The sequence below is a fragment of the Lepisma saccharinum genome, chromosome 2, assembly GCF_977018435.1.
Source record: "Lepisma saccharinum chromosome 2, izLepSacc3.1, whole genome shotgun sequence".
NCBI classification, from domain to species: domain Eukaryota; kingdom Metazoa; phylum Arthropoda; class Insecta; order Zygentoma; family Lepismatidae; genus Lepisma; species Lepisma saccharinum.
In genome coordinates this window covers 134839218-134911306 of record NC_139230.1, presented here as the reverse complement: position 1 = coordinate 134911306, position 72089 = coordinate 134839218, and the positions used below count along the sequence as shown (strand labels likewise).

Here is a 72089-nt window from a genome sequence, read left to right as displayed (position 1 = left end):
TCCCTTACAAAGCGAGAAGCTGGACAGGCGACAAGCGATATGGAGAATTCACACAGAAGCTGTAAGCGACAAGCGACACCATGGACGGTATTGAGAAAACGGGCCAGTTTGAGCGACACACAAGCTTCAAGCGGCAAGTGCGGTTTGTTCTGTCGCTTCTGTTGGAAAGGTTCACTTGATTACTGGGGGTTCGTTTCCAAGCGACTCGTGTCGCTTGTCGTCTGTCGTTTGTCACAAGGTGTGAAATCTCTCTAAAACTAAACATTCACTGCGAACTACGGACTAAGACAACAGGATTATAAAAGCCCAATTCGAGCAATATGCGAACGACAAGCGACACAGGCAGCTTCTCTTATCGCGTGTTTCTTTCCTCTCGAAGCTACATTAAGCTATTATTGTATTGTCTTCACCTAAGGAAAGGAAGAAAATGCTTACGCAAAGGCAGTATCCGCAGAACTTTTGCAAAGCCACTCACTACATATTTTCTGTGCACACTCAGTGTGCACTATAATCTACTGAAGCGACCCTAAAAAAAATTTGCTGAAACTAAGTTTTCACCTTTTTCAACGTTCTGAAATGTCAGTCACAATACAGCTGTTAAGATCCTTGCGCCCTGGGCGTGATCAGATTTAGGATACCCTTCAGTCAACTACAATAGATTGATTGATTGATTTGCTTTATTTTACTTCGCTTTTTGTACCACTTTTGGCTACTTTGCGAAGATGGAGATGAGTGATGACATGGTGAAATTAATGAATGGACATTCACAAACATCATGCCCAGGACGGGATTAGAACCCAAGACCCCCGGCGTCGTAGCGCGATGTGATTGATTGATTGATTTAGTTTATTTTACTACGCGTTTTGTGCCTCTTGGCTAATTTGCAAAGATGGAGATGAGTGACGATATGATGAAATTGATGAATGGACATTCACAAACAACCAAGCCCGAGTGGGATTCCAACCCTGGACCCTTGGCATCGCAGCGCGATGTGATAACCACTTCCCCACTTAACTAAAATTTTACCTCTGTTGGAATTATTTGATTGGGGGAGGAGGAGGTCGCATCACGTGGCTTTTGCGAATATACTATATTTCAACAAAGAGAGCGAAGGAAAAAGTCACTTATTTCATTCCTTTTTAAAATGACGATATTGTTAATTTTAGAAGGCCGCGGTGGCTCAGTCGGTAACGCGTCTGACTACCATGCTCAAGATCCCGGGTTCGATCCCCGGCCGGTTCAAATCCGGGAACTTTTCTAACGTTGGAAGCGGCCCTGGCGCACACCCAGCGTCGAATGACAGGGGACAGGGGCATGATGCTGATCACATCACCCGCACTCACGACCGGATCAAGAAAGTGTGGGGCGTTACTCCCACACCCCCTATACGCCTTCATGGCGTGGTGCTAAGCACAGGGGAGCACTTTACCTTTTGATAGTGTTAATTTCTCAGAGATCCAGTACAGTAAATTTACAAGAATAAAATCGTGTCTCTTAATGGAAATTTCAATAGAATCTTTCATCTCAAACAAATTCAATATTAATTGAATAGTGCATAATTGAATAAATATCTAATGAAAGTAGAGAGTATAAACTTGATGTGAAGTTTACAGAAATGTTTGTTTCGCGAGTGGAGCGAAGATGAAAACGTTTTCTAAATCTCATCCTTTGTAACCACCCAATCACGATAACTGTTGGTCACCTGACCTCTACTTCCACGTCATCCAAGAAATCTGCTGGTGCTTCTTTGCGTCCAAGTTCATAGACAATTAGCCTTTCGTTTTTGCGCCTTTTTTTTTACCGGACTCCGCTCCTTTCTTATTTCGGGATTTGTCCCTGCAGTGAAGCACGAGAAATACGAGTTCCACCTGCGCCAAAAGCAAGCATACAGTCACGTTTAAATATCGTGTGTGGATGTCGATACCCTGTCTCAAACGCGGGATACAATAAAGAACCCTTTTTACCACCTTGTTGCCTCGAAACACTTCATCCTTGCGATAGGCAACCGCAGGGAGCAGGCAAGGTTGAATGAATGAATGATTTGATTTATTTTACTTCGCTTCTTGTGCCACTTCTGGCTAATTTGCGAAGATGGGGATGAGTGATGATATGATGAAATTGATGAATGAACACTCACAAATATCCATGCCCAGGCCAGGATTCGAACCCGGGAACCCTGGCGTTGTAGCGCGATGTGCTAACCACTCCGCCACGGGGCCGGCGCAGGCAAGGTTGAGACCAACCTCTTCTCAGCCTTTCATATACAAGATTATGAAACTTCGAGTGACGTTATGAGGTAGTGACATTGCACCAATGTTGTTTCTGTGTCCTCTGCGTCTCTGTGTTGATTCAGTGACATTTTTCTTTGGAATCTCTGCCCGTCAGCATCTCATTGTAAAATACGAGTGTATTTGTTCTGACAGACAGTTGTTACTCGTGTACAGTAAAATATATCACATATTCCTTTATTCTTCCTAGCTTACTAGAAACATACTTTGTACATTTTTCAAACTTTACAAAATATTTCCTCTTTAATGTGCTGTTGCAACTTACATTTGAAACTTCTTTCGTGTAATATTCATTTTGTTGCAGCCCACCTCCCCCGTGGCGGAGTGGTTAGAACATCGCGCTACGACGGCAGGGGACCCGGGCTTGAATCCCGGCCTGGGTATGGATATTTGTGAATGTCCGTTCAATCCTCCGTACTTTCACGTGTCGCCAAAATAGAAAAACGCAAGTACAATCTATACTTGGACTCCCTTTTCGGTTGCCGTGTTCTTGTGGATCCCTCGCTGTTCTTTTGTTTTCAATCCAGCGCGTCGTTAGGTAGTAATATACAGGTGGGTCCATTATACTTGTTTCGGCGATTTGAAGTGTGACGTCAGCAGGAGTAGGTTATTACGTACTTTTGAATATCAAATTCAATTAACGGTTTCACCTTATTAATGTTGTGTTATATATTTAATATTATTTTCTAATTAATTATTTTTATTTTCTACCTATTAAAAAGAAATTGTATCGATAATGATGCATGATTTTTATATGAAGTTCACTCACAAATGAACCAACATGTCCTGATCAAGACTCGAACCTTAAAACTACAATTTTGCCCGACCCTGTGGCCGAGTGGTTAGCACATCGCGCTGCGACGCCAAGGGTCCCGGGTTCGAATCCCGGTCGGGCTTGGTTGTTTGTGAATGTCCATCATCAATTTCATCATTTCATCACTCATCCCCATCTTCGCAAATTAGCCAAGAGGCACAAAACGCGAAGTAAAATAAACTAAATCAATCAATCAATTTAAATTACAATTTCGAAATCGCGAGTCGACCACTCAACCAACCGAATCGACTGCCAGAGGCAGTGGCGGCGATTGGGTTCCAAAATTTGGGGACAAGGTGTAAAAAGTGGGGGTGGGGGCAAGGACAATTTACTTTCCATAAGATTTAGCATAGTGCGGGGACAAAAGTTGGAAAAAGTGGGTGGGGGCAACTACACCCCTCGACCCCCTAATCGATGCCACTGGTCAGAGGCTTTTTCGAGTCCCTTACCTCTACCTCATAGCGCTGATGGAACCAGTCGGCTGTTGCCTCAAACATGGCCTAAAGGAATACGTAGAAAGGTAAACTGAAGTGACATCCATCCCAATCACTAATGATTCCGTCCATGATATCTGAAATCGTATCCAAGTTAAACGATTTATGCTGAGCCCTGAATGTCTATGGTACAGTGATTCGGACCCCATTTTCAACTCTATATCCAGTCCCAATTAACCCCGATTAGTGGCTCTAATCGGTTTGGCGTCTGACTGCCACACGGGATACAAGAGTTCTATTCCCGGTGTGGTGATCTAAATTAGGATTTTTTCCGGCCTTGTCACCGAATTAAGCGGCTCTGGGGGCTATCCAGCTTCAAATCAGTGTGTACCTGGAGGCAAACCTACAGGTTAAAGGCGGCGCTGGTGCCGATCACAACACCTCCAAAATGGCCGAGATCGAGAATGTGTGGAACCCTAACCTAGTTCCCCTGAATGTGGCACGGTGCAGTATGCACGGGGAAGTTACCTTTACGTTACCAAATCCTTTCAACTAGACAGAGATACGAACAGAAGGTCTGTTAAAAAGGTTGTTATGTATTATTACAATATAACTTAATTCCAGTCGGGAAGGACGCGGACGCCTTGTAAAAAATGAGTACCAGGTACGATTCCTGGCGAGACACATTGAACCGTGATTTGAATAAGACATTTGAGAATAAAGTGAATTTGAAACCAATTTGGCTAATCAGAAAGACTAATCCCAGAATCACGTAAAGATTTCTCAAAATTGTAAGGGCAATTACGCTGTAAATGTATGGGAATTACAAATCTATTTATTAATTCTATAATATAACACATGGGGGAAAAATATAAGGACAGATAGAATAGGGAGAAAGAAGGGTGGAGCAGAGAACACTGGAAGCTACGCATCGTGATTCCGTGGCGCCGTCTTGTCCGAATCGAATAACAGTTGCAAGAGGCTTAACGATTTGAGAGGTGGTTTGATAAGGTAACATCTGCTGCAGTCTGACTAAGCTTTTCTGTAGTCACTTCAGGCCACTGGTGTACGCACAAGGGGGGGGGGCTAAATGGGCTACAGCCCCCTATATTTTTATAAAATAAACAAATGAAAACAGAAAAGTCGGGAACCCCCCATTAAAGTAATCCCCGATAACCATTGTTGTCTTTCAATAACTTTTAAAACGAAGGTTTAAAATCGTATTTGGAGCTCATATCTGATAAAAAAAAGGGACATTATAGAAATTGACTTACAGCGATGTAGCTTATTCTATGATCCAAGAAAAGATATCATCTCTGAACCAGCGTTCACATTCAGCTGTAGATATTGGAACAATTTTGATATAATTCACATAAACTTTGAGTGACGTGGCAATGTGTTGTGGAGTTTCTTTGTAGGTGCGAAGATTTTTAACTACTGACGCACACATCCTTTCGCTTACAAAGTTTGCCTAACATCTCACACACCTTCACAATTATCTAAATACCATGTATGTGCATTTTATGGGACTGTATGCGAAAATATACCTGAGTCTTCAAACCGGCTATTCATATTATTCACCAAAGAAGAAAATGCTTTGGAACATGGTTATCCTTAACTCTGAAACTATCGTCCTTCAAGGTGAATCAATTGTTTTCGATGCTTAAAGTGTAGCCATGTCTAAATATCTAAGAAACTGAACTGACGAGACGGAACTGAACGCTTCCAGATAATCACGAACCGGAAGCCGTTCCGGTCGGCTACGGTCCATTTCGAGCCCTGACCTCACCTTATGCTTCGTCTGTGTTTGTAAAATAACAATCTACGTGTAAATATTTTGTGCCAAACTTCCTTTGTTTTCGTTTTTGTAATCGGTGTAAAATGGGCGCACAGTACTGTAGGTACTAGGTAAATAAACAAATAATGTGGTGTCCTGAACTGCTTTATTTGGGTTAAAGGTATTTTACCAGTATTGTATGAAAGACGGAATTGTCCATTTCCATCATGAAACTGTGCGCGAGGGCAGGAAACAATAAACTGAGAAAAGAAGAGCGCGTCCAACAGCAAGGCGCCTTGAATTCCAGAGGTTAGGTTACGATGAACAGAAATGTATAGCTTACACTACGTACAACACGGGTTAAAATATTGAAATAATATATATTAGTATTTTAAACGATAGTTTTGTAAGACAGTAAATAAATTCTCAAGTCCGACTTCGCCACCCACCAAACACCCCCTCGGATCCCAGCTGTGAGTCGCGCCCCATAGGTTGAGAAACGATGCGATCCAATGCCTTATTCCCCTTAGCATTTGAGTCGGACAGAAACAAGTTTGGGAAGAATGCTTCTGCAAGCTGTGTCAGTGTATGGCTGTTGGAAGTCTGGAGAAGGGTCGGCGAAGAGTAGGAATCAAGGAAGGAGAAAGATAACGTTTGCTTCCACAAATTAAACTTGCAGTCAGTGGCGTGCCCAAGGAGGTGGGGGATTAGTGGCGGTTATAACCCCCCGTTTGGCCCAGCATTCCTAAAAGAAAAATGTCAAAGGTAGGAAAATATGACAAAATGAGGGCAGACTGCGAAGACAAAGTATACGTAACCCCTCATTTTGTAAACTCCTGGGCACGCCACTGCTTGTAGTAGCATACTTTTATTTGCATTCTCTTATTTTAAGTTTGCAGGCAAGTTGTCCTTCACTATGTTTATAACTATGCCATATGCAATACAAAATTTAAGGATTGAAAGAAAATCGCTAAGGAGACCTAGGACAACGGCAGAATATAAAATTGCACGGCGTACTTCGGCGATAACATAAAGGGGATAAGTTCTATACAACCTCTCACCTCACTGAAAGCAATAAACGATCTTTCAAACCCATATATTTTATCTTCATATGTTTTTATGGGTATCACTGTAGTTGAGCCTGTGACATTTTATAAGCTAAGCCTAATGGCGGAAAGCGACTAAAAAGTTGGGAGTTGTGTTAATCACGGAGGAAAAAAAAAGTTTCTCGTACATTTTTAAAGCGCACACATCGCGCTTTTTTACTAGCAGATATCTGCATTTCTTATCGCTTTTATTTTCTATTTAAACTCATGTAGTTGTGGAAGAAGGGTTTCCTTTAAATAACAGTGCGTGATGACTAATTCGACTAAAATATCGGGATAAAACTAGAGTTCAACTTCATCTTCGCGATTTGCCAAAAGTGGAAGAAAAGTGAAGTAAAATCAAATCAATTAGTAGTGTGTCATTACCGGTCGAGCATCCTTTTCTCCGTCGTTATTTAGATAACGATACGATACGCAGTCTCATTCATGCATCATGATGCCGGGGAATACATATTCAGCTTCTGGAAATGTCACTTATACATTTGGTTAATGAATTTTTCAAATATACGCTCTCCTTTCTCTCTCCTCCCCTACACACGCGCACGTGCAGACTAATTCATATGGGAGTGCCTAAAGGAGTGTTTCAGTTGACTATCTGGACAATGTTAGCCTATTTGTCACAAGTTAATTTTCCCCTTTCACAGAAACCATAAGGTGTGTGAAGATGAAATTTTAACTTATGGTTTATGAGTATGCGTTTTCACGTGAGCACACGTTTTCTTATTTTTGTGAAGATATTTACGTTATTTACACATAAATAAATCTAATTAGAATTCAGTAACGCAACTGATATGCAAGAAAAACTGTATGCCATGTCTAGTAAATGGAATAATAATAAAGAGAATATTGATCTATTTTACGTACTTTGTGATGAATACTATAAATGTTGTGAGGTTGAAAAGTTTGTACTTCGCTAAAACACGGGACGTTAGAGATTTTATTGCCACAGCCAATTCCTGACGCGCACTTCTTCTCTGTGGAGGCAATGGAAACTGTTTGAGGAAATCTAATAAAACAGGGGAAAGTCAAAATTCTACAAATAACTAAGTTGGTACTTTCTTCAGCATTCCTTGGCACTTTCTATTTCTTTTCAACCGATAGCTGCACTGAGTTCACTATTCGAAGAGAAATGTACAAGAACCAGATAATTATTTATTATTACCCACACAGATTGATTTGATGGCACCCAACAAATGTCAATCATTTCGCTAATTTCCATCATTGTTGTTTCTACTGCTTGACCACTCTAGAACAGATCCTATTATTTTTTTCTGAAAATAAAATAAAGTGCATCCATAAAATATTTAGGGTACAATGACTATCTTTCTTAAAAAACATCTTGAAGAGCAAGCTCGAAATTATGACTCAAACAGTGTCAGTCCATTCAAAGTACACGTTCAGAGGGGGACATTTTCTTCCCATGGTTGGGAATGAAAATATAAATGTAGAGCAGAGCATGGGAAAAATAGAGGGGGGAAATTCCCCGGTTCACCCCTTCATTCGAATACTGCTTCATCCATCCGATCCTATTATCATTCACCTTCATCTTCGTGATTAGCCAAAAGTAGAAGAAATGCGACGTCAAAAAAATCAAATCAATCGGACTCTACTTCAAACCCTGTTTTCTCTAACGTAGGCTGTTGCACCACTACAAACATCGCACTGATTACGTAGATCATTTTGCAAACTATTGTGGGTATTGTTAGCATTGTATTATTATTGTTTTGTCAAAATAGTTTGCTTGACACTCGTTAAGCAATCAAGGATTTCCTCTTATCACTGGTGAATCCCGAACGAAGGGTCATCTTTCTAGGCGGATTCCAGCTTTGGCTGCAAGTCGTTTCACTCTTCTGGCTTTAACTTTAGAAAGATCCGACCATTAAAATTCAAATCTCGAGACAGCAGAGGAGACATTATTTTCATTGTTATAATGGTACTTTCTACATTCTTAATTTTTTGAGGACGCATTTTGAGGTGTTCATGCACCACTGGCAACCACCGTGCGCACTCCTATGCCCTCACATATCAATTTTAATTTGCTTCATATGTACAAGACGTTGTTTGAAAGTGTGTTAATATCGGGTGTTTCATAGACGAAAAAGTATATATATATATATATATATATATATATATATATATATATATATATATATTGGTTACTGGGACTCCCTGTTGGCGTAGTAGTAAATGTCGTCGCCTTGTAATCAAGGAGTCCCGTGTTCGATAACCAGTTGAGACATAAAATGGTTCGTATCCCAGTTTAAACTGTACGTCTAGTCCCGATTAACCATACTGTATGTAAAATGGACTTAAAACACGAACTCGATCAATCTATCAATTTGTTTACTGAAAGGTGCTATTCGGAAATGAGCAAAGCGTTTTCGTTACTTAAAAAAAAAATATCCAACTTTAACCAACAAAATTATAATCGAAACGTTGCTTTATATATCTCGGCTATGACTGCCTGGAAAAGTTAAAGGACGCCACGATTGTTAAATGTCCGTCAACTCATTATATTAGCACAATAAATTCTGGGTTCGAATTCCTATGTCAGTTTCATCTGTCTATGTGGCAAATAAATAATCAATTAGAACCAGAGATATACGTATATAAAGAGACAGTAAACATATCATTTTGGGGGGAGGGGTACTGACTGCATTTACGCACAGCATCGGCAGTATTAAAAACAAGGTCGGTAATTGCTTTGATAATATATCAAAAGGTAAATAAAGCAAACGTTGTTATTCACTTTGTTGATTTCTGGTTAAATATTTTTTTTACTATTTCATTATCGGAAGACAAAATTCTTACACTCTACAGAAGAGAAATCATGTATTAATTTCCGAATAATAGTAACCATTTTATATCATATGCATATCATTAACATTATTCTGTTAAGGCTTGCATGTATCCTGCAGCGAAATAGGACACCTGCCAAAATACTTCATCGCAACCAAAGCAGTGACTCAAAGGCCAAGACAGTAGAAATGCATGTTCCAACGAACGTCAGTGGCTTAACCGTTATCTGTTTCACGGCGCCTAGAGTTGTCTCGCTGAGAGCTCGAGTTTCGGTTTCGCTTGTAAGTGAGTGAACACTTATATACACAAGCAACAGTGGCGTGTGCATGGGGGCAATTAGTTGGGAATACAGTAATCCCAATATGATTCAAGTTCGCTGTATTATTAACTTCAACTGCAAATAAAGATGGCGAAAAAGTGTGAATGTTTTCTGCTATCGCAATTGTCCCCAATGGCGTAGTGGTAACGGTATCACATTTAATGGTGCGGTTAGGCGTTTGATCACCATTAGAACCTCAGCGGCTGTTTCCATTGGATGATATTCAGCCAACAACTTCCCCGAAAATTGTTTGCGCGAAATCACACCCATTGCAATGATTATGGCAAACCTTTCGGAGCGTGTTCCAAACACTTTATAGACATTGCACCTTCAGTGATTGTGGCAGTGATTGAAGGTGCAAATATAACGATTATATTCTAAATGTAGTCCTGCATTTTGTTTAGTCTCTCAACAATGACAAGACTATCTATTAGACTAGATAAAACGATGTGTAGGGCCTCCCACATTCCTCAATCGCGGCTAATTTGGAGGTGCTGTGATGTGAACAAGAAAAAGCATTGATTCAATATTAACATATTATTTTGAGGTTTAGAGAATGATAAAATATGACGTGTGTAACACTCGTGAAATAATTCGTTCCCTATTTATTAATGATGATAATTTTGCAATTATTTGCAACAAAAGAGGAAATTATTCATTAAAAAATTGCTTCTTGAATTTTAATGTTAAAAAGTATCAATATCTATTCATGTTACTGATTGGGAATGATCTACCAAAAGCGCGGATTTTCATAAATGACTAGCATGTGAGTCAATATGGGAAAACAACCGTCTCCTCGAATTAATAGCACGGAGTTAGTGTAGAAACTAGAGCCCCTGGTAGCAGCAGATTTTTCATTTATCCTTTATTAAAGTTCAAGTTGCTGCTTCTCATATAGTACATGCATGCGAAATATTGAGGACAGAGTGCTGAAAACAATTCTCCCTCTTTCTTTGTTGCTACTAGCATTTCTAGTTTTAGATGAGAGTATTTACGTTTTGAACGAGTTTCCCCTCTTCCCTTGAAGCAACAATGCGGCGAATTCAGCAGTCTTTCAACAACCACCCCTTCGCCCTCTGTGATGTCCCCAACTTAAAATATATATTAGCTTCAAGTACATTAACTTGACATTTGTGTGAAAATGTAAAACAATTTACCAATTGATTTTAGGCGAGTTTAACCACAAATATTTAATTTTCGATAGTTATAACTGCGAAAGTCAGTTAACAAAGCAACACCTTAAATCCACAATCATGCAATTATAATTTATTTTATTTTAACGGTTATCCCATTTTTCATATGTCCCTGGTCATTAACACTGTGTTACACATACATATCTGTAAGTTGGACGGCAGAAATACAACAACTTGAAGTATGGGGGCATACATACTATTCACCTTGAAACCACATCAAGTTGAGGTATTGATACCGATATGGTTGAATGCTCGGCGGAGACCTGAAGGCGCCAATGCAAGTCTTATTCATCTTGCCACTTTTATCGTGTGCGTCTCGAGAATCACTCCTGCAAGCACAAAGTATTTCAGGTCGGCTCTGTGGCTGAATGGTTAGCGTAGCGTGCAACAAAACTCGGTGTCCTAGGTTCGCATCCTGGAAAACCTGGACATGAAATTATTTTTGTTCCAACAATCTGTTTCATCATTCATCCTAACCTTCATGTTATATGGGATATCTGCGAGAGGAATCCTCAATTTGAGGAAGACACAGCCATTTGCTGGTGTTATATAGAGATTAATTCGACTAATATTACTTCTCGCTTTTGTCTCTTTTGGTCAATCGCTAAGATTAGGATGGAATTGATGCGAGGGCAATAACAAGAATGTATGGGCAGTACGCAACAGACTGAATCTGAGTCTAGACGCGAAAGCACCGATTGTCTGCAAAATGTAGCCCATCCAGAGCGGGATATATAGAATTTGGACTATCCTTTATTTTGGGCACTGTAGACATTTTTATTAATAATTTGTTCTCATGGTACTTAATTTTCACTAACTGCATCATGCTCTGTACTAATAACACTTGTAAAGTTCAAAACATTGATACATCTGATTAAAAATTACTCATTAAACTTCGTTTTCCTTTGAAACAGCCACTTTCAATATATATTTCGCCAGACAACACTAATACCGCACACGCACTAAAGGAAAACGAATCAACACTACCTTATGGTAGCCACACTGCACGCGAACCGGTAAATCGGTAAACAATGATGTTGATTTTGGTCGCCAATATCCCCCCAATTGACTTTTATTTGTTGGCATTCAAAATGTTTACATTAGTTTTTTTCGAGGAACAATTACTTATATTCGAACAATAGAGTTGTACATACTCTTTGTATGATCTAGGTGACGTTTGAAAATAGGCCATGGTGAAAGAACTTATTTAATTGCTAGATAGTCCTTCGTTAACGAAATAAGCAAGTAAAAGGATTTGGCATGTTTCAATTTGCCATGGTTTTCACTTCTGCCCCTTCAGCATCTCATTTTTGTCTGGCCCTAGGTTATAGCCTAGGATAGCCTAATGGCAACCCCCCTTCCTCCTTGAGTCCAGGACGTGGAAGAGAGGTTGACATTTAGGCTCTTGCAGGAAAGCCATGCATTACACCCCGCTTCTGTTATCGTTATTTAAGGAACCCTCTCCATTTTATTTGCGGGCAGTATTCCCCACGCTTTCAGTGCCGTACTCACAAATGCAGTAAAGGGATGTGAACATAAGGTGGTTATAAAGGAGTCCCGGGTTCGAATCCCGGTGCAAGCACATGTGGTTCGGATTCCACTTTAAACTGTAGGTCCAGTCCCGATTAGCCTTACTGTGCATAAAGTGGACTTCAAACAACAAATCAAATCAAATCAAATCATAAGGGGTTATCAGATATTTCTTACCACTCCTAGATCATGCCATATTTTCCTAAATTTTATTTTTATTTTATTTTAAGGAAAGTTGAGCAAAAATAAGACTACCTAGTTCTAAAACTCCTTCTAAATACGCCACTGTTCTTAACTTTACAGCTGACATATCATAACACCCATCTATCACCCAGTAACAGAATTCACCTCCGATTAGCGTGAAACACAATAATAGCATGTTTTGTTAATATTTTCTCGCCAATCTTATATAAAATTAATCATCTCCATAACAGCTACGATGAAAAAACTCCGTGGCGAAACTGCCATGAATAACAAAGGCCTCTTAAGTGGTTTCCTTATAAGTTGACACGTGGTCAGCACATCGAATCCCTTTGCCTCTGTTATCTTTATCCTCTATTTCACGTAGCTCCCAAATTGCCTTCAAGAAACCGAAATGTTCGGTAATGGAATTGAGTTCTAAGTCTACTTTATGCAAAGATGGGCTAATCGGTGCTGACCTATAATTAAAAGTGGTATGCGAACCACAACGTGTCCAACAGTAAGGGAGCGGTCGGAGCGTGGGTGACGCAAGCAGCTCTTTACAATGTCATGCTACCCCTGGTTGTCAAAATGTTAAGCATTCTTGAACAGATGGTCGTCGCCTTTATTCAGTGCTAAGCATTTGTATCATCATGAACCTTAGACATCGAAATAAGAGATGTAATATTTTTATTTTTTGAAGCTTTTGACAACGTAGCTATGAAGGAAACTGGCAACAAGGCGGTACTCGGCTAAAAGCGATGTGGAGAGGAGAAAACAAATGACTGTCAGTGACGAATCTACATATTTTTGGCCCATTATTCAAGTTGCCTTGAATGTAAAACAAACACACTTGTGAAAGGAAATGGTAAAACATTTCCTCCTGTTCAGTTTCTTCTATTTATGTATGTTGTTTGCGTGTGTCTGCAAAGATTTGATTTTGTTATTTAGCATCGCTTTTATACCACTTTGGCTAATCGCGACGATGAGGATGAGTGATGATAGGATGAAATTAGGAAATTGATGCAGAAACACTTACAAAGTACACCCACGTCCAGGGGGAGATGCGAACCGTAACCATTGGCTTCATAAACACTGTGCTAAGCAGTCCGTGCGGAGATCGGAGTTTTTTAAATGTATAGTTTTACACTTTTTTGCACAGATCGGTTAAATGGGACAGGACCTATAGTTTTAAAATGATATCTAACATGGTATACCTCTGTAGAGGGAGGTAGAATTGGAGAGGTACTGTTTGGCAAAATCATGTGCAGATGAAACTTTCGATAAGTCACTTGTGACAGATGTTTAAGGATACAATTCAGCTGGGAATGATGGACCAATATCTATTGCATAATATTTCTACATTTGCTCGCTTTTACTTTTAATTTGTCGAGATTTGGGTTGGGTATGCAGCGGTTGTTAGGTAACTAAATCACGTTTGATGATTCCCAATGTAAATAGTACTTTCGTTCTATCCACGGGATTTTCGTCCCTGTCGCAATTATTAATCATTCATTGAACAAACCATTCGTTAACTTAATATTACGCACGTTCTCTCCAAGAACCAAGTACTAAAGTTAACTGTTGCATTTCGAAGTCCCTCCCGCCTTTCGTTTCACGCTACGGGGTTAAGAATTTCAAATAAGACGTCCTTATGTTTCTTTGTTTGATTTTCCTTGTAGATACAAGATTTAAAGAAGAATAATATAATATATAATAACGAAATATTGGATCACAGGTCTGTTTCCTAACTAAATCGTCAAAGAAAAGTAAACGCTGTTATTAATTTCGTTGATTCATAGTTCATTCTTTGCTATCTTCTTTATGTTAATTTTAGCGAAAGAGAAAACTATTTCACTAATTAATCTTTAATAATAATAATAATAATAATAATAATAATCGCCATGTTATAACACATGAGGTATAATTTTGTTACACATTGCTTGCAGCCAGCAGCGAAAATTACATACCAGTCAAAATAATTGAAAGCACTACTACTCTCGCAGCCTGGCAGGTGGAACACGGGAGTGTAGATTACTGAAGCAGATAACATCCACTCCTGCAAGCAGCAGAAGAGCTCTGAAGTTGAATTATATCGAGCTGAGACATTTGTACATCTTATCATGATGCAAGAAAGGACAAGTGCAAAAACATGCTTTTCTGGGTTTCAAACACTAAAACTTTAACCTTTCGCGCTACACGTAAACAAAGACGGACTGCAAATAGAGAAACGCTCGTTCATTTTTTTTTAATTTTTAGTTGATCTTTGTTATGAGGGAAAGGGTATGTGCAGCAGATCTTTGGAAACACTCATATAGTTTGCAGGTAATGATAATTCCGTGTTAAAGTATTATATTCTGTGAAGTAAGGTATTTTTTGGGGGATCAGTGTAGTATTTTTTTTGTCACCAAGTAACTTGAAGTTCTAAATTATAATTTGACTGGTACAGTCCGGCCAAGGGAAACGAAACTAGCTGGAAAGTACGATTCCAAACGCGAGAAGGGAAGCAGGTAGAACACCACCCTGTGGCTCTTGCTTGCTATAGTAAAACCACAAGCAAAAAAACCTGCTCAGACCAGCAAAGCCTGTGCACCGTACTCCTGCGAGGAGAGGAGGGGGAGAGTGGACCAGGCTTCCTTATGGCACGAGCTGAACGCTGGGACATTTCGTCCATGGTTTTTTCCCTTGTGGTCGCTCTGTATGGTCCGCTTGCTGTGTTTATTACTGCTTTCTGTGTTGTGTTTGTGATGTCTCTTACAATTCGTAACAAACCGTGGAACAAAGAAAACAAAGACGTATTGGTCCCTGTTGCACATTCTACAAAACACCCTTGATATAATACACAATGCCACAAACCAATCAGTTACTACATGTTCTTTACTGTATTTATAATAGTTTGCATAATAATACTGTTGATACTATTCTGATTACTGCTGTGTACATTTGTGCTAATTATACGATTTAATAAGGATACCAATTTAATTGAATGACCGAAAATGAAGTTCCATGTTTACAAACAAGTTTATCTACTAATGTGACGTAATGAATACTTTCCTGATATGTTCCGTTTGCTTATATAGTATATGGATGGTTATTTCTTTCATTCTGTACCCTTACATAATTCGTAAACATCTATACGTATTTTGGCGGCGATGTTACTACGTTTGAAACTTCATTGTTTTTTCAACAGCTGACGATTTTCACGAAACCGGCTTCCTGAACAAAGTGCCCCTATTTTGCCAATGCGCACTTTCGTCCATGGTCTCAGCTAAGGTAGCCAGACAGTATGTCTGTAGGGCCACCCCGATGGTGGCAATCTCTGTGCCTTGTAAGCAAGGGGTCCTGTGTTCGATGGAGACACGTAGTGTTATAATTCAACATTAAACTCTAGGTCCACCATGACTAACCTATTTGTACATAAAGTGGATTTATAATAAAACCTCAAATCAATTTAACTGATTCTTCTAAGCTTTTAGGCCCAAAACATTAACAAAATATAGGATATATATTATTCGTAACTCCTTTTCGCTCTTAAATTTTACAGTGATTTTATACTTCTTTTTTTAAAATCCTGCAATATTGTATATTTCCCACTATTGAAATTTTTCTATACATATATTAATGCTGGACTAAGAACGCCTCAATTTCCAATCAAGCTTTGTAATCAAGGGGTCCCGGATTCGATGTCTAGTAGACACACATATTGGTTCGGATCCCATTCAGTCCCGATTAGTCTATCTGTTCACAAATCAGACTTGCAACAATCCATTATCTCTTTACCTTAATATCCAGGAACGGTAACTTGTCGATCTGAATTCTAATTTGCTAATTCTTCACATGTTTACCAACACGAGTCTGCGAGGAGTAGCGATCGACAAGCGAAAATAACAATTATACCAATACAAAATTAGATTATAGCAGTATACATTGACTTGCATTTTGTTACTTCCAGTTTGCAAATGCAGCAGTAGTCACGTTGTCATTGTGCACATATTTTGATTGAAAGAAAAGCTATAAGAAAACCGAGGACAATGTCAGAATGTCAAAGAACACGGCACACAGTAGTGGCAAGAGAGAGGGGTGAAGGTACACGTCGCGAAAATTGGTTGCTATTGCTAAGACCCTTCATTCATTTCTGACATTCACTTGCAATCTCGCAATTAGCCAGAAGTGGTAGAAATGCGACGTCAAATAAACTAAGTAAACTAACAATAAGTATAAAACAATTGCAAAAAACATGCATGACGCTTCGAAATATGGATTTTTGAATTTAGTAATCCTCTCTCAACAGTGGCGTAGCAACATATAGCGAAGCCCTGGATGAGATTAGAATGCGAGGCCCCCATCCAATGGTGGAAATTAAATGGAAGTGGGGGTGAGCAGTCGCTCCCCTCTTTTTTCAGAACTGTGCTGAACCTTATCTGCCAAGGGAAACTAAACTGACCTTGTAATTTTTGTTTTCTAATCATTGATGCGTGTTTACAAGACATTCCAATTTAGTCGGAACAGTCTATTCTTTCAAATCCCTGTCCCAATTTCTTTCAAACTCAAGTCGTAATTTTACTAAATGTTTCGAGGTTTTATTTTGGAGGCGTTAACCCCCATTTAAACATGTTCTTCATTTTAATAATGATTGCTAATTATTAATAATAATTAATTAATAATTATTTCTTCCCGATACTTTGGACCTTAACATTGCAACTCTACAATTCTACAATTAGGAAAGATAATAGTAGGCAAATTGTTCACCACCATTTTAATTCTCTCATTACTCTTTAGTGTTGCCCATGGGACGAGACGGGACAGGCTTTTAAAAATTCGAGACGAGACGAGCTTGACCATGTGTCATAAGACAAACGAATATTTTCGAGACGAGACAGCATTTCCACGAGACTCCACGAGACGAGATAGGCCAAAGTCTCGTCTCGTGGGCAACACTACTCTACATCCTGTGTTCTTCTAAGGGGTCATTGATTCTTTTGATGCGAAGCTTATGTTGACTGCGTTTCTATTTCAACCCATTATCATGACACTGTGGAAAACCGACTGAATGAAAATACAGTGGAGATGGACATATTGCTTTTACCGTTGGGTGTACACTTAGCACTATTCGAGCTACGAGCTAGCACTAGCTCGTACAATAATACTACCGAAACATTGGTGGTCACATCCAGTACTCCCAACAGCATTTCACCGACCAGGGTCGACCACCTGGTTAGCACAACGCGCTACGACGCTGTGGGTTCCGGGTTCGAATCCAGGGTTGGGCATGGACGTTCTTTGTGAGTGTTCCGTGATCAATTTTCATCATATCATCACTCATCCTCATCATCGCGATCAGCCAAAAGTGTCAGAAAATCGACGTAAAATAACCTAACTCAACAAATCCAATAGAATTTCGGATCTTCTCTTTTGTTCCACATTTTCGGATCTGTCTCCAACCTCCTCAAAAAAATTCTGGGTACGGGCCTGTTCTAGGAAGGAAGGAAACAACGCAAGCGTTGAAATGTCTCGCGCTTGCTTCGTGCCAGTTAGAGGTGTTTGTTGTTAACTTATTAAAATCGGGAGTGCAGGGTCAAGAGATTGAAGAGAATACAAGACAAAGGACGTTCTATTCAATGAAAGAATAAATGTGTAAAAATGTCTAAGCAAGTTTTCGTAAATTTTTCCTAACTGTTTCACATGAGAAATACGACGATCATTTTTTACTTCTTTCGTGCCCCTTAGACCTGCCTGCCTGTATGTTATGCCTCTGATTGGACGTATTCTTTCAAATTATAACGTTTAACTAGAATTTAAAACCAGATAAATACAGAATGTTTTAATATTACTGCTCACAAAAAAATAGCATTTTCCATGACCCCCCCCCCCCACTTCTATTTATAACATTTTTCATATCAAGCTCCTTTAAGCGCGAAGTCCCGTGCGGTCGCGCACTTCTTCCACCCCTTGCTACACCCCTGCCTCTCAATGCCTTGGATTGTCTCGAAAGTGAATATTCTTTACGTTGCTAAACTAACATTTTCCCCCTAGGATAGTGAAATGATCCACATTAATGAAGCGACTGAAGAATGCGACGTATGTTTACGTTAATTTTAAGCGTTTTTCTACGTCGTAGGTTAATCGTTAATGAGCATTAATGGTGGAATCCGAATGAACACGATGATATATTCATTCCTCACCCAGGATTCAAAAGTAGGGCTTCTGGCTTCGTAGCCACTTCTTCATGGAGGCTGGAAGGTAAGTAATGAATACATTTGATTAGATGATTTTTAGCGTCGCTTTTTTCATTTTTGGCTAATCCAAACGACGAGGATGAGTAATAATATGATGAAATTGATGAAGGGCACCGTCAAGGGAACACCATGCCATGTTCCTCCACCGCGTGTCGAACACGCGACCCCTAGATACATCAGAGCGTGGTGTGTATCATTCATGTATCCTTCACTACGGCAGAGATCGAGAATGTGTGGAGCCATATCATTTGCTCGAATGGTGTCACGGCAGACTGCCATACACAGGGGAGAACTTTACCTTTTGTAGCAGTCGCCACAGATATTTTGATGGCATAAAATCTTCGCTGTCCCTTCAAGTACAGTTGCTTCTGTAACTTTGTAAATATTGTTATATAAAGACCACACTGAGGGAAGGAATACGCTATCTTTCACTAAACCTGAATACTGTGTGACCATTTACTTCATTGCATTATTAATTATAAAATTCAATCAAATACACGGCTATAAATTATCAGGTTTAGAAACGGGAAGAGTATTTATGTCGTTTACATTTTATTTTGCCATCTAGAAAGTAATGTTTACTACAGTGGATTTAATATTTTCGTTAAGGTCATAGAAGGCAAATATGTTGTTTTCAGGCATTATATAAAAAATTAAATCGATGTCTTCAACTCGAGCTTTTTCCCTCAAAGTTTTCTGGTGGGGAACATTATCAAATGTACATGTCATTGTTCTCTCGGTTGTTTTATGCATAAGATGGCGCAGTGGTAGCGTCGTTGCCTTGTAATCAAGGGATCCTGGGTTCGATAACCGGTGGAAGCTCATAGTGGTTCGGATCCCACTTTAAACTGTAGGTCCAGTCCCGATTAGCCTTATTGTGCATAAAGTGGACTTAAAACACCAAATCAATTAATCAATTATGTATAAGCGAATATCTCTGCGTAAGCATTTGTATGTTATCTTTTTACATTTGAACTATGAAGAAACACACGCAAACCGAAGTGACGAGCAGGACACAGTTCCTACTTTGTGAAAATAACGCAATGGAGAGATCAAGCGTAAGATACCGTGACAACAGACACAGGGGGAAAATGCGCGGTGAAGTTACTACAAGCAGGGAAGCAATTGTTTTGCCCCTGCGACGTTGTCGGGTGAAGACTTTCCCCTCTCGTTTAGTCGCACGTTAAACAGAGAGAGCGAGTACAGAAGACGTCAAATACGTGTAGCATGCAACGTCGCAAAAAGACATCGCAGCTCTCTGTCCACGGTTTCGGCACGGCTGCAGAGGCGAGAGTGAAAACTTCGCTTCACTTATCAGTGTTGCCAAACACGACTGTTAAAAAAGAACTGCATTGAAATTAAATGTAGTTAAGGATTGCAATCAAGCCGTTAACTTTGAGAAGTATAAACGTTTGTCTTCGTGTTCTACGAATAGTGATCCTATGTTCGAATACCGTACGAGTCTTGGGATGCTTTCAGACCGAAGCGAGAAGCGACACGTGTCACTTGGAAACAAACACTCAATAATATATGCTATGCTGCACGGGTAGTGTTACTTCAGTGACAAACCCCTCGTTGCTCGTCGCTTCGTCCCAATGGAACTTTCGTACCGAAGCGATAAATGGCTTTGGAAACAAAAATTCTTAAATAAATAAAACTTTCTAACAAATGTGATATGACAAACTACACGTGCCACTTGCATGTTTCACGCACTGGGGACGTTATGGTGTTACTTCGGTCTGGTGGTCATGCCTACGCATTGAATGCTTTCTTGCAGAGAGATTTTAAACCGAAACGACAGGCAACAAGTAGCAAACGACGGCTGCAAATGACACTGAAGTTCATACCGAAGTGACAAGCGAAAAGAAAGACAAGCCACTTCAGTCTTCAAGTAAGCATTCACCGTTAAAGCCCGAACACCAGACCTAGGCGACCCAATTCAGGATATTGACAAACGGAAGTAACAGGCGAGACTTCCTTCTTCGTTTCGAAACGTGTCGCTTCTCGGCTTCCGCTTCTGAAAGTCATGGATGTCATGCAGCGTGTCGCCTTGGTCTGTTAGAGCATTTGAGAAAAACGCTTGCTTGTAGACAGAGGTATCGTGTCACTTGTCACTTCGGTATGAACACCCCCTCCCTTTGCCGGATCGCTTGTCGCCTTGGTCAGAAATCTCCATTCTTATCCTCATCATGGCCGAAAGGAGACAAGTAACGAGTTTCTACTGATAGCATCGTTTCCTGGTAATGGAAGAAAATGAGCTTTACAAATGGATTTCTGTTTACCAGTATTATAGTAAAACCCAACTAATAATTTGTTATAGGCACATATAGAAGGGTCACATTTGGAGGAATAAATTCTATTGTAGCATTTTGTTTGATTGCAGGATTAAAGCCGACCCCCGTGGTGGAGTGGTTAACACATCGCGCTACGACACCAGGGTTCCCGAGTTCGAATCCCGGTCTGGGCATGGATGTTGTGGGAGTCGATTCATCAATTTCATGATATCATCCCCATCTTCGCAAATTAGCCATCAGTGGTACAAAAAGCGAAGTAAAACAAAACAAATCAATTACAATTACACTTGGAGGGTTAGAAGATAATAGAAAAACAGATCTGGTTCCAAAGTTTTAAGTTGGCAACATTGACAGCTCGGAAGCAACAAGACGGCCAGGCGAGAGGGGAACCCCGTCGGCATTTGCACGTACCTTTCCTCGCCTCTCAACCCCCTGGGATGTTCGGTACCAATACATGCGAAATAGATCCAAGATTTTACACACCCACACTTCACGGTACCAAGGGATGCGATTAAACACCACAGTTTTACACAGCCTTGAAGGTACCAGGTTTCACCAGCAGGTGGCAGAGTGTAACACAGCGACATAAACACTAATCCAACAAATATGAACTTTTTGGTACCTTCGAAATACTTCGCGTACAGGTCGCAAGGGCTCTCAGGAGTCTCGAAATGCCTTTTCCTTATTGGGACCGGCAAAAAGTCCCAACATTTTTTTTGGTCCCATTAAGAAAGGTGTTTAAAGATACGCCGGTCCTAAGAAGAATATATCTGCGTACCCACACACACACACACACACACACACATATATATATATATATATATATATATATATATACGGGGTGATTGGTAATTCGACCTATTCCTGGAAAGGGGTAATACTAGAGCACATTTGCAACAAATTTGACCATATGCACCGGGGGTCGGAAATCAATGGGTTTCGAGTTATTGCAGTTTGTAGATTTTCGTGAAATATTCCGACTTGCGACCAAAAAACTAATAATTGTGAAAAAACTACTACACCCTGGGCACATAATTGACACGTTGCTAACAGCTGACGAATGAGTGACTTCTGGGGAAAAAATTCATGCCCAAAATTCCCATACCCACAGAAAGAAACAGTCATTGGAGCACACGTCATGAAGAAATTTGGAAATTATCGTTTAAATCGAAGAGGATTACTCAAAAAATTGGTAACACACTTAGCGTAAAAATTACGCAAAAAAAGTCCTCGTTTCATAAGCACCAAAAATATAAAAATGTTGTCAACTGGCACGCGGGTTGGGGGAAAATCTGAATAAAAAGCGGAGAAGGTGCGTTGTAGACCTCTTTGTAAAGTGAAAAGAAGTTGACGGTTGTGAGAAATAAAGGGACGAAAATGAGTGAAATAATAATGTTATTTACCATTCTCATGATTCCAGGTTGTCAGAATTAACTGTTAGAAAAACTACAAATCCTGTTAAAATTGCCTCCCCCGGTTACGCATGCAAGCACGCAACCTGTGGCGAACTTCAGACAGTCACTCGCGTTGACACTCTGTCTCTTGTGTCTCAATTCTATCTCTCAACTCTTCTTGGGAATCCATTGGTGTACTGTAGACTAACTCTTACACGTGACCCCAAATGTAAAAGTCGCATGGCGTAAAATTCGGACTCCTCGCCGGCCAGGGTTTCGGGCCGCCTCGACCAATCCATTGCATAGGATAATTGTCGTCCAGCCACTGTCGCACACCCCAGAAATAGTGGGCTGGGCAGCCATCATGTTGGTAAATCATACCCCATCTTGTGGCGAGCGGCACATCCTCCAGCAGCGTCATCAATTCTTCCCTTAGGAAGTTTTCGTAGGTAATGCTGTTTAGGTTTTGTGGCAGAATGAATGGCCCGATCACATGATTGTGGATGATTCCCATCCACGCATTTAGTGAGAATTTTCTCTGGTGAGCCTTTTCTTTAGATTTTCTTGGGTTATGGCCCTTAGGGACCCAAAAATGCGCATTATCAAAATTCGTAATACCATCGCGGTCGAATTTGGATTCGTCCGTCCACAGAATTCTTGTCAGGTGATGGGGTCTTCAGTGTCGGTATGTAGTAAAATTCGACAAAAATCCATCCTTCTGACAGGACATCCCTCCTCAATAGCATGCGACTTTTACATTTGGTGTCACATGTAAAGAGTTAGTCTACAGTACACCAGTGGATTCCCAAGAAGAGTTGAAAGAGAGAATTGAGACACAAGAGACAGAGTGTCAACGCGAGTGACTGTGTCTGAAGTACGCCGCAGGCTGCGTGCTTGCATACGTATCCGGGGGAGGCAATTTAACTAGGATTTGTAGTTTTTGTAACAGTTAATTCTGACAACCTGCAATCATGAGAATGTAAAATAACATTATTATTTCACTCATTTTCGTCCCTTTATTTCTCACAACCGACAACTTCTTTTCACTTTACAAAGAGGTCTACAACGCGCCTTTTCCGCTTTTTATTCAGATTTTCCCCCAACCCGTGTGCCAGTTGACAACATTTTTATATTTTTGGAGAGCTTATGAAACGAGGACGTTTCTTCCGTAATTTTTACGCTAAGTGTGTTACCAATTGTTTGAGTAATCCTCTTCGATTTAAACGATAATGTCCAAATGTCTTCATGACGTGTGCACCAATGACTGTTTCCTTCTGTGGGTATGGGAATTTTGGGCATGAATTTTTTCCCCAGTAGTCACTCATTCGTCAGCTGTTAGCAACGTGTCGATTATGTGCCCCGGGTGTAGTAGCTTTTTCGCAATTATTAGTTTTTTGGTCGCAAGTCGGAATATTTCACGAAAATCTACAAACTGCAATAACTCGAAACCCATTGATTTCCGACCCCCAGTGCATATGGTCAAATTTCAAAGGAGAGGCAATTCAATAACAGCTTGGCTAACAGCAGGGTGTGGAGCATATCCGTTGTATTATCGTGCTCTTCGTTGATTCGTGTCCCTGGTGAACTCCATTAAGCAAGAGCAGTGTCGGCGATTAGGGTACGAGGGGGGCAGTTGCCCTCGACATTTTGCCAGTTTTTGGGCCTGAAATGTAGCATCTAAATGTTAAGCCTTGTCTACCAAGAAAACGTAAACTGTCCTTGCCCCTCCAACTTTCAGTTTTGGCATCAAATCGCCGCTACTGCGCAAATGTATACCCCTTTCTAATAAGTTGAAGACATAGTAGTGAGCGTTGGAACTTCAAGCAGCACACCATCTCTTGCATTTCCTGTTTTCTTCAATTTTTCACTTTTAGTGTTTTTCTGTTGATCTTTCTTCTTTACATCGATTAACCCAATAGTAAAATTTCAACTCAGTCGTACAATAAATCTAATCTTTGGTCTAGGCCCTCGGCCAAGGGTAGTCTAAGGGGCTGAAGCTTAGGGCGCCAAGGACAGAGGGTGCGATTCAAAGCTTTTTTTCTTTTAAAAGACCACAAAGTCGGAATATGTGAAGGAGAAATTTACACTTGGCAGAAGTATTTTGTAGTAACACAAAGCTGGAATTTTGTTTCCAATGTTGTTCAGACACTAAGACATGACTGAAATATTCTTAAAAATGCTCAAATGTTTTGAAAATCAGAAATTCAAACTACGAATCTCTAAATATAATCTCGTGTGTGTATATATATACATTTAAATGAGCTTCTCTTGTTTCCTCATTTCAAAAATTTGTAAATATCACAAACCATGGCATTTTCTAGCTGTTCATGATTTATGTGTCTTTATTGGGATATTATGATGTTCATGGTGTTAAAATTTCCATAAGACATTTTGAGATAATGATATTTCAGAATCCCTTTATTTTTATGTAGTTGTAGCCTGGTTTGAAAGAAATATTTTCTTGAAATATAGTAATTAGGAATGTTATAAAACGAAATATCATGCAAGAATCAATTTTTCCGTAGCAGTTATCGACATATTGTTAACTACAATAAGCACGTAGATTTTAAAGCTATCAATTTATTGGTCATTGCAAATAAAAATAACATTATCCGGACACAACGACAATATCAAAAATTATGTTACAGTGTGGTTCACAAAGTGCAATCCGATTTCCCAGGATGTAATTTTTAATATTTTGAAGAAGTAGACGTAGATCTTAAATGACCTAATAAAATATAAAATCTGCCTGTACCGCTTATTCAATTGATACGAACGATGTGATTGTCTTGGTCTGTGAATAAGTTAGAGATATACACTGAGACTAAGTTAAGGAAAGTGTAACCTGTAGCAACGGCTATTACATTGTGTACGAATTTTTTTAAAATATATTTTCCTTCTCTTTGCTACCTCTCCAAGTTGAATGTGACAACGAGAATGAATTGATAAAAGTAAATCCCAGAGCAAGCACAAGGTGAAAGTATTGATATTTACAGTGTGTGTTCAAATATTGTATGAAAATCCGTATGTCCTTCAACGTTTTGTGTATCAATAAATTTATTTCTAATTTTTTCAATGCTAATTGAATAAAAAATTCAAAGAAATGTACGAATATAAATGTAAATCACTGCATTTTGAAGAAGGAATTAGATGCTTATCCTAATCTAATTTATTGCAAGGTACATAAATATTACCATATATTTTAGTATATTAAATGAATCCACTTTCAACAGATTTAACAGTTTACACATTCTAGAAGTAATACCGTAAACTGATCTACGAGCGAACAGCACTCGTTGCTTTTGGAAAGCTCGGTTAATATGACGTCACACGAAAGCGGAACGACCTTCTAACTCCAGGGGGTGATCTCCTGGGTGTGAGGAACGTATGCCTCCAATCGACTCTCTCCTCCATCCCACGCTCGTACCGGAACAATAGAATATGAAGGAGCTAACTTTTCCCCCCACATATTTCCTACTTGAGAAGGAACGAGAATGGACATAACTTATTCTTGCAGAAACACTTATCTTTGTTGTGTACCAAAGAATGACAATACGTTGTCAGTGGTACCACACTTTGAGATATACTATTCGAAAAAAAAAACATTCTTTTTCGAAAGTAGAGAAACGCCGTTAATGATTCCATTCTCGTATTTTCCTTGTTTCTTTAAATGTTATAAAAACTAGAACATCACTGATTTTAATTATTTTAAGACCATAAGCAATTTTTAAAATAAAGTGACAAAATAATTTTTAAAATGTCAGTTTGAACAAGCTATATATCATCATTGGATGTAATATATGACTGATTTATTTAGCAAATTTCACATTGGGTTTCTGTCACTCTTGGCTAATAGCGAAATTAGGATGAGTGATGATATGATGAAATTGATGAAGGAATACTCACAAAGAACGTCCACGCCCAGACCAATGTTCGAACCTGGGACCCCTGCCACCGTAGGCCACTGTGGTAACCACTCCGTCGCGCAGGTCGGCAACACATTATATGAAAAAATACATTTTTTACAAAAATACATTCATTTATTAAGATTCATGGGTACGAATCCAAGAATGAGTTTTTTGGGGGGACTGGATCGTTGCACTTTACTAGTTTATTAACATACAATACTCAATTTATCGATATTTATATTTTAATCACAGTGATAGTTGTTGGCTGTAATCAAGACTGAAGGCGGATTAGACAAGTTATAATTTGTGAAAGATGACTTAAATTTTTCTCTCTTATATTTACAACAATAATAAGAGCGAGTACATTATAGCTACAGATCGAGTGACTTACAAAACTAGTAAATGTGCCTGAAATGAACATAATGAGCATCGAGTTCTACATTTTAAATTAACTTTACAAGAAGTTTCAGTTTCATTTCTACAATAAACACTCCTCACTTCGATATAAATAAATGTTCTTCCTTCTGATGAAAATTTTGTAAAAATTATAATTCTTAATGAGACGTTTCATTTGCATCACATTTTCTAAATGCACTTTACAATTAAATTGTAAATTATCCTTTAGTTTTAAAGAGCACAAATTATAATAAGTAAAACGTAATGACTAAAATAATATAACGACACTCATTGTACAGTCACAGGCAATAAAAATGGGACACTTAGATCCTGAAACACTCGCTTTCTCCTACGGCGAAAATATGATTTTAATAGCAAGTTTTCAATGGGAACTTCTAGCAACGCCGAAGAGTTAGAAAACACACATAACGCCTTGCAGGGAAGCGAATGTTTCAGGATCTTAGGTGTCCAACTTTCATTGCCGTTGACTACACCTTTCTTAACTTCAGTCTTAGAATGACCCATAACTTCTCTTAATTTGATGTTCACACACACATATTTCCCAAAGGATATTAATAGGTAAATATCCTCAACAAATCTATCAATGAAGTATGGCTATCTGCTAATACGCAATCAGCTTAAAGGTTGTAAAGAACGAAATATGTCCCTAAAAACTATTCACAAGGGGTGTTCACAGTCTTTTTTTTTTATTTGAAACTCTGCATCTCTTTTAGTAATCTGTTCTAGTTAACAAATTCCACTTGTTAACTTGTAGCATAGGAGATCCCTGACACTACACTATGATATTTGCGCTTGTTTTCACATTCGATTCCAATGATTCATGTGCTGAAAAACTACTTTTGTCCATCACCTTATTATTATTAAGGACACTGGAATTAGTTGTGTATTGGTGTTTTCATTTCTGGGTAAAGGGCTGAAACTTATTTATCTGTGGAAATTCGTCCACAGTCTCTAAATCTCATGTTTGCATTGCAGTTGTGCCTTTCAACATCCATAATACGTGTTTAGTCCTTTAAAATATGAAATTTTGAGCTAACACTTTACGCTGACCGTATTATTTGGGGGCAAGAATATTTCTTGGGTGCTCATGTGTGATAATTAAACTAAAACGTTTCCGCTACTAGAACTACTAGATACAACTTGTTTAATACTATTGACTCTCTTCTTGCATATCTATGTATTTTAGTAATCGTGCATTTCTTAACACGAATTGAAACATTTAACCATTAAGTCGAAAACAACATGTTCCTACAGTTGATATACAATTATAGTAATAGCATAGACTGGCCATTGTAACTAAAAAAGATGCATATTTATACTCTCCGTGTTAATAGGCATATTCTATTGCAATACCATATTTAGAGATATACAAAAATATCATAACATCATGATCAGCCAGATCATATGTTGTCTAATATGGTGTCAAACATTATTAGAACTGATGAAGAACGTTATTATTATAGTACTGGTTGTAGCCGTAGTTCTAATACATTGTTGCTCATTGTGAATTAGCTTATATCGAATTGATATTAGTTTAAACATTATCCTTTCATGTGATATTTCCTCGTCATTTTAATTATTCCAGTCCGTTCCATTACAATCCCTTTCACATAGCAGTAACATCATAGCTCCTTCTGTTGCAAGGCTGCAAATGAATTAAGGAAATTAGCATCAACATTCAACAATTCAACTATGAACACTTACGAAAGAGAATTCAACTTTTACTTCAAAGATCTTAAATTATCAGGAAAATTAGATTGAGATAGGATATAAAATAAACAATCGTATTATAATAATAACATTATATATTAATATGCCAAAATAGCCGTGGTGGTCTAGTCGGTAGGGGGTATGACTGCCACGCGGGAGACCCTGCTTTGATTCTCGGGGTGGGTGACCTGAGGTCGGAATTTTCCCGACCTTGTCCCCCTCCCTACAGTTGCTCTGGAGCTCACTGAACCTCAAATCAATCGGTACCTGGGAGCAACCTTGGTGGGTATAGGTGTTCGGAGCGTGGTGCTTATCACCACCTCCAAAATGGCCGAAATCGAGAATGTGTGGGGCCCTACCCCCACATCCCCTAAATGTATCTTCATGTCAAGGTGCTACATCCAATGGGAACTTTACCTTACTATGACAAATTTTCAGAGATATGTCGAAATTATAGTAGTTACATATTATATTGAAGCAATATAAATATAACGTTTCTAATTCAGAAATTGAATGGGTCGGTGCGAGGAAATGTCAGGCCAAATGTACTTGTGAGAAACACAGACTTTTTAAAAAATCCTCGAGTCTGTGTTTTCATTCGGAATTTCTTCTGCCACTCGTACGTAACTTGCAGTCCTCATTCATGTATTCTCTGCTCATGAGCGAGATTTTCACTTCAACTCCAGCTTTTCTGTCCTTAGCCGTCATGTCATGGTAGAGTTGAGTACATTGATATATTCGTCTCCACCTGACATTTAGCCATTAACCTTTGTTTCTCGTGCGTAGTTTAGCATTTACTTCTTAGCCAGAGTCTCAGACAATCTCTATTTTTTTTATTTATTTCTCTTTATTCTCCAAGTCTTTCCAGCACAGATCCATTAATTTTTGTGCATTCTATTCTTCGCGATAGCTACATCTGTAAAGCTTTTAACCACTTTCTCTTACTTCTTCATAGCGTCCAGGTTTCAGTGCCATGTAGCGTTACACTCCACACAAAATAATGCATTAATCTTTTCCTTGGCTAGTTGTTCCAATTACGCAAAATATGCTTATTTTATTAAAGTCTTCCTTTGCCATTGTTCACTTTAACTTCTTGACTGCAGCCCATTCCGCTGCTTCTGTTATATTCCAGGTATCTGAAGCCATCAACTTCTTCAATTCTTTCGACTCGAATTCTTATGTTGAGATCACTTGATTTTATGTTGTTTCTTTTATTTTAACCAAGAACGTAATGGGTTAATTGTTCACCTTGCTCATAGTGGGTACTTAACTTTTAGTATGCAATGTTAATCCGACTCTTTCCTTTGTCTAGTACCCATCTCCCCAAGGCCAATGGAGCATCACTCCAAAATAATGTCATGCGTCCACCCCAAATCATATTATGCACCCCCCAATTATATAATTTGCACCCTCAAACCATACCTTAATCCCCACGAGAGCGTGTCTACCGATGTAAATTTTTCTTTGCTTTACTGAACACTATACTTGATCTGCCCCTCCTCCATAAACAGGGGTGCCCATCACTCAAAACCGCCCCTAAAATCGTTCATCATAACCCCAAAAATAGTTTGGATGAGTATGTAATAATAATTGAAGTCTATTTGAATGAAATATCATGTTAAAACATATTATTAATTGTTCGATTTTCGAAAAGAAAAAAAAACAAACTTAAAGCTAGCCCCTGTGGGCACCCCTGGTCTAGTGCTTCTACTAACTAACACTTTGTTTCGAGAGAGCACCTCTTCTCTCGTCTTCAGGTGCACAATTATTTTTGCGTGTGGTTGGGATCGAACGATCCTGTAATTTTACTGCAAACCTGGTGCTATTACTCTACGGCGCTTTCTCCGGAATTTTATGCAACTTTATATTTCATTTGAGTAACTATTTCTATTTTCTGAGGAGGAAGGGAATAGTTTATATGATTTTTTCAGTTATAAATCTGATTCTTTCTTTGATACTGGTATGATTGTTCATTGAATTCTACGAGATTCATTCCATGCATGTATCGCTGACTTCCATGTCGGACTGGTTATCACAGCACGCTACAAAGCAAGGGGTTGAGGGTTCGAATCCTGACCTGCGCATTATTGTGCTTTATGAGTGCTCCTTCATCAATTTCATCATACCATCACTAATCCTGATGTTCGCAATTAGCCAAAAGTGGCAGAAAATCGAAGTGAAATAAACAAAATTAATGAATCAAATCCATTTATGTATCCACCAACCATAACAAAGAGAGCCATCCACAGTCAAGCAGATAATCAACGAGATGCAATGAAGACTGACTTAAGAGACACGATTTGTGTATCATACTACTCTGGGTTATCAGAAAAAAATAAAAAATATTTTGTCACTATTCCAACTTAGGACAACATTCAACAGTAAGAAAACAATGAGAAGTATACTATACAACACTAAGCAAGAAAACCTCAAATGATCCAGTATGAACTGGATATACAATATTCCATATAAATTCGGACGAGTATACATAGGTGAATCTGGCCAACCTCTAGAGATGGAAAGTTAGACAATAGCCGAGTATGCATGCAATGAATCTCAAAATCAAACAGCAGTATTCTTAGCAACATAGCTAAGTTCTCTCGAAACGTAGTGTTAGAATAAGTAGAAGAAGTACCAGGCATTGGATGTAGTCCAATTAACATTGATGTTAATAAAGAACAAGTGTCACTAACATTCACAGAATTATTATTATTAGTATTTTCAAATAACAATAGAGTAATACTAATATAATTATTAGTACATGCTAATTAGGTTGAGAAAATCAAAATCTATTGGGATAATTTAAAAAACAGAACCTCCGTGATACTTAACTTATTAGAATTAGTACATTTTATACGATTCCTAACTATTGGCTACATAAGTACCTATCTATTCAATCGCGATTATACATCCTATTTTCTCTTTGTCTTATTTACTGAATATCAATTCTATACAAATATTCAAAGTATTTAAGATATACTAATTCCGTTCTAATTTTTAATGAAGCACTGTGATTATCTACAAACAAAAAATATTGAATATATTCTACAGCATGAATCGAAATTTTAAAACAGGAACATTTTCTCAATCTGAATTAGTATATCATTCAAAATGCATGCAGACACATTATAAACGAACTTGTTATTTATATTTGTAGAAAATTACATCAGTGGGAGCTATAGTCGAAGAAAATTAATATTAATTTTCTTCTAAGAAACGAAATGATAGTCATGAACATGCAACTATTAAATTAAACTGTATTTTCTAGAGTTAATACAGAACTACAACCTGGGTATCTCAAAAGTATTTCTACGGATTTCTGCATGCAAACAGATTAACTTCATGATGAATCTTTATAAATTGTTGAATTGATCTGAATAGCGGTAGATTCCACTACGTTAATTTATTTCGAAGAACATATTAGATAAATTATAAACTTACATTACATTTCCTAGCACATGTTCTCCAGATCATATTAAAAGCACCCAGCTTCGCAAGTAAAACCACCACTACCATGAAAATGGTGAGAAGGATCGTGGATATGAAGGCAGCCGCCTGACCAGTAGTCCACCTGTAATATGATGTTCCATTGGAGGGTGTAGTGAAATTCTCTGGATTTTCCCCTAAAAGTACAAGAAGAAATTAAATAATTGAAATATGTTTTGACAGTTATATACCTAGGTAATAACAATTAAAGAAAACGTTAATGGTAAAACATCTTGGGTGTGAAAATAAGCTGAAACGCTGATGAGAAATATTCGCCATAGCTTGCAATGCCTGTGCCTTTATTATTTCCTTTGTAGCAGGTATTTCGTAGCATTTTATTTCAAATTAGCCGATTTGAAATTTTAGGGTATCACTACCGACGTTTGTTGATTCAATTTTCAACCAATAGTACTCGAAGAGTGAGGGTGAGCATGCTATCCCCCCCCTTAGAAAAATTTTCATAAAGCACGCCCCCTTTCAGTTACTGCATTGTCTTCATGTTGAACCATACAAACATTCTTCCATCTATTCCTAAACTCAATTAGCAATTAAACAAAAGAAAAATAAACCGCAAAACCCTGGAGCGCAAGGAAGCTCGAGGATAATTGATTGAAATAACACTTTTGGATGCGTCAACACAGGTTATTTTTCATTTTCACCCTTACATTATACGGGTTCCAGCCCCTAACTGTTACTAAAATTCACACTTGTCTCTGAGGACTTACCTTCCTTACATGTAAAAAGCTGAGGCTGTAAAGAAGCGCTCAGCACACACAAGTAGAAACACAGGACAACACAACTCCACAGAGGACTATCCTGATCGTAGATCCAGGCGCCAAAGCCTCGTTGGCGCCCGTGGATGTGCAAGCAGTTGATATATACAGTGTTCGTATTAAATATTGTAGAACAATAAACATAGTAATTATGAATACTTGTTACTCAGGCGTGCAGAGACGAATGTAAGATATACAGGAAAAATGCAATTTTTATACATTAAGGTAGCAACATTTTTATGCATTCTTTAAAATGCATGTATATGTTCTTGATTATAGTGTAAATAGTTGATATATTTTCTCTTCATTCACTTCCGATTCCCAGTTAACTGAAAAACGTAATCCCAAGATACCAATACAAACTTGCTCTCAGGCTAATATATGAAGATAGGTATAATGAAATGTCTCAGAAAAAATAGTATTTGTAGTTCTTAAAGTAATATAATAATTGAATCAAATCGTTCTTCAAAGATAATGGAGTGCGTCACTAGCGTATGCAGATCATTATTTTTCGGATGAGGCTGCGTTCTAGGGGGAGCGGGATTCACAATCAAATATTTTGTAATTACCATTTTTAACTTAGTTTTGTAAGTTGTTGAAATACATAAATCGTAATCCTGAGTCATTTTAAGGAGGGATTGCATTCACCACTTTCATTTTCCCCGAGTTCTTTACAGCTTTCATTTGAAATTTACTTTCCCAAGATTTCGGGGCTGTAGCGCCATCACTCCTCACCCCTGCAAACGCTAAGAGCTTGGAGGTCTCTTTTCTTACAATGCCTCTCTCAAACATTTTCTGAGAGGTAAATGTGTCATATCATCTTCTACAATGGAAAGATGCTATCTAGAAAATGCTTTATGGACATTGACATTAAGCAAAGAATGCTTGGAAGAGGTTAGGAACCAATACGATCAGCTACAGTGTTGTTGATAAATGGAACATTAATCCCGATTTTAAACAAAATAATCTTTTGAAAGGTAAGAATCACTTTGATGAGCTCAAAGAAGACTATATTTTCTCTGATAGTGAGCATTTTTAGATCAGTATTGGATTTGCTAACACTAAACTTCACGAGAGATTCATGTTACTTCATCATGTTGTTCAAATGTTCTCAGTTTTTATCCAAACGGTCCTATGTAATAGGGGTAACACATATGAAATGATACCAAAGGCAGAGCAAGTTTAGAAATATTATGAAACAGGTCTATCAGTCCCAGCTGAACTGTTATCTCTTCAAATAGCTCTCGAAAGTGACTTATCCGTGTGTGAATTTGTAAAACTACTGTATGAAAAGTGCACTACAATTCTACCCTTCATTCCACTGCTATAATCCTGTTATTTTACTCTACACGTCTCTGCAGCATCAGCAGAAAGGTAATTTTGAAAGCTAAAGAGAGAAAGCGATATTCCGTGTGAAAGTTTGATTGATTGAGTTGGTGTTTTAAGTACACTTTACGCACAGTAAGGCTAATCGGGACTGGACCTGCAGTTTAAAGTGGGATCCGACCCACTATGCGCCTCCAACGGGTATCGAACCCGGGACCCCTTGATTACAAGACGACGAGGCTACCACTGCGTCATCGGGGAGGCCCTCCATGTGGAGGAAGCTACTGAATGATACTGGAAGTAAATCACAAAGAAGCTATTGCTTCGAATAAAAAATAAGCAAGATATTTGTAACTTTGTCAACATGAGATCAAAAAATGATGTATTTATAAAATATATTGCAAGAAGTTAGTTAATTGCTGTTTTGTTAGTGCTGAGAAAATCTGTATTAAGGCTCGGCTGTACCTTTGACCTACTCCCAGCGAAGCCGTGTTCGAAATTTCATCTTCTTTCGAAAAGCCGATCCCAAATTCTGAAAAAAATACATTTGATTACAATTCCTTCTAGAGCAATCCCATGAATCTTCTTGCAGTTTGCTTTAGCTGTTGTCTAGATATTAGCAATAGTTTCGTGGCTTCTGAAGAAACTGGATAACAACAAAAGATTTGAAATTTCCTCTCCCGAGTAAGTGTATCTTTTAGTCGAATACACACGTGTTTTGTACCTACATAGTAGGTACAAGAGTTACGTACGTTCAAAGTCTCAGTTACATGACATTTTGGACACCCTGGTTGGAGAAATCAGAGAGCTGGCGTGTCAAATATGGCAAAGTCGCCAATAATTTGACTACACCAAGTGCCTTTAAATTATATATTTTGTTCTGAAATTTTTCGGTAGCTAGGTACCCGATATTGAATTTGAACGAAGTCAATCAAGTGGTTTCAAAATTATTTACGTAACAAAACATTGGAAAATATATTTTACATGCTAGAGAGGTTTATCTTCCAAGTACGTACGTAACCCTAGGGAATTAGAGGTTCCACGAAATTTGTTGTGAATCATTTGTGCCCATTGCCATAAAAGAAAGCGAACGACGAATGCAAATATTGCGCGTGGTACTATTGGCTACACGGGATAATTTTCTGTCACTTTTGGCTAATCGCGAAGATGAGGATGAGGAAACTGATGAACGGACGATCACAAAGAACACCCATGACCAGGCCTGGATTCGAACCCGGGACCTCTGTCGTCGTAGCGCTCTGTGCTAACCACTCTTTTTTTTTTAAAAAAAAAGGAAATACCCCCTACCCGGAGGTATCCCCCACCATTCATACTTTTCTCACTTTTACACTTTTCAATTGTTACAGTTTCTCAGTTTCTTATCATCTGGACAAACACAAATACCCATGCCTTACCCGGGACTCGAACCCGGAACCCCTGGCGTTGTAGCGCGCTCTGCTAACCACTCCGCCACGGAGGCCGGTGCAATACCAGTTGAAGACAGAAATGAAGGGATTTAAAGTTAAGTAATCCTCTGCCCCCCCTTTCCCCACGGAGTACACTGGAACATTGCTACATGCTACTGCGCTTATGCAAAACATTGTAAGTCTCCAAAGGAAAACTGCAAACAGGAGCAGGGAATTCATACGTGAAAATTTCCACTAACTTGATTTGCAGAGACCTGACTTCGATTTCTACCTGGCGACCTTCGTGGGGGAGTGGTTATCAAAGCGCGCCACTACGCCACGAGTTCTTTGGTTCGAATCCCTGCCTGTTCTTTCTTAGTGTCCCTTCATACTTTTTAATGGCCGCGGTGGCTCAGTCGGTAACGCGTCTGACTACCATGCTAGAGGTTCCGGGTTCGATCCCCGCCGGCTCAAATCCGGGAACTTTTCTAACGTTGGAAGCGGCCCCGGCCCCGGCACCCACCCAGCGTCGAATAACATGGGTGCATAACCGGGGAGTAAAGGCGGTCAGGGGCGTGATGCTTATCACATCACCCCCAATCACGACCGGATCAAGAAAGTGTGGGGCGTTACCCCCCCCCCACACACACCCCGTATACGCCTTCATGGCGTGGTGCTAAGCACAGGGGAACACTTTACCTTCATACTTTTTATTGTATCATCACTCATTCTCATCTTCGCGATTAGCCAAAAGTGCAAGGAAAGCGACTTAAAATAATATAATTCAATTTAAATCAATCAATTCCTATAACTGCATTGGGACCTATGTCATGCACTGCTTGTTGTTAGCGGAAACTTGCGTCCACGTTCATTTAAGTAACGCAGCAATATGTTTCCAAAATTTCTTCAAAACCAAAAGATAGTGGTAATATATGTACTCTCATTGTTCAGAAATCACGGAGGAGGGGGGGGGGGTACTATCTTGCCCCATTGATGATGAGCGTTTGCGACCTCCTCAACGTCCCACCTGTTCCTGAGTCCCTGCATTCATTTGCTACGTATCGCAATTGCTGTGTGGTTTTAACGCACACAGCTGGAAAATGTAAATATATATTCTAAAGTTTGATATTTCAAATGCTCTTGCCTAGGTTGCTTTTTGCCCAGTAGCTGGGGAAGCCAACGGTTGTGTTCCCTCAACGGATTCCCTGTTTGAAAGGTAACAATAGGGCCGTTCCCCGGTAGTTTGGGGCGGGCAGTTTGTCGGAGGTATAAATACCGGGTTCCGACTTTTTTCGGGCTCTCGGCAGTGTTGCCACATGGAGATAAATTTTCCCTTTTTGAATGGAAATTTGGAGGAAAAGGGAAATTCGATTAAAAATAACTAATTTTCAGGGAAATTTTAAGACAGACTCAACATTAATTATATTAAACATTATAAGGGATTTCAGTTTTGAAAGTGAGAAAAAGGTAAAGGTAAAGTGTTCCCCTGTGTTTAGCACCACGCCATGAAGGCGTATAGGGGTTGTGGGGGTAAAGTCCCACACTTTCTTGATCCGGTCGTGAGTGGGAGTGATGTGATCAGCACCACGCTACTGACCGCCTTTACCCACCAGGTACCAATGTTATTCGACGCTGGGTGGGCGCCGGGGCTGCTTCCAACGTTAGAAAAGTTCCCGAATTTGAACCGGACGGGGATCGAACCCGGGACCTTTAGCATGGTAGTCAGACGCGTTACCGACTGAGCCACCGCGGCCTTTGAAAGTGAGAACTTCTTTTTTTTTATTATTATTATTTTGTCGTATAAGTTGTTCTGAGAGGAAGGGTGGAATTTGGGTTGGTTCATATCTGGCTTCCGTTTGGAGCCGAAAGTCATTGACCATTCACCAGGGACGTCGTTAGGGGGGGGCCTGGGGGGGCTTTGGCCCCGGAAGTTGTAACTCTGGCCCCCGCAAACAAAATTTTGATCGATTAAAAATTATCCTAAATTAATACTACATATTATTTTCTGGTAAATTTGTAGCAGAGTTGGAAACACTGTTCCGAAGAAAATCTTCGGAAGCAAATGTAGGACAGCAAAATTCCACCCTTTCCTTGCTTACCAGATTATAACCAAGGTCGTAAAATCTGCCTGCTTAGAGGTTATTACCCTTGCCCTAAGTTCCTGGAAACCAGAGATCCGACCCTTTTGTTGCAAATGACCCTTCCAATACAGATGGAATCAAAGACTCCGCCGTGGCCGAGCGGTCAACAGTAGGTGGTCGAGCGACATAGGCTATGGAGAGAGTTCTCCAGTACTGACATTGTTCTGAGATTTAAAATTGCTCTATGCTTCAGCTTCAGAGCCACAGATTAGCTTTGTGTTCTTGCTTGCGAGGAAGGTCTGCTATCGGGTTCCTACGGTCACTGTGTATTTGTTCGTGTGTGGGAAGAGTTCTAGCGTTGTTGTGCATTTCCATCTTGAATGGATAAATTTATCAAAACCGGATATTTTAAAACTATTTCAAAACATGTGGAAGATGACGGCAATGAAGTTGGTCCAAGTTCTGACGTTCCAAAGTTAGACAAAACAAGTGAATGTACTAATGTGAAAACAATTACTGATCTTGGGGTAGATAATCCTAGGCAACCACTTTTGCAAAACTATCCAAATACTACGTTCGGAAAGCGAAAGCGGTCATTTCAAAAACACTGGTTTGCATCTGCGCCGTGGCTAGAATATAGTGTGGAACTTGACGCATGCTTTTGTTTTCCATGCCGTAAATTTGGCACAGATTCAGGATATGCAGAATCAAGTTTCAGGAAAATAGGGATTCGCAACTGGAAGAAACCATGTGAAAAATTACGGAAAACGAGGAACGTCCTAACATCTAAAATGCATGGAACTGTGGGTGAATTACAAAGTGAGTACCAATCAGTTTTGTAAAACAATTATATGTGTGTGTGTGTGTGTGTGTGTGTTCGTAGTTTAACTTAAATAATGAAATATGTAGTATATGTCTATATATCGAGTGTTCAAATTGAAAAAAATGCTGAGGAGAAAAGTCATATCAGCTTCCCTTATCAAATTTTGAGATTTGTACCTAAAACATACGGACTGATGGTTCAAAGTAAATAACACAAATTTTCCAATTAATGTACAAGAGTTCAGTAATCACAGATCTCGTCTCAGTGGACTTTTATTTCATATCAGAATTATTTTTCTTAGAGGAAGGCAAATTAATCAGGAAATATTTTCTCATCAAATACATATTGTAATTTGCAAACCAACAACAGTATTAATTTTAATGTAAAATTCAGTACAGAAACTGACAATTTATATGCTGATATTAATGTAATATTTACTTGAAGTTGAAAGAAATGATTACGTCAAATTCTTAGCAATACCAAAATATGATCAAGAATATTTAAGAGGAAAATTCTTTACCTGGTCAGGAGTTAAATTAAAAATTTCAATTTGAACACTGGATGTACTTTGATTTTCGTTTCCTGATTTTACATTACTTTACTGACACTTCTGGCTAATGTCAAAGATATGCAACGGTGATACAAGAAATTAATGCATGGACAGTAACAAAAAAAAGCGCCTGCCTCTCCAGGCGAGGACATCGCGTAGCGGTAATGTCGTCACCATATAATTAAGAGGTCCAGGCCTGGGTTCGATATCTAGTGGACGCACATAGTGGTTTGGATCCAACTTTAAACTGTACGTCCAGTCCCGATTGGCCTATGTGTGCATGAAGAGGACATAATACAAAAACTCACGGACTCGAACTTAGATCAATTTGGGACAAAATCGTAATTCGGTAGCTAACGTGCTCAGCCACTGAGGCGGCTAGAATTCAATAGGTTTTCATTTTGGCTATTTTACATTTTTTCCTACCTCGTAGGTTAATTTTTACAAGTCGATGTGGATGGATGAATGATGGACGGATGGAAAGGTGATGGGAGCATAGACAAACAGAATGAGTCACCAATGGCTGGTGGAGGTTTAAACATGGGATCTCTGATTCCGTAGCCCTTTACGCCCACTACTCCGCCACGAACACTGGAATAAATGAAATAAGTAATGCCATTGTTTAGAATGGATGTCGGGGAGAGTGGAAGCCTAGCTAATAACAATGTACACTAATGCATTGTTGGCATTGCTAGCAGATGTTAACGGTCTACCGATACCTCACACAACGGAGAAATAATCTTTACCTATATTTGCATTGTTTTAAAAAATATATATAGCACTGACGAACGAAGGAACAAAGCTAATCTCTATGGTCTAGAGCAGGAATTTCCAAACTTTTTCGTTTCGCCGCGCCGTTAGTGTTTCAAGATTTTTTCACGGCGTCCAAATCAGAATGTAGGCCTATCTAATACTTGCTTTGATTGATTGATTGATTGATTGAATTGATGTTTTAAGTCTATTTCATGCACAATAAGGCTAATCGGAACTGGACCTACAGTTTAAAGTGGGATCCGAACCACTATGTGCCTGCACCGGGTAACGAACCCGTGACCCCTTTATTACAAGGTGGCAACTCTAACACTACGCCACCGGGGAGGCCCTATCTAACACTTGTAACGCTCTGTTAGTGTGCATAGGTTGCTTTCCTTAAGTTAAAAAATAAACATATATTTCAAATTCAGAAACATTTTTTATGTAAAATGTTCTAAATAAGAACATGTATTTGGAACAATCATATCAATGACTGAATTTCAGTGAAAATATTGGAACATCTTGCGGCGGCCCCGTACGCCTACCAGGGCACTCCAGGGCCCACTTTGGGAACCACTGGTCTAGAGATTACAATTTCTGTAAAACTGAGTCCGAGGTTTGAATCCTGAAGGAGATATTATTTTCTTTCACTATTACAATAACTGATCCCATTGTCGTCGTAATCAAAAATAGTTTAAAGTCCATTTTATGCTCAAATAGATTAATTGGAACTGGATTTATAATTTAAATTTGACTCCGACCCATTGTGCAATGCGTCTCCATCGGGACTTGAACCTGGCACTCTTTGGTTACAAGGCAACTTGGTAAACCACACCGAGGAGGTCCGCCGTGGTAAACATGACGTTATAATAAATATGCAATATAAAGCAAAAACATGAATTTATTCTTAAGAATGTTAAAAAACAACAAGAAACAGAACATTTGAGTCGCCAATAATATTCTGCATATTACATATCATAATTGTGATGGCGATTTGTGAGTTTTCCTTCATTAATTGCCATTCATGATCGTCAACATTGCGATTAACTAAAAGTAACAGAAAATCGGCACAACATTAAAAAAAATAATATACGTAGAATAAAAAAAATAGGTGTGAAACTGAAAAAGAAAGGTAATAACAAGTTGATATTTACTACCTATTTTTTGTGCTTTTTGAAGTTGTCAAATTTTGTCATTTTTGGCGCCAATTTACCTGTCTATTTAGCATGCTTTGTGGCTATTATAAACCCGCTGCCTACTGATAACACGAACTCAAGAAAGAAATAAACAAGTGTGAAAACACCTACTTCAGTGTCTTTGTGCATGATACTTGCACAAACCATCAACGTTGTTTTGGGAGAATGCAGGGTGCAAGTTAAGAGGTGCGCAATTTTCGAAATTGCCGCAAAAAAAGTGCCACGCATCTATTTTTCCTACTACATCTCGAGGCACTGGTGTACACATGGGGGAACTGATGCGACTATAACTCTCCCGAAATTTCTGTCTTTGAACAACTTTCAAAAGGAAGCTTAAAAGTGGTTAATTATGAAATATGTTATCACTCGCATAATTTAAAGTGCTGTTTGCGCTGGAATACTACTAAATGTGCTAGAATTTAAATTTGACAATAATTTCAATGTTAAGAGCGTCATTATTATTATTATTATTAATGTTTTTATAACGTCCTATTATTGTTATAATTACGTCCCTGCCTAAATTCACAGCCAGAAATAAGATTGATTGATTGATTAAGTTGTTTTAAGTCCACTTTGTGCACGGTAAGGTTAATCGGGACTGGACCTACAGTTTCAAGTGGGATCCGAACCACTATGTGCCTCCACCTGGTATCGAACCCGGGACCCCTTAATTACAAGGGAACGACGGTACCACTGCGCCATCGGGAAGGCCCAGAAATTAGAATAAAACGCGATGTTCTTTCTTCAGGAAAGCAACATCTTGACAGGCGGCCCTAAGACCAGCACAAAGCTTGAATGGAGACAATACAACAAGCTTGTTCAACAAATGTTGGCGAGATGGTTGCGGACAACCAAAGGCGGCACTGCGTCCCAAATACTCTGAACTGCCCGTCATAAAATGTTCCTGCGAGACCTATTTCTCATCTGTGGTCGTCACTGTATGACTAGACCCCTTTGTGTCGAACCTGACAAGGCAGGGAGCGGTCTTTTTTGCTTTAAGGAATTAAGGGAAGGAAATGGCATTCAAATGGCAGGGAAGACTTATCCCTGGGTTGAGTTATTGACAACCCAGGGATAAGTCTTCCCTCTGTTTCAGTGCACCGTTTCTGTAAGGCAATACGCAAATACGGTTAAATTTTCCCTTCCCCAGTAAACCTTTGTTTTCGATTCATTTTGTTCATTCTGCTAGATTTTGCTTCTATCCAGGGTGCCAAGTACCAGAACGGTCCAATGACCTCGCTGCCTTCCAGCAAGCAATAACTTTAGTGAGGAGGTAGGAGGGCTTGGGAGGGAGGAGGGGCAGATGCAAGAGGACGAAGAAAATGTAGCAGTTTACTTACATGATGACTCGTGAAAGTATTTGTTATTGCCTGTTTGAAAGAATGAAAGGTATGAAATTAGTAATATTTTTCTTGTTCGCTTCGCTTTAATATAAGCGTTTCTAATAAGTAACAAGTTATAATTGTTACCCCAAAAAACTGTGTATATGTGTGCGTGTGCGTGTATGTAATATGATTTGTTAATGATTACGTACTGGATACCAAATAATGAAAAAAGTAAAGTAATGTGCTCCCCAGTGCTTTTCGCTATGCCATGAAAGCGTATAGGGGTGTGTAGTTAGGGCTCCACACTTTCTTGATCACGGCCAAAGGTGGAGGTGATGTGATCAATCAGCACCACGTCCCTGGCCTCGTTTACCTGCCAGAGTTTCCTCCATGTACCCACTTTATACGTACGACGCTGGGTGAGCACCGGAGCCGCTCGAACAGGTGAAAAAAAATCCCGGTATCCTCCAGAATGAATAGGAAAGATCCTACACAGAATAATTTATCAGTTTAGCACTTCCACAGGGGATATAGTTTCGATAAAAAAGAAGAGGTTGTCATTGAGACAAGCAGAAAGTAAAATACATTAAGGAAAACTGTAAAGTAATAGTTTAATAGTAATTACATAAATTGATTTGCTTACTGAAAATTGTTGAACTCTAATTTTTATTTGACCTCCAGTATTCATATATACGTATATTATATACACTTCTTAGTAGTTTAATATACCAATGCACTATATATGTAGCAATATTATAATGTAATATACTATTATATATATATATATATATATATATATATATATATCTGTGGTGTGTGTATGTGTGTGTGTGTACATTACACACACAGAGTTATTTACCTTTACTGTCTGGAAATATTTACATAGGAACAAATTTCAGATTTGGCCCCCCCGAACTGATCAACCTAGCTACGTCCCTGCCATTCACCCTTATGTGCCGGCTTTGGGAGTGGGGGTCTGAGGGTATTGTTTATATAAGGCTTTCCGCTTTCCGCTGTTCTCTGAATTTTGCCTCAAACACTGCACGTGCAAACCATAATGTTCACGTCGTCGCAAACTATCTTTACTTCAGTCTTCATTGGACACTGGGTTAATCGTGTGCGAGTGTTTGGTGGAAGGTTTTGCCCGTCTTGGACGATGGAAGATCAAGGGAAGCAAAGGAAACGATCTGCAACTCCAGAATATGTTAGAAAAATTCATGGGGAATTATCTGAAGGTGAAAAAACACCGCGGAAACAAGTTAAAAAATTCCGTGCGGAGTGGCAAGAAGATCCGCAATTCAAAGGTTGGCTTCAACCAGTGAAAGACGATGACTGCAAGTGTAAGTGCGTAGCATGTAATGTTGTGCTAAATTGTGAGAAAAATGAATTAGAAAAGCATGCTAAAGGACAGAAACATAGCAACAACGTGAAAAGCTTCCGAAGTACACACTCCATGAAATCCTTTGTAAAAGAAATCCAAGACTAGTGACCACGATAACACAGTAAAGGAGGCGGAAATACAAATTGCCACTTTTTTTGCCGAACATAACGTAGCGTTTCATGTTGTCGATCACTTAGTTCCGGTGTTGAAAGACGTGTTTCGCGACTCCAAAATTGCAGAAGATTTGACTCTGAAATGGACGAAGAAACGGCTCTAGTAAAATATGTAGTGGCTCGCGTGGAAACGGAGAGACTTAAGGAAGTGTTAAAATATGTTCCGTCTTCAGTTTTAGTAGATGAGAGCACGGACATTTCGTCTCGGAAGACAATGTGTGTCATGGCCCAATATGTGTCTCCTATCAATGGCAGAGTTAGGACACCGTTGTTAGAACTAGTACAACTAGACGTCAAGAATTGTTCCGCTGAACAAATATACACTGCGTTCAGGAACTGCCTGGAGCAAAATTATATTTCTGTAAAGAATGTCATTGGCCTAGCGTGTGATGGAGCGAGTGTCATGGTCGGATCGAAAAAATCATTTTCGACTCTGCTTGAAAAGGACAGCAATAACTTAATTCTCATGTGCTGCATTTGCTTTCTTCGGCGATTGTCTCAAGCAAAGCATGTGAAAAGCTTCCGCGAACTCCAGAAAATCTTCTTCGTGCCATAGCGCCATACTTTTTTCATAGTGCGAAACGTTGCGCAGAACTTGTTGCATTTCAAGAATATATGGACTCTGAAAAGAAAAAGTCTTGAAATTGTCTGGAACGCGGTGGCTTTCCTTGCAACAATGTGTTACTAGAATCTTAGAAAACTGGACTGTTCTGCAAAGCTACTTTCGTGTTGGAGTTTTCGAAGATAAGTTTAAATCGGCTGAATTTATTTCAGCAGAACTAAACAATCAATACACTAAAGCGTATTTGTTGTTCCTAAAACATGTCTTAAACTATTTCAACACGTTCAATGCCCATTTCCAATCTAGAAAAGTCCTCATTCCACTCCTTGCTGAAAATTCGAGACAACTTTTCTGCACGCTTACTCAGAACTTTTTGCAGTCGAAATTCAGTAGTGATTATGATGGCCATGTTTAGGATCCAAGACATTTTCTGCCGCTGAATGAAGTTTTTCTGGGCCAAGAATGCGAAGACTTTTTACTACATCTTCCTGGTGAGGGAACAAAGCAAATTCGGGTGCGTTGCTTGGATTTCTACATCGTGGCAGCTACAGAAATTCAGACCCGTCTTCCAATAACATATCCTCTCTTCCAAGAAATGCAGTTTCTCCATCCAAGTGTCGCTCTCGGTGCTAAAAGCAGTGCACAAAATTTGAACCAGCTACGTAATCACTTTCGTGATTACATTGACACATGCGAAGTGATCTCTGAATGGAGAAATCTTCCTCATTCCCTCAGCGAACAAGAAAAAAGTAAGATAAGTGCAATGGAAGTTGATGAAATGTGGCATTATATATCCGAGCTGAAGACGTTTGAAGATAAAGTGCACTTTTCAAACCTTGCAAAATTATCATCTCCGGTACTCAGCCTGCCTCATTCTAATGCTGAGGCCGAGAGGATTTTCAGCATAGTGACAAACGTGAAAAACAAGATGAGAAACTGCATTGGAACCGAGGCTTTGTATGTAATGGCAATTGTTTCGATCATCTTTTCAGGCTAAAGGTGTGAATTGCACAAACTTTAAAGTTACGCCAGAACATTTGAACATAAACATGTACAGTGTCTCTCAAAAGTCTTAGGACAACGAAATTTTAAACTAAGCAACCCAATTTACGCAAGGCGTTGGTGGGTTGCGTGTTGAGTTATGCTCAATTTTAGGGTTGCCACATGCACAATAGATATTCATGAAATACACAAAAAAAAAACAAGTATTATTGTATAGTATATCGCAAATGACAAAATTCTTTATGAAAGAAAAAATCGGTTTTCTAGTATTTCATCGCTAATGAGTCTACAGAAAGGAAAAGAGGAGATGGGAAACAAAAGGTGACAAAGGAGAGGAGAAACAGAAACCGAAAAGAGAACAGGAAAAGTAGAGGTGAGAAGGAAGAGATGATAGACGAGGAGAGGAGAAGTAGTGAGACGAAAGGAAAAGACTCGAGGAGAGGTGGGGAAAATGGAGCAAAGATGAGAAGAGAGGAAAGGAGGAAAACGAGAGGAGAGGAGGGGATGAGACGAGAAGAGGGGAGTGGAGAGTAGAGTAAAAGAGAGAAAAGATAAGAACGAAAAGAAGAGGAGAAGAGTGCAGTGGAGTCGGAAATCGAAGACAGGAGAGGAGTGGAGAAGGGCGGGTTGGAGACAAGATGCGAGAAAAGTATAGAAGGCGATATGAGATAAAAGCAAAGGAGAAGGAAAAGAGAATAACAGAAGGGACTGGAGACGAGAGGAGAGAAGAGGTAGTTGCAGAAAATATCGTCTTGGCGTCAAAAATTGATGCATTGATCAAATTATCGACATGAAACATTCGATAACATTTTAAAATGTATTAAAGAATGTATTATATCGGTGCGAAATGCCTTTCGGCTGAGTACAGAGCAAGATCTTTGATTATTACCTGCGATTATATCACTAAAACAGGGACGTCGTTAGGGGGGGGCCTGGGGGGGCTTTGGCCCCGGAAGTTGTAACTCTGGCCCCCGCAAACAAAATTTTGATCGATTAAAAATTATCCTAAATTAATACTACATATTATTTTCTGGTAAATTTGTAGCAGAGTTGGAAACACTGTTCCGAAGAAAATCTTCGGAAGCAAATGTAGGACAGCAAAATTCCACCCTTTCCTTGCTTACCAGATTATAACCAAGGTCATAAAATCTGCCTGCTTCGATGTTATTACCCTTGCCCTAAGTTCCTGGAAACCAGAGATCCGACCCTTTTGTTGCAAATGACCCTTCCAATACAGATGGAATCAAAGACTCCGCCGTGGCCGAGCGGTCAACAGTAGGTGGTCGAGCGACATAGGCTATGGAGAGAGTTCTCCAGTACTGACATTGTTCTGAGATTTAAAATTGCTGTATGCTTCAGCTTCAGAGCCACAGATTAGCTTTGTGTTCTTGCTTGCGAGGAAGGTCTGCTATCGGGTTCCTACGGTCACTGTGTATTTGTTCGTGTGTGGGAAGAGTTCTAGCGTTGTTGTGTATTTCCATCTTGAATGGATAAATTTATCAAAACCGGATATTTTAAAACTATCTCAAAACATGTGGAAGATGACGGCAACGAAGAGGGTGTTGGTCCAAGTTCTGACGTTCCAAAGTTAGACAAAACAAGTGAATGTACTAATGTGAAAACAATTACTGATCTTGGAGTAGATAATCCTAGGCAACCACTTTTGCAAAACTATCCAAATACTACGTTCGGAAAGCGAAAGCGGTCATTTCAAAAATACTGGTTTGCATCTGCGCCGTGGCTAGAATATAGTGTGGAACTTGACGCATGCTTTTGTTTTCCATGCCGTAAATTTGGCACAGATTCAGGATATGCAGAATCAAGTTTCAGGAAAATAGGGATTCGCAACTGGAAGAAACCATGTGAAAAAATTAAGGAAAACGAGGAACGTCCTATCATCTAAAGTGCATGGAACTGTGGGCGAATTACAAAGTGAGTACCAATCAGTTTTATAAAACAATTATGTGTGTGTGTGTGTGTGTGTGTGTGTTCGTAGTTTAACTTAAATAATGAAATATGTATATGTCTGTATATCGAGTGTTCAAATTGAAAAAATGCCGAGGAGAAAAGTCATATCAGCTTCCCTTTTCAAATGTTGAGATTTGTACCTAAAACATACGGACTGGTGGTTCAAAGTAAATAACACAAATTTTCCAATTAGTGTACAAGAGTTCAGTAATCACAGATGTCGTCTCAGTGGACTTTTATTTCATATCAGAATTATTTTTCTTAGAGGAAGGCAAATTAATCAGGAAATATTTTCTCATCAAATACATATTGTAATTTGCAAACCAACAACAGTATTAATTTTAATGTAAAATTCAGTACAGAAACTGACAATTTATATGCTGATATTAATGTAATATTTACTTGAAGTTGAAAGAAATGATTACGTCAAATTCTTAGCAATAGCAAAATATGATCGAGAATATTTAAAAGGAAAATTCTTTACCTGGTCAGGAGTTAAGTTAAAAATTTCAATTTGAACACTGGATGTACTTTGATTTTCGTTTCCTGATTTTACATTACTTTACTGACACTTCTGGCTAATGTCAAAGATTTGCAACGGTGATACAATAAATTAATGCATGGACAGTAGAGGTCTGCACGGGCTCGGGCCAGGCCCTCGGGCCTAGGCCCGGCCCGGCCCGCGGGTCGGACTCGGGCCATAAATAACCAGAACTTCTCGGGCTCGGGTCGGGCCCGGGCCTCGTGGCTATTTTGTTAGCGAATATTGTCATCGAAAAATAATTTTTAATTATTGAAATTATGGTTTACTTCGAGAATGAGAATACATTTTTTTATAACAGCTAGTTAACGAAGTACAACAGTGCCCATTTTTTTTTTCAAATGCTGAATTGGAAAGTAATTTTAATTATGTTTTCGGGCTCGGGCCGGGCTCATGTTTACTTATTATCGGACTCGGGTCGGGTTCGGGTTTCTTTTCCTCGGGCCGGGCCGGACTCGGGCCTTACAATTTAGGCCCGTGCAGACCTCTAATGGACAGTAACAAAGAAAGCGCCTGCCTCTCCAGGCGAGGACATCGCGTAGCGGTAATGTCGTCACCATATAATTAAGAGGTCCTGGCCTGGGTTCGATATCTAGTGGACGCACATAGTGGTTTGAATCCAACTTTAAACTGTACGTCCAGTCCCGATTGGCCTATCTGTGCATGAAGAGGACTTAATACAAAAACTCACGGACTCGAACTTAGATCAATTTGGGACAAAATCGTAATTCGGTAGCTATCGTGCTCAGCCACTGAGGCGGCTAGAATTCAATAGGTTTTCATTTTGGCTATTTTACCTTTTTTCCTACCTCGTAGGTTAATTTTTACAAGTCGATGTGGATGGATGAATGATGGACGGATGGAAAGGTGATGGGAGCATAGACAAACAGAATGAGTCACCAATGGCTGGTGGAGGTTTGAACATGGGATCTCTGATTCCGTAGCCCTTTACGCTTACAACTCCGCCACGAACACTGGAATAAATGAAATAAGTAATGCCATTGTTTAGAATGGATGTCGGGGAGAGTGGAAGCCTAGCTAATAACAATGTACAGTCACGGACACTTCTGGGTTGTAGTAATCCCATTGACTTCCAATGATATCGTTACTACCCAGAAGTGTCCGTCACTGTACATTAATAATGCATTGTTGGCATTGCTAGCAGATGTTAACGGTCTACTGATACCTCACACAACGGAGAAATAATATTTACCTATATTTGCATTGTTTTAAAAAATATATATGGCACTGACGAACGAAGGAACAAAGCTAATCTTTATGGTGTAGAGCAGGAATTTCCAAACTTTTTCGTTTCGCCGCGCCATTAGTGTTTCAAGATTTTTTCACGGCGTCCAAATCAGAATGTAGGCCTATCTAATACTTGCTTTGATTGATTGATTGATTGAATTGGTGTTATAAGTCCATTTCATGCACAATAAGGCTAATCGGAACTGGACCTACAGTTTAAAGTGGGATCCGAACCACTATGTGCCTGCACCGGGTAACGAACCCGTGACCCCTTTATTACAAGGTGGTGACTCTAACACTACGCCACCGGGGAGGCCCTATCTAACACTTGTAACGCTCTGTTAGTGTGCATAGGTTGCTTTCCTTAAGTTAAAAAATAAACATATATTTCAAATTCCAAAACATTTTTTATGTAAAATGTTCTAAATAAGAACATGTATTTGGAACAATCATATCAATGACTGAATTTCAGTGAAAATATTGGAACATCCTGCGGCGGCCCCGTACGCCTACCAGGGCGCCCCAGGGCACACTTTGGGAACCACTGGTCTAGAGATTACAATTTCTGTAAAACTGAGTCCCAGGTTTGAATCCTGAAGGAGATATTATTTTCTTTCACTATTACAATAACTGATCCCATTGTCGTCGTAATCAAAAATAGTTTAAAGTCCATTTTATGCTCAAATTGATTAATTGGAACTGGATTTATAATTTAAATTTGACTCCGACCCATTGTGCAATGCGTCTCCATCGGGACTTGAACCTGGCACTCTTTGGTTACAAGGCAACGTGGTAAACCACACCGAGGAGGTCCGCCGTGGTAAACGTGACGTTATAATAAATATGCAATATAAAGCAAAAACATGAATTTATTCTTAAGAATGTTAAAAAACAACAACAAGAAACAGAACACTTGAGTCGCCAATAATATTCTGCATATTACATATCATAATTGTGATGGCGATTTGTGAGTTTTCCTTCATGATCGTCAACATTGCGATTAACTAAAAGTAACAGAAAAGCGGCACAACATTTAAAAAAATATAATATACGTAGAATAAAAAAAATAGGTGTGAAACTGAAAAAGAAAGGTAATAACAAGTTGATATTTACTACCTATTTTTTGTGCTTTTTGAAGTTGTCAAATTTTGTCATTTTTGGTGTCAATTTACCTGTCTATTTAGCATGCTTTGTGGCTATTATAAACCCGCTCCCTACTGATAACACGAACTCAAGACAGAAATAAACAAAGTGTGAAAACACCTACTTCAGTGTCTTTGTGCATGATACTTGCACAAACCATCAACGTCGTTTTGGGAGAATGCAGGGTGCAAGTTAAGAGGTGCACAATTTTCGAAATTGCCGCAAAAAAAGTGGCACGCATCTATTTTTCCTAGTACATCTCGAGGCACTGGTGTACACATGGGGGAGCTGATGCGGCTATAACTCCCCGAAATTTCTGTCTTTGAGCAACTTTCAAAAGGAAGCTTAAAAGTGGTTAATTATGAAATATGTTATACTGTCTCTCCCCCTCCCCTCTGAAAAAAAACCTGCACACGTTAGTGTCTAGAGGAGTTACAAATCACTCGCATAATTTAAAGTGCTGTTTGCGCTGGAATACTACTAAATGTACTAGAATTTAAATTTGACAATAATTTCAATGTTAAAAGCGTCATTATCATTATTATTATTATTATTATTATTATTAATGTTTTTATAACGTCCTATTATTGTTATAATTACGTCCCTGCCTAAATTCACAGCCAGAAATAAGATTGATTGATTGATTGAGTTGTTTTAAGTCCACTTTGTGCACAGTAAGGTTAATCGGGACTGGACCTACAGTTTCAAGTGGGTTGGTTGGTTGATTTGTTGTTTTAAGTCCACTTTATGCACAGTAAGGCTAATTGGGACTGGACCTACAGTTTAAAGTGGGATCCGAACCACTTGTGCCTCCATCGGGTATCGAACCCGGGACCCCTTGAATACAAGGCGACGACGCTACCACTGCGCCATCGGGGAGGCCCAGTTTCAAGTGGGATCCGAACCACTATGTGCCTCCACCTGGTATCGAACCCGGGACCCCTTAATTACAAGGGAACGACGGTACCACTGCGCCATCGGGAAGGCCCAGAAATTAGAATAAAACGCGATCTTCTTTCTTCAGAAAAGCAACATCTTGACAGGCGGCCCTAAGACCAGCACAAAGCTTGAATGGAGACAATACAACAAGCTTGTTCAACAAATGTTGGCGAGATGGTTGCGGACAACCAAAGGCGGCACTGCGTCCCAAATACTCTCTGAACTGCCCGTCATAAAATGTTCCTGCGAGACCTATTTCTAATCTGTGGTCGTCACTGTATGACTAGACCCCTTTGTGTCGAACCTGACAATGCAGGGAGCGGTCTTTCTTGCTTTAAGGGATTAAGGGAAGGAAATGGCATTCAAATGGCAGGGAAGACTTATCCCTGGGTTGAGTTATTGTACCCCTGCTGTTTCAGTGCACCGTTTCTGTAAGGCAATACGCAAATACGGTTAAATTTTCCCTTTCCCAGTAAACCTTTGTTTTCGATTCATTTTGTTCATTCTGGTAGATTTTGCTTCTATCGAGGGTGCCAAGTACCAGAACAGTCCAATGACCTCGCTGCCTTTGAGCAAGCAATAACTTTAGTGAGGAGGTAGGAGGACTTGGGGGAGAGATGAGGGGCAGATGCAAGAGGACGAAGAAAATGTAGCAGTTTACTTACATGATGACTCGTGAAAGTATTTGTTATTGCCTGTTTGAAAGAATGAAAGGTATGAAATTAGTAATATTTTTCTTGTTCGCTTCGCTTTCAATATAAGCGTTTCTCATAAGTAACAAGTTATAATGGTTACCCCAAAAAACTGTGTATATGTGTGCGTGTGCGTGTATGTAATATGATTTGTTAATGATGACGTACTGGATACCAAATAATGAAAAAAGTAAAGTAATGTGCTCCCCTGTGCTTTTCGCTATGCCATGAAAGCGTATAGGGGTGTGTAGTTAGGGCTCCACACTTTATTGATTACGGCTGAAGCTGGAGGTGATGTGATCAATCAGCACCACGTCCCTGGCCTTGTTTACCTGCCAGAGTTTTCTCTATGTACCCACTTCATACGTACGACGCTGGGTGGGCACCGGAGCCGCTCGAACAGGTGAAAAAAAATCCCGGTATCCTCCAGAATGAATAGGAAAGATCCTACACAGAATAATTTATCAGTTTAGCACTTCCACAGAGGATATGGTTTCGATAAAAAAGAAGAGGTTGTCATTGAGACAAGCAGAAAGTAAAATACATTAAGGAAAACTGTAAAGTAATAGTTTAATAGTAATTACATAAATTGATTTGCTTACTGAAAATTGCTGAACTCTAATTTTTATTTGACCTCCAGTATTCACATATACGTATATTATATACACTTCTTAGTATACCAGTGCACTTACCAATGCACTATATATGTAGCAATATTATAATGTAATATAATATATATATATATATATATATATATATATATATATATATATGTGTGTGTGTGTGTGTGTGTGTGTGTGTGTGTGTGTGTGTGGTGTGTGTGTGTGTGTGTGTGTGTGTGTGTGTGTGTATACATTACACACACAGAGCTTTTTACCTTTACTGTCTGGAAATATTTACATAGGAACAAATTTCAGATTTGGCCCCCCCGAACTGATCAACCTAGCTACGTCCCTGACTAAAAGCATGAACGTAATTTTAATATTGATAGGAATTATCCAAATTTTCCTTCACTTTTCGGTTCTTTCAAATGGAGATTTTGTAATTTATTATTTCTCCTCCCCCATCGTTAATTCCGAACTGAATCATTCCGTTTCACAAGGCGTGGATTACAGGTCACCTAAGCAAAGCGTCAGGTTAACCTTGCAGCAGGTTTTATGTATCAATCCGCGCGGGGACTGAGCACAGAATCTTCCGTGCCAGTCTTGCCTCAACCGCCGAGCTGCTTACATCGCAGACACTGAGAAAATCCACAGTATTGCCAACCGCACAACACATCAAAACCCGCATGCATGTCAAGCGGAATATATTTGTGTTTCTTTTTGTCTCCTGAAACATAACATTTTAGAAGTACTTTCGGCGCATAAATTATTTAAAAAAGGTGTCATTACTTAATATAAATGCGAAATATCTTCGAAACATGAGAGTATTTTTCCCAGGGGGGGCAAACAAGTCACATTTCCCCCAAAAGAGTGTAGTTCCCTAATAACATTGCTTAAATTTGAATTTATTGTGTTAATGCAATAATTAACACATATTATTGTGGCTAAAATGAAATTATATGTGTGAAATACATAATTTTTGCCCCCCCCCCCATCCGGACGCCCATGAGCATGTGTGTATATTTCGAGCACGCAAAAATAAGAATAAACAAAGATATAAGTAAACAACGACAGGCCCTCTTGAATTTAATGACAAATTATTGTTTTTGGTTTATAAAAAAATACGTTTATGAAAACCTTTGTTACTGTAAGACACACGCACTTCAAGTTATACCAGCAAAAAAAAAAAAGTATGATTTGTTATTGTGGATATATACAATCAGGTGCATTGTCTGCTGCTATTATTCTGGTTACAATTTATGAATCACTTCACTAAACCAGGATTCAAATCTTGGTCTGTCCATTTCTTGCTAATCATCCATCCCTTTCCTTGCACGGAACAGTAAATATATGCGCCTTCAACAAAGACTTCATTGCCGTCAGTGGGTGAAACAATAAGCCTCCCCCTTCCCCTCTCCCTTTCTCGTCGGTTTCTTCAGCCCTGGCGGTGGTTTTGCATGGTGATATATATATATATATATATATAAAAAATCAACATAACGCCCACGCCCCTCCCAGAGTTAAAGCACGTCTGGTCCAAATAATAAACATGTTTCTTCTCACGGGGATATCTTTTAATACCGGGGACATTCTTTTGTAGTCAAACAACAAACAATCGTTTCCTCTTCCTAAACTCAAACCGCAAATCATTCAACACCCGGGATACAGTTCGTGCGCCCATTGACGGCAAAGCACCTCACGCCCTGTTCTACTTTGATCTTGTTTCCGTAAGGAGGATTATGCATTTTAAACAACTTGCTTGATTTGAAGAGCTTTTCCCTTCGGATGAAGCCCACAATAACACTCGCTGAACAGGAGACCTTGCTTGATTCAGCCATTCTCGCCGCTGTATAGCACGATTATTAATCACAATAAACATAGGGTTAAAATAGTGGGATATGCAACACTGGTATCACGGATTCCACGCGCTCTGCAACGTATTCAGTCTTGCTCGACTCGCACTTGGGCTTCAGGGATTCCTCAGCTCAATACAAACTCCAGTTGGCAAATCTGCGGATCCAGGTTCGTCTGCACAGTGATTGCAACCGATCAAGTCCACACCTGCTAATGAATGTATTATTTTGTCTTTATTTTACAAATTAAATAACTGTTTTCTTGCAAGTATGCAGTTGTGTCGGAATAGAACCCGTCTCAGTGGAACTATATTCTTGCGCGCACGTTTGGATCTACATATGCGAAAACCTGCTGCAAGGTTAACCTGACGCTTGGCTTAGGAACCGGATTTATGGTACGAAAGGAATTCAGGAAAAATGTATTAAGCTTCACACCTCACAATGACAGGATCTGTAAGCTTAGAATGAAGGGCAAATTTCATAATCTTTCTTTAATATGAGTTCCCGCCCCTACGAAAGACTCATCTGACGAAGATAAAAGTCAATTCTATGAAAATTTACAGTTGATACAAGATCAAACACCCAGACACGATATATCAATAATACTAGGAGATATGAACGCAAAACTAGGACGTGAAAATGCATACATGTCAAGCAACCACTCTCTACACAATGAATGTAATAAGAATGGTGAGTTATTATGTAAATATTCAGCTAGTAACAACATGATGATAATGTGCACAAAATTTCAACATAAAAATATCCATAAAGGAACTTGGATCTCACCCGATACAAAGACTTTGAACCAGATAGATCATGTGCTTGTTAATTCAACTAAGAGTAGTACGTTCCAAGACGTTAAGACTAGACGTGGATTTAATTGCGATTCGGACCACTTCTTGGTCTAACTGGAAAGAAAACAAAAAATAATAGCAATTAAATACCAACAGATTCATCTACAAAAATGGAACAAGAACAACCTAAGTGACTCTAAAATGCAAAACCTATATAGACAGTGTTTGCAAAGAAAACTAAAAGAAAACGATGAGTCACAGGATACTAACATAGAATGGCAAAACATTAAGGAATCAATACTTCAAGCAGCTAATGAAATATTCCATCCCCAGAAAAAGAGAACATTCAATGAATGGTGGGACGAAGAATGTAGATTAGCTATAGATGAGAAGAATAAAGCAAGAATGAAATGCTTAAACAGAAGAAAAAGAGCAAACCAAGAAGACTACATACAAGAAAGGAAAAATGCCACAAAGATTTGTAAAAGAAAAAAGAAAGAATGGATAAATAATAATATCAAAGACATCGAAGAATCAAGTACGAAAAATGAAACTAGGAAATTCTATAAAGAAATGAAATTTTTTAACAAGGAAAAAATTTCAATGATTCCACTATGTAAAGATAAACTAGGAAAATTAATTTCAGAAAAGAAACTTGTATTGGAAAGATGGAAACAATATTTCAGCGATATTTTAAACAATAAGGAAACACATGACAATACTCACCTAAGAAATGTAAATCAGATAAATTATGAAGAGATCGATGTTACAACATATACTGAAATAAATACCATAATAAATAAGTTTAAGAATAACAAAGCTATAGGCCCAGATAATATCTCAGCAGAATTAATTAAAATGGGTGGACGAACCTTAAACAAAAATATGTGTGACCTTATACATAAAGTATGGAATAGTGAGCAGATCCCAGATGACTGGTTGTAAGGAATAATTTGCCCTCTATTTAAGAAAGGTGATCGTAAAGACTGTAAGAATTATAGACCAATCTAACTTTGTTAAATTTAATTTATAAAATATATGCTATCTTATTGTACAACAGACTAAATGAATTTGTAGAACATCAAATTGGTGAATACGAAATGGGCTTCAGATCTAACCGATCAACCATAGACAATATTTACATGATACAACAGATATATGAAAAATGTCATGAATTTAATATTGAGCTACATAATGTGTTCATAGATTATACCCATGCCTTTGATTCTATCAAAAGATCATTCATCCCTGAATGCCTATTACACTTTAATGTTCCAGTAAAACTAGTAAACCTGATCCAAATTACACTCCAGAATACTAGGGCCAAAGTGAAAATTAATAATGATCTTACTGATCAGTTTGAAGTAAAATCTGGAGTGAAACAAAGTGACCCTTTGTCAGCACTACTATTCAGCATCGTAATGGATGTGATAATATCCAAACTTGAAATAAGAGGTAATATCTCTACCCGATTAAAACAGCTGTCTGCCTATGCTGATGATATATTAGTAATGGCAAGAACAAAGCAGGCCATACTAGACACATTCATAATGTTCAAAAATGAGGCAATAAAATATGGTCTAATAGTAAATGAAAGTAAAACAAAATATATGAAATGTGGGAGGAAACCAAATAAAGAAAATAAACTAATAATAGACACAATGAGTATTGATAATGTTCAATCTTTTAAATACTTAGGCTCAATTGTGAATACCAATAATTCAATAGAAGAAGAAATAAGAGAAAGAATTATAGCAGAAAACAAAGCTTTTTATGCAAATCAAAAATTATTACAAAATAATCTATTCTCAAAAAAATCAAAACTAAAGTTATATTGGACAATCATTAGACCAGTGACAACATATGCCTGTGAAACATGGGTCCTGAAAGATAGCTTAATACAAAAATTACTTATATTTGAAAGGAGAATATTAAGAAAAATATTTGGCCCCTCCAAATTGAGCGATGGCTCTTGGAGAATAAAAACAAATGACGAGTTAGACCAGTTTATTAAGCATAAGAATATAATTCGATTCATAAAAGCCCAAAGATTAAGCTGGTTAGGTCATATCGAATGATTGTCTAATGAGAGAACAGTCAAAAAGATATAAATGGAAACCATTTGTCAAGAGGCCAGTAGGTAGACCTAAAGTTAGATGGGAAGATGATGTTAGAAACGATATTAGAATAATGAAGATCTGAAATTGGAAGAAGGATGCCCAGGATAGAATTAAATGGAAGAAAATTGTTGAGCAGGCCAAAACTCATACAGAGTTGTAGCGCCAAATAAGAAGACGAAGAAGATTTCATAAATATCTGTTGTTCACGTGGCAACCCTGAAATTTAGCCTAACTCTACCCACAAACGCGTTGTGTAAATTGGGTTGCCTAGTTTAAAATGTCGTTGTCCTAAAACTTTTGAGAGACACTATACAGCAAAACGGAGTCGTGATGTGCCGTGCTTTGTGTAAAGCAATGTACGTATATAGACAACTACAATGCATTTTAAGCGAGTTTTGTGTGTGTGCGTGTGTGTATATAACTTAGATTCGTAATAGTGTTATGTGAGATGTTATGGGCAACAATGTGCAAGTGACCAACAATACCTCTCAGACCCAATGGATTAAATTTTAATAATAGACTTGCTGTGCGTTATAAGATTCCACATAATATGTGACATTTACCAGAATGGAAATAGGATACAGATTGGAACATTTGCTCAGTATGTACTATATATGTTTCTTTTTAAAAAAAATAAAACAATAAAACGTGTATACATATGAGCCGAATTTAAAAATTTTGATGGGAAGGCAAAAAGTGTGATTTTCCACACAAACTTCACATTTAAAAGAAAATGACGTTTCATCTGCGTCTTACTAGAACAACATTTTGTGTACAATATTTTTCATTTTCTTCTGATGGTGTGATGAAGACAAGGGGCATTGTTCTCCCTAAATCCAATCTCTGTTCATGTGTTTTGCTTTTTACTGAAGAAAATCTTCAGTTGTCAACTTTAATGTAATGTTCTAGCTTTCATCGCAAAACGAAAAAATTGCTTGGTTTATCCCAAAAATAGCAACATTTAAAAGTTATTGATTTGGTTTATTTTACTTCGCTTTTCTGCCACTTTTGGATAATTGCGAATATGGGAATGAATGACGATATGATGAAATTGATGAATGGACACTCACAAACAGCCATGTCCAGGCCAGGATTCTAACCCGGGACCCCTGGTGTCGTAGCATTTAAAAGATAAATTGTTTAACATTTTGTACATACATACGAACATGGCTCAATGATATTTTTTTATTATTATTATTATTATTATTATTAATTCTTTAGATGAAAAAATGGGCGAAAAAGGGAAATTGTAACCTTCCAAAGGAAAATTGGGCTTACAGATTGTGGCAACACTGGCTCTCAGACACAGACTCACAGACTCTCAGATACTCAGACAGTTGCCAGCTCTTTCAGATACTCCGATACAAGGACCGATGGATTCAGGCTGTTTTTTACTGACCCAGATGGATGCATAGAGAGGCACAAAGAGTGAGCGCCGTATGTATAGGGACCTCTGCATGATAAACTGCGGGGACGGTTTAGGGCTATGCTAAATAGTGCGCTCGTAGAGTAAAGTCCTGAGAAGTGCATTTCTCTGTTTTGGTGCAAAAGGCAAAATGTGTAGGTTGTTAATGGAATGTAACGAAAAGATGTATATACGGAGCAGGGGATGTATGTGTAGCTAAATAAAACTGTACGTAAACACAGATCACACAATATAAAACATTTGATATTTCTTGTTTTAATAAGTCAGAAAGTACTACAACAAGAGTAATACGCTCCTGGTAGTAAAACAATTACCACATGCTAGCCTAACGCCATTACAATAGTCCAGGTTTGACCATCGGCCGCAGTCCATAACAGTGAAATAAATTACAAATTAACAATAAATATCATGTTAACGTTTCGATATCCTAGAGGAATAAATATACACATATGACACTGGACCACTGAAAAATTGTTTGAAGTTTGTTTTAAGTCAACCTTATGCACACATAGGCTAAGGTGGACTGAAGAACATAGGCAGGTGATAACTGAGGGGAGATGAGAGGGAATGAATGCTTCCGTGAATGTAAATATTTATTCCTTGGGTAGGAATATTATATTATATATATTTATTTCAAATACCTCACAGAACATATAAAAATAATTATTTCAAACAAAACAAGAACAATTATTATCGGCTCAATTTATTTGTGTATTTAAGTTAATTATCAAAATCAATCGATAGATAGCGATTTCTCGGAATCTGTTCAAATCTTAGTTTTTTCCATCCGTAGTGTGTTTACAATAGAAAGTTTTGCTCTAGTTGTATTACTGATGGTATTTTTAAGAGTTTGCGGTTTGTTTCAGTTCTGGAACAATAATTGAGTCAATATAGCTAAATGAATATTGAAACTGGCAATTTGGTTGCATATATCTTTGGTTGGACTGTCAAATATTCTAATCAACTTAACTTCTCAATTACTAATCCTTCTTAGCAGTGAGTGTCCAACAAAATTTCACATGCACAGTCTTCGTTGAGAACAGAAGACACAAACCTCGTTAAATAGCTTTACAAATAAAGCAATAGATAAGGGCTCATAAAAACTTGTGTTGGAAGCAATAGTAGGGATAGGACCCGGAAGTAATTACTAAAGAAATTATATTTGGAGGTATTGTTCATCTACTTCAGGGCAACTTATAGCCAGAATGCTAAACCCGTGCGCCTTGGGCAAATCTAGATCTCTAAGGAACAATAATAAAGACTAAATAGGCTATGCCATGAATATTATGAGAAACACAAAGTTTTACCAAAAGGTTTTTTCTCATTCATGAATCGTAGCAGTAACTGGAATGTATGACGGTATAATAGAGTGTAAAGTCCGAATTGTAGAAGTACAGGGTGGCGCATAAGTCAGTTGGCTCATGGAACTAATGACGGAATGAAGAAATAATGATCGAAATAGGTCACAGATAGTGATATTACGTGGTCACTGATAGGCTGGGGTTGCCTTGCAATTTCACTTTGGGAGGAATGGTTTAGGAGATGGTGTACAACTGATAAACATAGCGTGATTGTAACTGTTTCGGGGAACTGAATTTTGCGCCACATTGTATTAAAGTGAAAACATGAAGTGGAAACTTATGTGATGGCATATTGCAATACGAATGTCTTGGAAGGTTTTATGTTTATGTGGAAATGGAAACGTCTATGAGAATAGGCCTATCTTGGCGGGCGCAAGGGGGACACTACCCCCCATTGTTCAGGTTTATGATAATTTACACTTAATGGCACTTTTGTTAACCTCCTAAAACCTGAGAGAGTAAAGTAACAAAATTGTTACAATTTTGCAAATGTAACCGTTATTTATCAAAATAGTCCTGGACCTATGTCTATGAAAGTTACAAAAATTGCATGATAATATTGCAACATAAAAGATAAGGAGGCACTAAAATATTACCTAGAGACAGTTGAAAACATCCGTGCTTCTTAGAAATCAAAAATAATTGGTTAAACCTTGTCATCTCCTCCCAACATGCAGGATAAGGTGTGGGAAATAAGAAAAATTTGAGGACATTAAAAACAGAGCGTTCCATAATAATGTGCCGAACATTTAAAATAGCATTAAAGTTTGGAGGGTCAAACTTTTGCACATGAGAGCTATGGGTGAGGCAGCCATGTCCAATGAGAAGCCGACTTAGTATTATCCCTTCTCTGCGAGAGGGACGGTGTGCACCAATGATGGGATCAACAGTGTGGAGCTTGTTCCCTGTTACTCCATCCTGCCAAATGGGCCTCGCCACTGTGATGACGCAGTGGTAGCGTCGTCGCCTTGTAATCAAGGGGTCCCGGTGGAGGCACATAGTGGCTTGGATCCCACTTTAAACTGTAGGTCCAGTCCCGATCAGCCTTACTGTTCATAAAGTGAACTTAAAACACCAACTTAATCAATCAACCCAACCTGCCAAAACTCAAAGGGGAAAAAACGGAACACATTCTGATAGTCCCTGGCTTGTATAAGGTGCAAAGCACTTCGGAAGACTTTGGCAGCAGCTGCAGCTGCATCGTTGCCTTTAATGCCCAACTATCACGTACAGAGAAAGACGCTCACCATCGAAAAATTCACTCGCCTGTAGGGTGTCCGGAAGCAAGGAGTTCCAGACGCTGGAGCACCTGTAGGAATCAGAATAAATGCGAACTCTGCAAAGTGTGAACTTGACTAAAGTACAGCGCCTTTAGTATTGCATAAAGTTCTGCTGTGTACAAGTATGTGGAACAAGGATTTTGATTGATTGAATGAATTGGTGTTTTAAGTCCACTTTATGCACAGTGAAGCTAATCGGGACTGGACCTACACTTTAAAGTGGGATCCGAACCACTATGTGCCTTCACCGGGACCCCTTGATTACAAGGCGACGACGCTACTTCTGCGCCATCGGGGAGGCCCTAGATGTAACAAGGAGATTGTAAAGTAATGCTGTGACTGTGCGAGTTGACAACAAGGCACACACAACCCATTTATTCAACCGATATGGACCCATTCATATAAAGAGCATTCCCTGACATTCGCTACGAGACTCGGAGGCAAGAGGCCCGGCGTCAACGATTGTCTTTCCCGGTGAACGGGGTCCGCGACAGTTGCACGCTACAGTCTGTTTTTTTTCCGCTCTCCCTGCCTTCGCTCTCTTTCCCCTTCTGTTGACGTTGCAGACTGACGCCAGTATAATCCTCCCTCGCAAGTTGTGTTGTGTCGTGTCCGTCTGTTGAAGATTGTGGCTTAATATGGCACCACAAAAGTTTACATTACAAAAATGGATTTATCTTGTCGAGTGTTTCTTCGGAAAGATGAATTGTGGAGAAGTGCGACGACGTTTTGCAACAAAATTTCCTGGTGTTCCCGTTCCACATAGGACGACTATATTAAACTAAACTAACTAACTCTCTAGCCTTCTTAAACCCGAAGGTTCATGGCTGCAGCAACACAGGCCTTCCATCTTTCCCTATCTTGAGCAAGATCTATATACTCTTTTCCATCCCTACCGATTTCCCTTAGGTCCATCTCGACGTTGTCCCTCCATCTTCGTCTTGGCCTTCCTATAGGTCTCTTACCATCAGGTTTCCCAACAAGAATCCTGTAAACTCCTCTTTCCTCTGCCATTCGTGCCACATGGCCTGCCACCTAAGTCTTCTTGATTTAATTATTCTAATAATATCTGGACATGAATACAAATTACGTAGTTCTAAATTATGTAACCTTCTCCACTCACCTGTCTCCTCATCACTTTTAGGTCCAAATATTTTACTAAGGATCTTATTTTCAAATACTCTCAATTTATGTTCCTCTTTCAATGTAAGGGACCAAGTTTTACACCCATATAATACTACAGGCAAAATTACGGTTTCGTATATTTTAACTTTTAGTTTCTTAGATATTAAACGAGAAGACAAAAGTGTATGAAGAGAGAAGTAACATGCATTTCCTGAATTAAGCCTACTTTTTATTTCCTCTTTAATATAATTTTCATTTGTTAATATTACTCCTAAGTATTTGAATTTCGAAACTGTTTCAAACGAGTTGTTATCAATAATTAGATTTTGATTATTACCTAACACTTGGTTTCGGCCTGTAAGCATATATTTAGTTTTCTCTTTGTTAACTTCCAAACCTATCTCTTTAGCAGTTTTGAAAAATATTTTAGCATTATTCTTAATTGTATTCACATCATCCCCCAGTAAGTCTACATCATCTGCATATGCTAACAACTGAGTCACACCATTTAATTTTAGTCCTTCTTTAGTTTCTTTTACCTTCCTTACAGCATATTCATAATTAAAGAGCAAGAGAGATAATGCATATCCTTGTTTTAACCCATCATGAATTTTAAATTTGTCAGACATATTAATACCCACACGAATTTTACTTTCTGTTTCACTCGTGCATATTTTTATCATACTAACAAGCTTCTTAGGTATTCCAAACTCTACTAATATATTATATAATTTATCTCTTTTGACCGAATCATATGCTTTTTTGAAATCAATGAATAGCTGATGGCCATTTTGATTATATTCCCACTTTTTTTCAAGTGTCTGTCTGATGTGAAAAATTTGATCTGTAGTTGATCTGTTACGTTTAAATCCACATTGATAATCACCTATAATTTCATTAGCATACGGTGTTAGTCTTGTTAAAAGAATGTTAGACAATATTTTGTATGTTGTTGAGAGTAGAGAAATTCCACGGTAATTATTGCAGTTCATTTTATCACCTTTTTTAAACACAGGAACAATTATGGATTCTTTCCACTGTTGAGGGATTTCTTCTTTATTCCATATTAAACAAATTAATTTATGAATTTGACATATTAATGAATTTCCACCATATTTAATTAACTCAGCTGGTATTAAATCAATGCCAGGTGCTTTGTTATTCTTTAGCCTTTTAATAGCATCTTTAACTTCAGTCAAGTTAGGTTCTGGAACTAAAGGTTCTGCTGTGTGTACTTCATTCACTTCTGATTTATCTCCTACATGGACATTTAAAAGGTCATTAAAGTAGTTCTTCCATCTATTTAGAATATCGCTTTGGTCAGCAAGAAAATCACCGTATTTATCTTTTATCAAGTTTACTTTAGGTTGCCACCCCTTTCTAAACTCATTTACACCTTTATATAAATCTCTGATATTTTTATTTTTGCTGTTTGTTTCAATTTCGTTAATTTTGCTTTTCAAGTAATCTCTTTTTTTACTTCTAAACTTGCGGTTAACTTCTCGCTTTATTCTATTATAATTGTTTATATTTGTATCATCAGAGTTATTTAACCACCTAAGTCTAGCCTGATTTCTTATTTCAATTAGATTATGACATTCATTATCAAACCATAGCTTACTTTTTCTCGGTTTATGGTATCCTATACTTTCTTTAGCTACTGATTATATTGCATTACGTATGTGCTCCCAATTCTTATTTACGTCTGTTTCATTTATATTTTCATCATCATTTAAATCCTGCAAAACATCAAATCTATTTGACAGTTTAATTTGGTAATCTTTCTTCATTCTTTCATCAGTAAACTTTCCTGTATCAAATTTTATAACTTTTAGATTTTGTTGCTTATGATTTATCGCTGCGAGTCTTTCTCTTAATTTAGCAATTACTAAGTAATGGTCACTGGCACAGTCAGCACCTCTATGTGTACGAACGTCAATTATACTAGTATGCCTTCTCTTATCAATGAGAATATGATCTATCTGATTATGAGTTTTACCATCTGGAGAAGACCAGGTATATTTATGGATATCTTTATGTTTAAAAGTGGTACTTTTCACAATTAAATTCTTTGAGGTTGCAAAAGTAATCAATCTTATACCATCATCATTACTTAATTCATGAAGACTTTCTTGACCAATTGTGGGTTTAAATGTCTCTTCTTTGCCAATCTGTGCATTACAGTCACCTAACAGAATTTTCATATCATACTGAGAAAATTTTTCAAAGACCTGTTCTAACTCTGTATAAAAATCATCTTTAGTATTATCATCTTTATCTTCCGTTGGTGCATGTATGTTTATTAAAATAATTTTACACCACCTACCCTGTAAAACTGCATATGATATCCTATCATTAATAAATTCTACTGTTTTAAGAGCCGAGATAATTCTATTATTTATGAAAAAGCCTGTTCCAAAATTATGATTTTCAGTACCACCATAGAAAAAAGTATAATTTTTAGTTTTACAATTCCCTTCTCCTGGCCACCTAACTTCCTGGACAGCTACTACATCTAATTTATACTTCACTATCTCATTAACTGTACACTGAAATGCCCCAGGCCGGTAAAGGCTCAGAACATTCCAGGTGCCTAATTTAATATCCTTATTCCTAACGCAGATCTTATCCTTAGTCCAGGGACCTCCCAAAGTAGTCCCCACCCGGAGATCCGAACGGGGGACTATTTTAACTCCGGAATATTTTACCTTGGGAACATCCATGGTCTTATATTGCTGATTCTTGACATGGCTTTTTTACAGTGCAGAGTTGTCAACTCTACGCCTAACCCCCAATATGAATGGAGGAACTACTACAGAAGACAAACACAAACACATTAGACAGCACAACTACTACACAAGACACACACAAACACATCACAACTATAACACAATATAAACACAAACACACCACAACTACTACACAAGACAAACATAAACAAATTAGACAGCACAACTACTACGCAAGACAAAACAAGACTATATTAAACCTCGTTAAAAAATTTAGAGTAACAGAGTCAGTTCTGAATATAAGTGGAAAGAAAAACCCATGTGTACTTACTGAGGAAAAACTCGATGAGATAGGACAAAGGTTAGAACAATCTCCTCGGAAATATAACCGTCTCCTCTCACAAGATACGGGTGTTTCAAAAACCACAGCATTTAGAGCCGCTAAAATTCTAAAATCGGGAGAATTACAGTAAACGAACTTGCACGTGTAAATGCCAATTTCCTTCGGAGATGCCAGGAATGTGTTGCAGCAGAAAGACATCATTTTCAACACCTTCTGTAGTCAAGGTTAGTACACAATATGGAAACTGTAATTTTAATAGCTGACTCCAGCGACTGTGCGGACCCCGTTAACCGGGAAAGACAAGCGCTGACGCAGGGCCACTTGCCGCCGAGTCTCGTAGCGGATGTCAGGGAATGCTCTGTAAGAAACCAATAATAATAATAATAATAATAATGATAATAAAAGAGAAAAATAGATGTCTCTGTCTTTGGACATGCAGGTAATTCTTAAATGAGGAGAGACTGAAAGAGAGTAGGGTTCTAAGCAGTTCACTATCAGCACCAAGTACTGAGGATCTCGTCTGCACGAACACAGAGTGGCCTTTGTGGCCTTATGGCACGAGGATGAAGACAGTATACTGTCAACCTTCTCTCGTCAGAGACTGTGGTGACATGGATGGGATGTCATCGAGCGCAAGAAGAATAAGTTGCCTTTTTAGAAATGACGAGGACCCAATACCTCCATACACAAGTAGAGATTGGACCGGTACGAAATACAACGGAACCCAGACGAATACCAGCACGATGAACAGCGTTGAAGATGCGAAGTGGAGAAGAGCGAGAAGAGGAATGCACAACACATCCACAATCGAATTTCGACATAATGAGAGAAAAATTAAGTCGAAAAAGAACAATGCGGTCATCATCCCAAGATGTGTGACTTAACACGAAGAGAACTTTAACAACACAAGATTACTTCAGCTGGCAGAGGTGAGATTGCCAGGGAACGAAATACACTTGCTTGCATCACAATATTGATGAAGTACTAATCACGATGAAGTGTTTTGGAACGCATTGAGAAGTTCCAAAAACGGTGTAACAATTAGTGTCAAGTTTGAAGGAGCAGCAGAATGGCCATTCACATCCACTTCACATTGAACAGGTCCATACCATGATTCAAACTCACGAGTAATTAACGATGAACTGGCAGACCATCTGCACATTAATCCTCTATATTGTGATGCAAGCCTTCGGTAGATTTCAGTTCTTGATACACCTTCAGACCACAAAAGAGATATTACTGATCGCTGTTCTTCTTTGGTGCAAATGGAGGGTGTGACTATTTTCACCATGTAAAACAACAAAGAAAATTGTTGTGAGGGTCACATATACACTAATCACACGTCGAATGCACACTTCATTGACATGCCCGCGCAGAAAGCAGCGTGGTCACCCCAAAGAAAATTAAAGAAAAATGAAGATACTTATTGACCGACCCTCGTATGTAGAATGATTTCCTAAGCTTCCATCTTTTAGCATTTTGGATTTGAGTTATCCTAACATTAGGAAACATTCCTATCAAAAATCTTTTCTGTAGTAAATAATTCCGGCTTAGAGCAACGATTTCGCTTATTCCACCAATTATTGACTGATCCTCATATAAAATAGTTTGCCCAAGCTTCAATTTCTTAGCATTTTGGATTTTAGTTGTCCTAACATTGGTGAACATTCTTGGAAAAAATCTTATCTTTAGTATTTAATTCCGGGTTGGAGCAAAATTTAGCAAATTCCACCCTACTACAAGTAGTAAGAAAATAAAAGTTAATTGCGTCTAAATTATACGAGCAGAAATAATTTAAGGAGAATGGTGTGAAAAACTGAAGTAACGGTAAGAATAAACAATGAGGAAAATAGATTACTTTTTAAATGTTACCTTGCAGTTCCATTTCCGTTTCTGCTGAAGCTGCAGCCTCGAATCACTTCTCGTTTGCACTTGTGGGTTCTGTGAAGGAAGCACCAAGACTTTTTACAGCCACGAGCAGAACAATGAGCTTATGTTACTCCAAAACAAGCTACCAACAACTAAAAGTAATGCTTACATACGTTATCGGTGTTATCAAACCCGCCTATATTACACACTACGAATGATTGTTCTGAATAGCACCTGGATGTTAGTCACTCGTTACAATACAGTCATACGATTTTATTTTGGAGCTAATAGCTCAATGCAGCATTCCAAACATCTTGCATAAATCAATCATCCATTGTTAATAGTGAGTACTTATTGGTAACTTACATTCCACAATTCAACCAGTTGAGTTACTAACTGAAAGTTTTGGGCCCTCCCGCAAGAAATTACTAAAGACCTCCTCTATATACTTGTGCAAGGAAATATCAAAGCTTTTAATCTTATTAAGATATTTTGTGTGTGATTTGGTGCATGTGTGTGTGTTCGTGTTTGTGTGTATGCACCCGCGCTTTTGGGTATTATTAATTCTTGTATGAATTATTTATATTTTATTTAGCGTCGCTTTTCTGCGGACATCTCGCAAATCACAACGATGTGGATGAGTGATGATAGGGTGTAATTGAAGAAGGAACACTCACAGAAAACTCCCAGGCCGGGATTCGAACCTGGAAACTTTGCAGGTGAGATCGGAAGTTGAACTCCGCACGGGACCCCTGACGCCGTGCTAACCATTCCGTAACGGAGGTCGGCATACCCTTGGAGGGCTAGGTAGAATTGCCTTGTACAGTCACGGACACTTCTGGGTTGTAGTGAATACATTGACTTTCAATGGAATTGTTATAACCTATAAATGACCGTGACTGTTCTTATCATACAAAAGCCTTGCAATATTGTGAACAGATTAAACTTTTGATATCACTTTCGAGAGCTTTGATTGATTGATTTGGTTTATTTTACCTCACATTCCTGCCACTTTTGGCTAATGGTGAACATGAGAATGAGTGATGATATGATGAAATTGATGAAGGGACACACAAAGAACATCCATGCCCTGGCCGTAATTCGAACCCTGAACCTCTGGCGTTGTAGCGCTGTGTGATAACCACTCCGCTAAGAGGCGGAGGACCAATATCTGTTTGATATAATATTTCTGTGATTGCTCTGCCTCGCCTATAACTTCGTCCTGCGTTAGGTTGGGTATGCAGTGGTGGTTAGATAAGCAAATCAGGATTGATGGCCCACGAAATAAATAGTAATTTCGTTCTATCCACGACTTTTTCGTCCCTTGCTCTGCCGCTTTGGACTTCTAGTAAACCCTTTTCACCTCTTATCTCACATGTAAGTACAGTAGAATCTTAACCAGTAGTCTCGCCAACAGACCTAGGGAAGAAAATCTCGCGATTACAAATAAATAAATGCGTAGATTATATCAATCATTAAGCTGAACTTACAAAAACTACTGCATGTTAGCCAACTTAAAATGAATAGCACATCCTTTCACCTTACAATACTGTTACCCTGCCCCCGTGTCAGGGCAACAGTGTTTTTCTTCTCTTATTGAAATATTTATTAATATGTTAATTAATTGGGTAATCAAGTGTATAAACATATATATGTGTGATTAGTGTAAATCAATTTATTATGTATTTTTAGGTTCGTATTATTCCATGTATAAATACCATGTAGCTCTCTGTTCTTTCTACGTGTTTCGAAAGTTCAAAAGAAAGGCGGGCAGTTTAGCTGTTAGAGATTAAAAATTTTGAAAGAAGGGCCGTCGGCAACAGACGCCAACAAAACGTATATAAACTCCCAGATGAGAGTGGGGGAGGTCGGCTGTTGGAACTGAGACTTGGAAGGGAGAGGCTGTTTTTGCTTCGGTCAGCTAGGACCGGAGGACAGGTCTCCCGAAACGGATGCTGTAAGAGATTGGATTGCCGGGCAAGCTAGTGCCTTGGTGTCCAGTTTACAGGTAAAAAGGTAGTTTGTACTGGATGTTATTTTGAAGTAATTACGGTGCGCCGGGCAGCCTAGTGCCTTGTCACCGTGGAGGTTGAGAAATGTACACGTCAGGCGGCCTAGCGCCTGTTAAGACGTTTCTTGGAGTAACGCGAGTCTACCTTGTGACAAGCGTACTCCAGATGTAATTCATGAAATGTAAAGCATCCAGGCACAAACAATAGAGATTTCCAACATAAAAAATTAGAGTTTTGGTCCGATAATTAATGAAATGAACTTTCGGATACGACTTGTATATACTTCAAATTTTACGTTAATTAAACTATAGAAAATATCCAAAAAATTTAGTTTTAATTTCACAGATATGGACAAAGTAATTTATCCCCCTATAGCAATAAGGTTTCGCAAAGGTTATCCGTTGCCTCTTGTAGTTAATTATATAATTATGTTGACTTGTAGCAACACACGTGCATTGTCGTACAAAGAAAGATAACCCTAGACAAATCAGAGCCGAATACGAAGTGCACCGAACCTCGAGTGCGGAGGTAAAGTGTGTGTGGGGGGGGGGGGGGGCAGACGAAGGCGCGAGGTCGCCCGACTTGTACAGTGTCTCTCAAAAGTTTTAGGACAACGACATTTGAAAGTAGGCAACCCAATTTACACAAGGCGTTGGTGGGTTGCGTGTAGAGTTAGGCACAATTTCAGGGGCAACTTCATGCACAATAGATATTTATAAAATACGCGAAAGAAATAAAAACAAGTATTATTGTATTAAAAATATCACTATTATATCGCAAGTGACAAAATTCTTTCTCAAAGAAGAAAAATAGGTTTTCTGGTATTTCATTGCTGATGAGTCTACAGAAAGGAAAAGAGGTGAGAGAAAACGAGAGGTGACAAAGGAGATGAGAAAGAGAAAGCGAATGGAGAAGAGGAAAAGTAGAGGAGAGAAGAAAGAGAGGATAGACGATAAGAGGAGAAGTAGTGAGGAGAATGGAAGAAGATTCTAGGAGAGATGAGGAAAATGGAGCAAAGAAGAGAAAGGAGATGGAAAACGAGATGAGAGAAGAGAAGACGAGAAGAGGGGAGTGGAGAGTAGAGTAAAGGAGAGAAAAAGAGAAGAACGAAAAGAAGAGGAGAAGAGTGCAGTGGAGTTGGAAATCTAAGACAGGAAAGGAGATACGAGGAGTGGAGATGAGTGGGATAGAGATAAGATGCGAGTAAAGTAGGGAAGGCGATATGAGATAAAATCAGAGCAGAAGGAGGGGAGAGAAGAAGGAGAAGAGAAGAACAGAAGAGACTGAAGAGAAGAGGTAGTTTCAGAAAATATCGTCTCAAGAATTGATGCATTGGTCAAATTATCGACATGAAACATTCAATAACATTTTGAAATGTATTGTAGAATGTATTAGATCAGTGCGAAATGCCTTTTGGCTTAGTTCAGAGCAAGGTAAAATCTTCCATGTAAGATCTTTCATTTTACCTGCGATTATACCACTAAAAACATGAATGTAATTTTAATATTTATAAGAACTCTCCAATTTTTGTCCACTTCTCGGTTCGTTGAAATGGAGATTTTGTAACTTAATATTTCCCCTCCCCCCCATCGTTAATTCCAAACTGAATCATTCCGTTTCACACGGCGTGGACAATGAACGCAACGGGATAGATCTAAAACTTATGAAAATTTTCTGCCACCGGAAGGGTTTGAACCTACGACCATCAGATTGACAGTCCTGAACAGCAAACACTACCCTACAAACGTTCGCTCCCGAAATTAAGTAGAAGGAGCTGAGCAATGTGAAATGTAGATGCAACTCTCCTCCTACATGTAATGTGCACACAATACTTGTTTGTAACAAAGAAAACGAAGGTAGTACGACTCGGCGAAAACATTTAATAGAGAATTGCACATGATGAGAACTTTTCATTCGATATTTCAGGAGTATCCTTGCATTGAACTCGAGTGAGAAAATGGGTAAAATTAGTATGTCCTGAATTGCCACAAATATAAATAGTTTTTTTTCATTAATATTTGTCAATGTCTTTGAAGCAGTACACAATTATCGTTAGAGTATCATAATTCACGAGCTTATACACGAAAATATCCCTTCGAACGTGTGTCAATTCATTTATTTTTTTATAAATTCCATATCCAGAACAATGGAGCCACTATACACTGCTATTACAAATAATGTTACCATGCTCTTGTTTATAATAAAAGGAGAATTAAAAAAAAAGAACACCTCCCAATCGAGAACTCTAACCACTACACCACGATTACTTTCGATTGAAACATCACTTTTTAAGTATTCTGTCCCTCCAATATTGTAAATGTCGTTGGGTATACATGTAGTTGAACTTTTACTTTAATTTTGAATTGCTTTCTTGTAGTATAGCAGATATCTTCGAGAAATAATTTTCGAAGTGATGAAGAAAAACGAGAATTTTTGGTACGTAGTTGTGAAAATGCGAGTTATTTCTTCTAACTTATTATTGTGATTAGACATTATTAGTGGAAAATATCTAGAGGCGTGAACATTGCAGGACGATGTTCTCTTCCTGTGATACTACAACAGACAAAATGCTTGTTTACTGACGCAAGTCTCGTGTTCAGAACAGTCTTATGAAATGTAATTGCTGTTGCGTAATGTAACACGAAATAATCACACCGTTTTCGAACTACCAAATCTGCGGAACGTTAGACGTAAACAGGCGGAACATTTTATTCATAAAATCACTTCACATTTGACAGTATTAGTCAAGAGAGACTCGTGGGACACTGTGTTAAGGTGCTGGAGAAAATCCTTCTTATTTTTCTTCCT

General features: G+C 38.6%; 1 long non-coding RNA gene across 1 annotated transcript; it reads right to left on the bottom strand.

Annotated features, from left to right (window-relative positions):
- Nucleotides 1-26525: 26525 nt before the first annotated feature.
- LOC145984507 (uncharacterized) lies at nucleotides 26526-67395 on the bottom strand. The gene is made up of 3 exons (XR_014441336.1): nucleotides 67273-67395; nucleotides 31841-32022; nucleotides 26526-28334 (listed from the first exon to the last, which is right to left on the bottom strand). It is a non-coding gene; the product is annotated as an uncharacterized LOC145984507 (long non-coding RNA).
- Nucleotides 67396-72089: the final 4694 nt, after the last annotated feature.